The sequence below is a fragment of the Euleptes europaea genome, chromosome 6 (genome assembly GCF_029931775.1).
Source record: "Euleptes europaea isolate rEulEur1 chromosome 6, rEulEur1.hap1, whole genome shotgun sequence".
Taxonomy (NCBI): domain Eukaryota; kingdom Metazoa; phylum Chordata; class Lepidosauria; order Squamata; family Sphaerodactylidae; genus Euleptes; species Euleptes europaea.
In genome coordinates, this window is record NC_079317.1 from 97,734,150 (window position 1) to 97,791,366 (window position 57,217).

A 57,217-nucleotide genomic window follows, 5' to 3' on the forward strand; every position below is an offset into this window, starting at 1 on the left:
TATAAGCCACCTTGAGCTCCATAAGGAAGAAAGGTGGCTAATAAATCATAGAATCACAAAGTTGGAAGGGGCCATACAGGCCATCTAGTCCAACTCCCTGCTCAATGCAGGATCAGACTAGAGTATCGTTGACAAGTGTTTGTCCAGCCGCTGCTTAGACTGCCAGGAGCTTACTACATCCCTAGGTAGCCAATTCCACTGTTGAACAACTCTTCCTGTAAATTTCCCCCCTAATATCTAGCTGATACCTTTCCACCCACAATTTATACCAATTATTGCAAGTCCTATCCTCTGCTGCCAACAGGAACAAATTAAACATTCCCAAGTCCCCCACGTTTCCTCTTTGGGCTTGGTCTCCAGGCCCCTGATCATCCACATTGCTCTCCTCTGCACCCGCTCCATTCTGTCCGCATCCTTTTTGAAGTGAGGCCTCCAGAACTGTACACGGTACTCCAGGTGCTGCCTGACCAATGCAGTGTACAGCGGGACTATGACATCTTGCAATTTGGATGTTATGCCTCTGTTCATACACCCCAAGATCACCGTAGCCATTTTTGTCACTGCATCACACTGTCTGCTCATATTTAAGTTATGGTCCACCCGTTCCCCAAGATCTTGTTCACACACACTGCTACCCGGAAGTATATCCTCCATCCGGTATGTGTGTTCCTCATTTTTGTTACCCAGATGTAGAACTCAGCACTTATTCTTGTTGAATTGCATTTTGTTCACATCCGCTCAATTTTCCAGCATGTTCAGATCTCACTGAATTCTATCGCTATCTTCTGGTGTGTTCGCTGCTCCTTCCAATTTGGCGCCATCTGCAAATTTAATGAGTAGTCCCTCCACACCCTCATCCAGATCATTTACAAAAATATTGAACATTACTGGGCCCAGAACCAAGCCCTGCGGCACCCCACTGATCACCTCCCTCCATTCAGATGAAATGCCAATGACAACTATGTTGTGGCTCACACCCCAACAAGCAAGGAGTCCTGAGGGGAAGAACCGTGCCAGGAGGAACCAGCCTTCATCGAACCTCAGCTGGCTGAGAGCCCATTGCAATCCAATCCACAGCAAGAAGAGAACAAGGTACAGCAAAAGGAATCTGAATCACAGGCCAGCTTTGCTGGGGATTTCAGAATGGTTGCTGAGATGTCTGTTGACCCAGCCCCAGCTGAAACCCTTCAGATTATCAGCCCACTCAGCTCACCTGAACTAGTTCGGCATCGCAGACTGCGTTGCAGAGTAGAACTCCACACTAAAAAGTGCAGTGCCGGATTGGAAGCTCAGAGGCGTCGCATGGAAAGCTGTGAGTCTTGGGGGGATGAAGACTGAGGAAAAGAAAGACATCATAAAAGGCTGGCTTTGACAAGCCAGCCTTGCAGATGCAACTTTGCAAAAGAGCCTGAGATTTTTGCTGCTGACGCTTCTTTACAACGACCCCATGGATTTCTGACCCTCGGACTGGCCTGACTGACCTTGACCCAGCTCCATGACTTCAGACCCTGTTCTCAGCTCCTGGCAGCCTCCCGTCTGGCTCCTGTGCTGCTTCGGTGGTGTTCCTAGTGACTAAAATCAGCCTTTGCCCAGCTGCAGCCTCGCTGTAACCTGAACTCCCCAGCAGCCCAACAAGGCCCAGCACATACTCTTTGATAAATATTTTAAGTATTTTAAATAAAATAGTATACAGAGGCAGCAAACCTCTGACTACCATTGCTGAGAGGCAGCATCAGGGGAAGCATCAGGGCAGCATCGGGGAAGGCCTGGGCCTCTATGGACTGCTTGTTTGGCCGTTAGGGTTGCCAAGTCTCACTTGCGAAACTCTTGGGGCAGGACCTGGAAGAAGGAGGGAGCTCAGTGCACATGAGATGCCATAGCCCCCACTCTCCAAAACTGCCTTTGTCTCCAGCAAGCATTAATTTCTGTAGTCTGGAGATGAGTTGAAAATCTGGGAGAACTCCGGGCACCCATCTGAAGGTTGGTAAGCCTCTCTCCAGGGCAACTGTTTGGTCACTGTGTGAAACAGTATGCTGGACAATAAGGACCACTGGTCTGAACCAGAGGGCTGTGTTATGTTCTGAAGTGGTGGCCAGAGTTTCAAGACACGAAATGTTGGCAACACGTCATCGAGACGGAGGGTCCTGCAGGAGTTTACTATTTTTGAAAAGTAGCAATGCCGATAAACTGTTACATTTTAATATTTGTTTTAATATATAATCCTGAAACAGTGCAACTGGCTGAAATTTCTAATTTCTTTTAGAAGAAAGAGAGAAAGTCCGTGTCAGCAAGGAAGTTTGATGTCAGCAATACTTTTCAGAGCGGCAGGAAAACCTTCTGAGTTCTGGGGCAGCCTGGAATCTATGAAGTCCTAATGAAAACAGGGACATCCAAAAGAGTGACAGAATAGTTCCTGATGAAGGTGCCTCCATCGAACACCTGTCCGGTGTTGGTGTCCATCCACTTCTGACCTTTCCTGGGCAGAAAGATGTCTCTTTGATGTTGCCCTTGTTCTGTTATTGGGGCGACAAGTACCTGAATTTAAAAGGGGGGAAATTAAAGTCATACGCTGCAATCACCTCAAGGGTTGAACAAATTTATGACAGCAGCGAAGTGGAGATCGCTTCAAATCAGAACACAGTTGTACCAGTTTTAGTGTTGCCAGAACAAAATTAAACAAAGAACATTCTTATGCGGTAATGTAGTCCCATAGAATGCTAATAGCAGTTGAGTATTTTGAAATAGGGAACATTACAGTTCGTGATGTTTGTGAATATTCTGTGACATCACAGCAGTTCAGCCAGTCTTTGAACCTCAAAGTTTCCACAGCTTCTTAGCCCATAGCTCCTATTTGCTCTCTCCATCATCCTCTCCATAATGTCTGTAACAGTTCAGCTTATTAAGCAAGGATGAAAAATAGCCCAGCAGCTATTTTTATAGTCTCACACACAACTCCAAAAACCACAACCAAGATAATGTAATGTATCAAAGCAAAAATATACCTCCAAATGTTTTTAATGAGGAACCTATTTCTACTTAAGCAACTACTGCCCATTTTAAAAGGCCACAGCTATGCACTAAACACCATAGTGACTGGAGTGCTTAATGAGCATTAAGTAAGAGACTTCTTAATAGGATTTTTTTTTAAAAACCAAAGCTGTAGATCCAGTGGGAATCTTAGAATCAAAGACGTTAGATCTAGGTATCATTGCCTTGATCTGACAGAAATATTTAGGTTTTTAAACATTAATTTTAAGTTCAGCACATTGGAAGATACTTCAAACAACTTAATTAGATATTGACTGTGTTTGAAAGTTAACTAGAAGGGGAATTAAAATGTTAATTGGTCTTTAATCTCTTTCCAGGACCTTGTTAAATGCTAATTGATTATCACATTTACGTACCATGCAATGGCCTTATTAATCTAGATGAACAAGATTCAAAATAATTAGAGGCATCACTGATAAGAGGATTTCATAGAAATCAACCCTGCAAATAGCCACAAGGGATTATTAAGGTATTTTTTAAGATGTCTCAAATGGCAACTAGTGACATCCAAGTCTTTTTTTTTTTTGCCCTGTTTCTGGTATCCTGGGGGAAGAGCTGGGTTATCAGGTTCAGGGATTCTTCCCCAACATATAAGGAATATACACATGAGAAAGGGATTTCATTTGTGAGAAAAAAAATATTTATATGCTCTTTCTCTCTCATACACATACACACTTACCTTAGCTACAAGACACAGCATTTCATTACTACCACTGCAAATTTAAACACAAGCCAGTGCAACGTATTGTTAACAACCTACAATCAGTGCTGGATTGTGACACTTCCCTCCCTAAGGCACTGGGGGGGTTTGACCCTTTCTTGCTCACAGACAGCCTGCTAACCTAAAACAACTTTTCACCCACAATGATAAACTACTTAACAGTAGCATGGACTCCAGTACCAAGGTCTGCAACGAACCAAGATGCCAACTTTGCTCTCATATAGATCCTAGCAACACCATCACTGGGCCCAGCACTGTCCACCATACTATCTCAGGTTCATACTCCTGCTCATCTTCTAATGTGATTTATGCCATCACATGCCAGGAACGCCCTTCCGTCCTCTACACTGCACAAACAGGCCAGTCCCTGTGACAAAGATTAAATGGACATAAGTCTGACATCAGAAACCACAACATTCAAAATCCAGTGGAGGAACATTTTAACCTCCCAGGACATTCAATTGCTGATTTAATGTTTTCTTACAAAGGGAGATTTGAAAGTTTATATGCAGGATTTTGTAAAGATCCTTCTTATCTCCAGTTCTACAGCAGCAGCTACCATCCTCCTGAGAATTCAACTCTTTTCTGGACAGGCCCTATAGAGACTATCTTGCTTTCTCTCTCTTAGCTGATTCTAGACGGTCACTAAATGGAGATCCTCAAATGTTATATTTGCATAGTAAGTAGTTGCTTTGCTGTGTGTGTATTTGTTAAGTGCCATCAAGTCACTTCCAACCTATGGTAACCCTATGAATTAATGTCTTCCAAAACATCCTATCATTAGCAGCCTTACTCAGGTCTTGCAAACTGAGTTGCTTTGCTAATGCATTGTAAACCTGTGTGTGAACATTGTAGGGCTTTTAGGAGGTTATGGAAAACGCCACATAAATCGCCCCCATTTCTGTGGGGTGATTTATCTGGCATATCTGACCAACATAGATTTTGCAACACATTACAACATATGTTTCAACACACGTTTGTGTCCTTTATAGTATTTAGGAGAGAAGGACAATGTTTTATACCATGGGCTCTGGCCCACTTTCTGGAACACAAACATCTCCTGAGAATGCAGAAGCTGGTTTAATATGCTGACATTATTAGAATTACCAGATGTGTGGACGGTGGGTGGTAAGGAGTGCATGGTTGTTCTGCTTTTCCAAGCACAATGAATGGGGCAGATAATATTTCCTCAAGCTTTGGGTCTGGTTTGGATTCTGTCTCCCCACCAGCCATTAAAAAAGCCTGTCCTCCTTTAGTCAATTTTTTTCTAATTTAAAAAAATCCCCAATACTTTAGACTTCCTTTGTAGAAAATGTGCTTCAGTCTCATTTTGGCTGCCCTTTTGTATGCTTTCCCCCCATCTTTTATTTCTTTGTTTGTTTATGGTTTATTTATGGTGAGTACTACAATTTACAGAATCATATATATGCTTATACTATTGATGTAAATAATGATACCTTTATTTTAATGATTAAAAAAAATCCTCTGACATCAAATTTTTCACTGGCACTGTATATAGTAATTTTCACTGAACATTTTCTTTCCTGAACAGCTACAGCCAATGTAGACTTCATTGGCTTACCATATTTTTCACACTATAGGACGCACCTTTCGATAAGACGCACCTAGTTTTTAAAGGAGGAAAAAGAAGAAAAAAGATATATTTTTCTTCTTCCTCCTCCTCCTTTTTCCTTCTCTTTCCCCACCGCCCCCCTTCGCGGGACTCCGGGGAAGGGGGGCGGTGGTGGTTTAATCTGCTCTGCGCTCAGCGCAGAGCAGTTTAACCTCCGCACCCCCCCCCCGCGCTTCCCGCCCAACAGCTGAGAGGTTCTTATGGCCAGGGCTGGGTGGAGGAATTACTGCACTCCACTTCCAGTTTCCTAGTCCTGCTCTGTGCAGCGTGCGCACAGCAGGGCTAGAAGGAAGGCTCCAGCCTCCCTTTCCAAGCTGCAAGCCCGATTGGGACCAGTCAGGCTTGCAACGTGGAAAGGGAGGCTGAAGCCTTCAAAGCCCCACTGTGTGCACGCTCTGAGAGATCAGACCGTGTGCACAGCGGGGCTTGAGGGAAGGCTCCCGCCTCCCTTTCCACGCTGCAAGCCCGATTGGGACCAGTCAGGCTTGCAGCGTGGAAAGGGAGGCTGAAGCCTTCAAAGCCCCGCTGTGTGCATGCTCTGAGAGATCAGAGCGTGCGCACAGCGGGGCTTGAGGGAAGGCTTCAGCCTCCCTTTCCACGCTGCAAGCCTGATTAGGAGGTGCGGTGGGTCTTTAAACTGCTCCTCTGCACACACCCCCTTCCCGGTCCGAGGCTGAGCTGTGGACCCGCCCAACAGCTGAGCCTCAGGACCGGGAAGCGCGTGGGGGGGAGGTTAAACTGCTCTGCCCTGCGCTGGGTGGCTGGGAGGGGCCTCCCGCCCCCAGCTGGCTGGCGGTGTCCCAGGCGGCTCCCAGGTGGCCAGCTCCGCGCCCCGCTGCTGCTGCATTCGCTCCATAAGACGCACTGACATTTCCCCTCACTTTTGAGGAGGAAAAAAGTGCGTCTTATAGAGCGAAAAATACGGTATATATTAGGACTTTTTTGGCCCAATATGTATCATTTTATATTTATTTACATGGCTTATTATCTGTTATTCTGTTGTTCATCCATCCAGAAATACTTCATGCACAGCGTGGGATTTTACCAACTCCAATACCAGTCATCTCTGCCTTGAGACTAGATCACTGCTGGCTCTGGATCATTTGCGAAAAAGATAAATAGCAAAGGTCCCAACATAGATCACTGAGCAACTTCACTGGCAAATTTCCTTCCTTGTGAAAAGTATCCTTTAATTCCTTACCAATACTTTACTGATAAGATTTTAAGAAGCCCCGTGGCACAGACTGGTAAGCTGCAGTACTGCAGTCCAAGCTCTGCTCACAACCTGAGTTCGATCCCGACAGAAGTTGGTTTCAAGTAGCCGGCTCAAGGTTTACTCAGCCTCCCATCCTTCTGAGGTCGGTCAGATGAGTACCCAGCTTGCTGGGGGTAAAGGGAAGATGACCAGGGAAGGCACTGGCAAACCACCCCGTAAACAAAGTCTGCCTAGGAAACGTCGGGATGTGACGTCACCCCATGGGTCAGGAATGACCTGGTGCTTGCACAGGGGACCTTTACCTTTAAGATTTTATAGGAATCCTTTGGTAGATGGGAAGTGACACATCTCTTTGAAACTCCTGTCTAAAATGTCGGTTGAATTACTTCTATTTACACATTGACTGACACTCTTGAAGTGTCTAATTTGAAATTACTGATGTGGCAAAACTTCCACTTAAAATATTATGCTGATTCTTCCTCAGCAATGTCCATTCATCTATGTTTTAGTAATTCTGGCTTTAATAATGCTTTCTGCAAATCTACCTGAGGCAGAAGGCAGGCCTGCAGTTTTCATTCACCTATTACATTTAATATCCACTCTTCCCCCAGGGAGTTCAGGTTAGCATAGATGGTTCTTCCTTCCCTCATTGTATGCTCATAATAAGAGTGGTGAAGCAGGCTTGTGTAGTCTCCCATTTGCTGCTGTAGCTGCCAATACAATGTAGTGGCAATGAGGCTGACACGTGGCAGATTTACCCATAATTTTCCTGACCCAGTCCCCAAGCTGTGGTCATCCTCCCCCTCCACCCTGCCTCACCTGAGCTTTTCCAGTTTTTTTTTATAATCAGCAATTTAATATTGTTATATCATTACAACATAAGGTTGCCAACCTGGAGATCTCCTGCCAATAGAGGTTAGTTCACCTGGAGAAAATGGCAACTCTGGCAATTGGACTCTATGGCATTGAAGCCCCTCCCCTCTTCAAACCCCACCCTCATCAGGCTCCACCCCAAAAACCTCCCACCGGTGGCAAAAGAGGAACCTGGCAACCCTATTACAACAATATAACCATCAGTGTACCAGATAATCTGAATTCATGGCTTTCATTTCTAAAAAGTCACATCTCTACCCTGTTATGTTGCAGAGATATGATTTTCCTTTTATATCCCTGCACAGAATGTGGCTAGAGATATATATATATTTTTAAAAATGAAAGCTCTGAGAATCCAAAGAACCCGATACACAGATTGTTATATCATTATAATGACATAACAATATTAAATTGCTGATTAAAACAAAAAGAGCACTCCCAGTGCTGGGGGGAAGGAAATGGCCATGACAGAGCAAGGGGGATGCGTGCGGTGTAAAAGCAGCGTGGGGGTGGGGGGGTTCAGCAGGAAAGCAACCCTTCCCATGCTACTTTCCCCCTCTTAAAAGCAGTCCAAGCAACTGCAATTATAAAAAGAGAAAAACTCTTTTAAAACTATCATAGAACTAAATTTAATGTATAATTCCATCCTTATTTTCTGGTTTCTGAGCCTTCCAAGCCATTGTACCATCATATATTCAAGTTTTCTATGAAACTACATACAGACTTTCAAAATGTATACAGTGTAATTATATCCAATTCTCAACAGGGCCTCTTCTGTGGATACTTAAATCCAGAGACCGAGCTATGAAAAGACAAGACAGAGCTTTCTATAAACCCAAGAAAAGCCCCAGATTTATGGAAAAATCTGAAATTAAATAAATATTGGAGGGTAAAAACCTTCAAAATAATGGAGCAGCACCTGAAACTTTAGAAAACAAATGCCCTCTGAGATCTCAGTTGCCATGTTAGAGTTGCTAGGCAACCACAACAATATTGCCAATAGGGTTGCCAGGTCCCTCTTTACCATCAGCAGGAGGTTTTTGGGGCGGAGCCTTAGGAGGGCAGGGACTTCAATGCCATAGAGTCCAATTGCTAAAGCGGCCATTTTCTCCAGGTGAACTGATCTCTATCAGCTGGAGATCAGTTGTAATAGCAGGAGATCTCCAGCTAGTACCTGGAGGTTGGCAACCCTAATTGCCAACTTTCAAACCTTGGGTTTTTGTCACTAAAAGTCAGGGGGGGGGTATGTAGGGCAATTTCCAGAGTTTTTTTGGCATCCCAGTTCACCCCTGCTCCCCAACTGCCCTTGAAGGAGGACTCATCAAGGCCAGGCCCAACAGCAACCACTGAGCAACTTGCAACCAAGTTTGAGGGCCAGTATGGTGTAGTGGTTAAGAGCAGCAGAGTCTAATCTGGAGAACCAGGTTTGATTCCCTGCTCTTCCTCATGAAGCCTGCTGGGTGACCTTGGGCTAGTCGCAGTTCTCTCCAAACTCTCTCAGCCCCACCTGCCTCACAAGGTGTCTGTTGTGGGGAGAGGAGGGGAAGGTGATTGTAAGCCGCTTTGAGACTCCTTAAGGAAGAGAAAAGTGGGATATAAAAACCAACTACTACTTCTTCTCAGTGCATGGTACTAAGTTGCCTGGTGGTTGCTGCTGCACCTGGTCCCAGTGAACAGTGGCTTATCCGTGAAGGTTACACCTTGATGCCACACAAGTTGTTTGGGCAGCCTCCATGCAACTTGTGTGACTTGGCCAGGCCTGGCAGTGGCCCTCACAAGACTAGCCACCACTTAACTTTTGTAACTTGGTCAGGCTTTTCCTAGGGGACGGATGCCAGGGGGAGAGAAGGAGGGGAAGCTGATAGCCACTGTGGTGTAGTTGTTAGAGTCCCATACTATGATCTCAGAGACCCAGGTTGAAATCCCCACTGTGCCGCTCAGCCTACTCTACCTCACAGGATAGATAATTGTGAGGATGAAATGGAGGAAAGGAGAATGATGTAAGCTGCTTTGAGTTCCTATATGGAAGAAAGATGGGGTACAAATGAAGTAAATAAATAATAAATAAAGCTTTTTATTTTTTGTTTATGGGGGGCAAATAAGTTTGGTTGGTGAGTGGGAAGGAGAGAAGGGAGCAGAGGAGAAGGAGAGGGTATGGGGCTGTCAGAGGAGGGGGAAAGAGGAAATAGCGTGGGGAAGCAGGAATGAAGTGACCCTGCAAGTCCAAATACCGCTGAAAAATAAACAATCTCTGTGTTACTAGCCCTTAAAACATTCTGGGGTAGAATTTATTTCTTACCTCATCACCTATGAGAAATTCATCATCAATCGTAAAGCTGACCGCCTCAGTAGGGCTGAGCCACCACACAGGTCGAAAAACAGGATATCCCAAAAACAGCCATTCCTTGCTATACTTTAGGATGAGAGGCACCACAAAATCCAGATGCTTGTTTATGTAGTGCCTGGTGAGATTTAGTACCTGAAGATAAGAACGTTTAACGCATTATCTCAACAAATAGAAAAAGGAATAGAAAAACAGCTTGATTTATGCCCTCCCAAAGAGAAAAGAGAGATACCCACATAATAAATCATGATGCAATGATTAGCAGAGACACACTTGGAAGGGTATGAAAACAGAGGCAGTAAGTAGATTCAGAATATCTAAGAACATATGAACTGCACAGAGTATTGTTTTCAGTCTGTCCAGCTACATATAGCAGATATCTACTTGCAGGGTTACAATCTAACGTACGATTAAGAAAAAGAAAGGGAGACCAATTGTCAAAAGCTAGTTGTCAAATGTCTAGGGTTTTAAAAGCTGTGCTGACTTTTGGAAGGTTTTTAGAAGAGGAAGAGGCAAGGATGTATATGGCAGGAAAAAAGAAAATCCCAAGAATATATAAAAATTCCGAACAGTCAGAGATGCCAGAGGATCCACATGAAGATCAGCATTAACAAGTGGGGGCCCGTGAAACTCGCGGGGGAGATTCCATCCTCCCACATTGCAAGCTCCAGGCCGCACCACCTACCTTTATCCTGTGGTGATAGCTCTGGGTGAGCCTGCCGAGCCCTCCCCCTGCCCACAGTCCCTCTCTTGGCGGGCTTGCCAAGAGTGGCTCCGTGCTCACACGCCAAGGCCTCCCCGCCTACCGTTCTTCTCTTGGTGGGCTCCAGAGCAGCTGCGGGCATGCTCTTCCGGCACACCTGGGCCCAGTTGCCAGTGTGCTCCTCTGGCACACCCAAGCCCAGAGCAGCTGCCGGCGTCCTCCTCACCTCAACGGTAAGTGCACTGTCTCATGTTGCAAGGTTGACTTTCTTGATGTTGCAAGCATTTACTTTTTCCTTTCCTCTAGCATTATCACAACTCTGGTTCTAGTTCCTATCTTTTACCGGCTTCTGCAACAAACTCCAGATATATTGTTCCAGAGTTCCCTCCAGCCTCAGCACTGAATTCAGTTGCATGTCTCATCTTTCTTAGCATCCTTTTCCTGTTTCTCCACTCTGCCATTCTTTTTATGGGCTCTTGCCTCTCTTATCTGTTTTCATCTTTCTTTCAAGTTGTTCTGCATTCTGTCCCTCCAATCATTGTCTTTCATTTCCGTTTACATTTCCAATTGTATTTACTCTATCAATAAATCTAATTCCCCCCTGTGTCCCCTGCCTGCGGATACTTAAATCCACAGATAGGGGACACACTTACCCCAAACAGGTGTTTCTTCAAACTTGGGGTATTCCCCAAGTTTGCAGAAAAATCTGAAAATTAAAGAGCAAAACAAAACCAGGGGTTTAAATTCCTCTGAATTTTGGACAAATTCCTGGCCAGGAACACTAGGAAAACAGTTTCTGTTGCTTTCAGGAGATGCTCCAATTATAGAAGGTATAATAAGGCTATCACATGTGTCCTTTAGCATAAGAAGAAGGAAAGAATATCAGTTCCTACAACTGAGAATGAATAAAAAAGATAAAATTCAAGTGGGGAAATCCCTACTTTAACTTATGATTACAAAAGGAGGAAAGTCATTATCAGGGTTGGAGAACAGTTAGCCAATTAGCCAGTTAGCTTATCGTATGTTTCAGGTAAATTGGTGGAAAGCATTATTAAAGATAGAATTGTCAAGCATATAGAAGGGCAAGGTCTTTAAAAGGGTTTGAACCTTAAAAGCTTTGAACCTGCAAGTAGCCTTAGCTTTATCTGTTGCTTCTTCAATAAAGTTTACCTGCTTCTGACTTGACTGTCTGAGCGAGTGGCTTTTTGGGAATTGCCCAGGTTGGCTGGAGAACCTGGCATTAAGCTGCTAAATCCTTAATGTCAGGTTCTCCAGCCAATGACGAGCCAGACTACAAGGCATAACTTAAAGCATGATTACATCACAGGTGCAGTTTCAAACGGCCTGGGAAAGGGGTAGAGAACGGTGCCCGGCAGGAAGGAGGGAGAAGGAACCTAAACACAGTACTGCTCATTAGCTGCTCAAGGCCAAGGCAAAGGGAGGGGGGAAGGGAACAGGGAGTGGGAACACCAGAGCAAATATGCAAACACTGGCCTTACTCATGTCCAGAGCCTGACCGCTTGTACGGGCCAGCCCAGCATGGCTAGGAAAGGAATCAGGAGATATACAGTGAAGAATCAAAAGGCAACCTCTGACACCAGCTGGTTGTGGCAGCATGGGTCTGGGAGGCAATGTGCACCCTCCTTTGTCACTGAGCAAGAGTCAAGCCACTAATGACAGTAGTGGGGGGGGGGTAGATGGGGAGGCCAGTAATGATGTTTTGAAGCCTGTTGCCCGGTAATGCTCTATCTGAATATATATAGTTATATAAATATAAATACTAAACATGAAAAATAAATTATAACCTTGTGATGTTAACTGACATGAGCTTCTTGCATTTTGTACTGGGGAGGGAAAAGGTAGTAGTATTTTATTCTTTACTTATCTTTTTATCTTCTTTCCCCTAATGTTTTTAAAAAACACAACCATTGAGGGGATGCCAATAGAAAAGTAACGGAAAAATTTAAGCAGTTGTGTCAAAGACTCCCAAGGAATTATCAGTTAAATAAGAGCAAAATCCAGAAAAAAGGCAGTGTCATAGAAACCCAAGTGAGAGACAATGCAACTTTTGCAAAAGGCAGATGATAAGAACAGGGATAGAGAGGGGGAGAGAGCAAATCTAGAGGGTTAGACAAAAGGAGTTCCTTTACCCCCCTTCTTACAAAAGAATGGCAGCAATTGCTTGGTTGTATCATCAGATATATTTCACTGAATTTAGTTCTATTTCTAAGAGATCCTCCCTTTTTATATCTTTTGTTCACTGATGGCACACTCGATTGTTTTAAATGAAGACAATCCGGCCTTCCCACCTACCCCCATCATTTGCATCTATGGTTGCAAACTTTGGACTGGGACATTCTTGGAGATTTGGGGGGTGCAGCCTGGGGAGGGTGATTTTGGGGAGAGAAGGATGCTCAGCAGGGTATAATGCCGTAGGAGTCCACTCTCCAAAGCAGCAGTTTTCTCCAAAGGATCTGATGCATGTAGTTCGGAGAGCAGCTGTAATTCTGAGAGATGTCCAGGCCCCACCTAGAGGTTGGCAACCCTATCTGCATCCCTCCATGCCACCCAAAAAGCTGCTCCTGGGGGTTGGCCATCACGGATACAGTTTAGAAGAGTTCTTCTCATGGCAAAGACACAGAGGCATAGCTGCAAAAGCAAAAGTGCCTTCTACTTGCAAAAAGATAGTTTGGGGCACAAGCCTGTTTGTGCCAGTGGTGGGGCTGGCCAGCAAAAATATATATCTTTTATCCTTACGTGTTGATCCATTTGCTGAAGGAACGTCAGTGGCAGGAAATCCTTCAGAGATCTCTGGGTAAAAGAAGGATCATTTTGCAAAAAAAGAAATTTTCTTGGCCTTGACACAATAATATATGATGGTACACTTACCCAGTTATTACAGCAGACCCATGGCGGTGTGCTGAAAGACATTACTGGAAGGAAAGTCACAATTTGGAGCCACCTAATGTATAGCTCTTCATTAGTCAGAAGTTCATTTGTTAGCGTCCCTCCTGTGCAGCACATAAACAAAAGATGGTAGTGAGGAGGAGTCAATATAGGTATTCCTCAATAGGGCCCAAAGCATCTCTCCATGGTCATTTCAGGTTGAGAAAACAGTGTAAGGGCAAGGTTTGGATCCCCTCTCCCCACATGCCACAGTCCTGATCCGAACTGAACCCTGCTTACCTGTTTGACATTCCTGGGGTTGACCCAGGGACTGACCCAGAAAGTTAAACACTTGTAAAACACTCATGCATGTAATGAGAGTAACAAGCCAAAGAGGACGTTGGCAACTAACCAGCTTGGAAGGGGTGTCTTCTGACCATATGAAATAGTTGGTCTCTGAGTAGCCAGTACCAGTTACTTCCAGGAGATCAGGCGGTGTGTGTGTGTGTGTGTGTGGGGGGGGGGTTATAAGTGTTTATTCTTTGCCTATTAGGTTACAGTTGACTAACAAAAGTAACACTTTTCTAGAGGGCTAACAAAAAATGATGTGGGCTACTGACTTTTCTGGACATTTGAAAGGCTGCTTTAGTAACTAGAAGATATGCCCACACTATGCTTGTTTGCTGGAGGCCTGGGAGTAAAGTCATATTGCTTTCTTGACAGTGGGAAAGAATGAGGAATGTAATATTGAAACATCTGGAACCTTGCATAGCACAGAAAGAACCTTATAATCTGTCCAAATTCAAAGCACAACCCTAATAATTCCAAAGCCTCTGATGTTGCTAGAAACAGAAAAGGGTTCAGACACTGAATGCCGCTATCTTCTCCATCCAGCAGTGTGGTTGTATGCAATGCATCTCACTCTGAGGACTGGGTGTGTGTGCGTTTTTAACATTTTTTAAAGCACTTTGGCATGTGACGTGACTTGAAATCCCTTTATCTAGTTTAGTGCATTCTTAGAGTGGATAGAGATATTAATACTGATAGTTTTATCAGAGCAGAAAAGTGATAGAGAGAACCAAGTAACGTTAACTAATTTATAAAGAATACCTGCTGTAAATGGGAGTAGATAGATTTCCCTGTGAAATACTAGATACTGGCTAGCAGGGTATATGAAGACGGTTTTTAAAAGCAGACGTTTTAAATAATGTCTTTCCACAGGCATCAAGAACCCAAGTCCTGTTCCTGCTGAAACGGAAATTGCTTTCCAAAACAATATTTTGTTCTGATAACAGCCTTGTGTTTGATCATAAGTGACAGATCATTGTCAGAACAAGGAACACATGGGCTCTGTCTTCTCAGCACAGAAACCAAGATTCTGTATCTGCTGGTTCATTTCTATTGTTTTTTAAAAAAAACTATTAATATAATTTTCAAGAGGCGTTTACGTGTTAGGCTAAGATGACTTTTAGAATGATTAGGTGGGAATTTAGGTATGTGTGTACCTAACATCACCATGGCATCTAGGAAGTGATGCATCTTGGCAGTGCAAAGGGGGAGAAGAGTGTCACACAATTTCCCCTTCCCGTTTATGGTTGGGGAAGTACATTTTCCTACAAATCCAGGGGCACAATCCAGCTGAAGTTAAGCAAATGTAAATTGCATTGATTTCCATGAGATTTAAATGTCTGTAAACTAAGCACTTGCTTAGCTCTTCCTTTCCTTTGAAATGAATTAGATTTATACTTGCTTAACTGTGATTGGACTGTGGGCCCAGGTTTGTTTATATACGTGAAAAAGATACAGTGACCACTAAAGACGTTTTCTTTACAAATGAACTACATGGCATACCAGCTCTGCATTCTTAGATAAAGTGAATTAACTACATCCATTTCAATCCAGTTTATGCCTTGTTTTGCCACTAAAAGTACCAGTTGTCCTGGGGACAGAAAAGAGTGAGAGTGCAGCTGTCCTCGACCGGGACCAGGGCCTTCTCAGCCCTGGCCCCGGCCTGGTGGAATGCTTTGCCGAATAACACAGGAGCTGTAAAACAGGTTGAGGACGGCCACAGGTGAGATTAAGTGAGACCAGTGCTGGCCCCCCTACTCCCCACCCCCCCAGTTTATGATCTATTTGAGGGTGGATAGCCGAACCAATTATATGTTATGGTTGGCATCGTCTGCTACTAGGGTTGCCAACCTCCAGGTACTAGCTGGAGATCTCCTGCTATTACAACTGATCTCCAGCCAATCGAGATCAGTTCCCCTGGAGAAAATGGCCGCTTTGGCAATTGGACTCTATGGCATTAAAGTCCCTCCCCAAATCCCACCCTCCTCAGGCTCTGCCCCCAAAATCTCCCGCCAATGGCAAAGAGGGACCTGGCAACCCTACCTGCTACAGTAAGCACTTATATACGGCAACCCTCTTTTAAACTAATTGGGGCTGTTTTATGGTTTTATATATTTTATTGTTATATTGTAAAATTTTAAATCTGTAACCCGCCCTGAACCTGGCCTGGCCCGGGGAGGGTGGGCTAGAAGTACGAAAAATAAATAAATACTGATTCTCCTAGATCTTTTACTGGCTTTTAATACCACTGACTGTGATCTCCTTCTGACTCATTTTGCAGGGTTGGGAATTAAGGGTACTATGCTCCAGTTGTGAGTACCCCCTTCTGTGAGGTTGCTTTCCCCTTTCCCCACCCCGCCATGTGCATTCCATGTTGGAGCTCCTTAGACCTCAGAATTGGGGAAGGTCAGAGGCCAGCTGACCACAGCAGGCCCTTTCTTTTCTCCCCTGGAAAAGCATTCTGCCTCCCTCTCTGGCATTGTGCTGCTTCCTTCCTCCCTGGCCTGCCTTTTATTCCCTCTCTCTGTTCTTCCTCCCGTCTCCTCTGTCAATCATCCACCCACCCGTCCCCATTCACCCAATAGCCCCCACACCTCGGTCTGGTCTCATCTGTTTCCCTGGTCCAAGTGTTCCTCTTCAATCATCTGCTGGCTGGCTCCTGTAGATCTCCTTGTCTGCCTTAGGCAGGCAGCCTGTTCCCTGGTACCTTTCCCTTCCTCCGATAGCCACAGACCAGGTAAGTATCCCAGCTCTTGGGCCTTAGTGGGGGGCTGAGACCAGGCATGGGCTTGCATCTAGACACCAGAGCTTCCAATCCTGCATGGTGGTTTGATTCCAGAAGCTGGTGCTGGGGGACTATTGCTGTGCCATGGCATTTATGCTGTGCAGTTCAGCAGATCTTATTTTGACTCCTGTGCCATGCTTTTTAACATCCCCATGAAACCCTTCAAGAAGTCATTAGGTAATTTGCAGTCAGATTTCATCAGTATTCTAGAAGACCCTTAGCTGTTTCTCTTTCCATCCTACCCAGGTGGGCCTATAGAGAAACTAGTCACACGCCTGCCTACCTACCTCCCCCCCCCCCAATAATCAGCTTCATGTTTTGGGGATGACCTTAGGTCCTGCATTGATCACAAATAGTGTTTGTATCTTGGAGCACCTTCTACTTAGTTTGGTTGCTATGCCAGCTGCAGACCCACCAGGCAAAGGATCTATCCATAATGGCCCTTGTTTTAGACTAGATTATTGTAATTCATCATATGTGAAGATGGCTTTGCAAACTCTAGAGAAACTTCAGCTAGTCCAAGATACAGCTAGCTGTAAGGCTGCTAAGGAACATCGACATCTTGCCAGTGTTCATAGGTATATATTAATTTTCAGTTTGCTTCTAGGCGCAATTTAGTATGCTGGTGTTGACCTTTAAAGCCTTAAAACACTCTGAAAACACCTAAAGGACCATCTTCTGCCATAAAAACCTATCTGGCAGTTGAGATCATCGCTGGACACCCTTGTCTAGCTTCACCTGCATCCTGAAGCAAGGCAGGTGTCTACTGTATCTTTTCAATAGTTGCATCCTGTCTGAGGATTTCCTTCCTATGACATGGTTATCTGGTGTCATCTTTTAGGTACTAAGCAAAGTCTACTCTGTCTAAATTTCTGGTAGTTGAGGTTTTGTTTTTTGTTTTGCGCTGTATGTATGTTTTCTTCTATCATCCTGGAAATGATGCCTTTCTGGTGGCAAAGGGGGGGATGTTTTCTATTTATGTCACTAAGTTATTTTTATGTTATGATTCTGAAGGTCTTATATCTACTAATGTTTAAATTAATATATTTATTGTTGAAATGTTGGTATTATTTTATGTTCCCTTCAACATAAAAGCAGTGTATAATATTTTTTCATTTTGATTATAATATTTTGGATATTTTTTTCTCTTTTTCCTTTTTTATGTCTTCAAGAACAACCATCTGGTCAGGCTTCCTAAAATATATTGTATACTATTGAGATGTGGATTTTAAGTTTTTATAATGGTGACCACTGAAGAAGGCAAAAGCCCTTGGTGGTGTATTGTGTAATTCATGTTTCATCAACTTTGTATAGTATAGTTTTTATCTCAGAATGACTCCAGTCTGCAATTATTTTAATGAAGCCTTATTCTCAGGCTCTTCGTTTTTAATCATTAATCGGTGCACACTGAATCAATATATTCCTTTTATTTTCTAATTCGGTTGTCTTTAGCTCAACCCCTTAGGCTTTTCTGTATATTTTTGGTTGAGTTTATTCCCCTTTTTCTTTTGTTGCTGAGGAACCAGTCTAAAGCCCCCAGTACCTGCTGTTTGTATTAAGGCCACAGTCAGTAGTTTAATGCTGCAAAACAGTCTTATCTTACAGACTGGGATGGATTGAATCTAATCGGCAAATTAATTGCAGCCTTGAGATCCCTGGTTTTTCCTAATAAAATGGATTGTTAGGGTATCTGTTTGCATTTTATAGGCTTTTAAAATCTAACTTTGGCAGAGCTAACTGTTTTCATTTTAAACGTGTTGACTAATCCCTGTTAACAGAATATTAAATAAACTCAATGTGATATTAAATAGAACCTCAAATGCTGATGTTTCTAAACTTGTGCTTGATGTGGTTAGGGCAAATCAGGTGAGCAGATTGTGTACATGCTTCTTCCTGCAGCAACAGCTGAGGGTTCCTGCAGCAACATAAGCCTTTATAAAATGGATTCTGATCTGGGACAAGAAGAGGCCATAAAATAATATTTACCTATTGCATCTGGAATGAAAAAGTTGTAACCAAGAAGACTGTAGTGAAGCACAGATGGAATAATCCCTTTTAAACCAGCGTGGCTCCAGTCAGACTGGAGTGGGTTCATTTGGACAAAGAGTGGCAGATGGCTAGATCTAAAAGCAACAAAAAGAAAAGCAAAACTAGAAACACATTCAAATGCTTAGAGCCCATGCCCGGGGGGAGACGCGCAGTGGCCGGGAAGCCTCTGAGGAGGCTTCTCAGGTGTGCTGTCCAGGCCAATGCAGAGGAGGAAATGCATTTTTTTGGAAACGTGGGCCTGTGCCACCTAAAAAGCTGGCGCAGGACTGCTGGCATCCTGGGAGGTGTTCCCAGGGCCAAAGGGGTTTAAAACCTGACTAAAGGCAGCTCCACCCCTGGGACGTCCTGAGAATGCCTCCCGGGATGTTGGCGCAGGGATTTGCACCGGGAGAATGCCAGTGGAAGGCCCTGCCAGTGCCCGAGCCCTGCGCTACAGCCTGGTGTCCCGGAGCCAGCAGGGATGCCCTCCGCAGTGGCATAAGTGACTGTTATCCCGGGATAATCGGGCGCTTACACCATTGCGGGGTCATGTCGGCTCCTAAGCCGACTCGCCCCCTTCTTCAGGAATGCACAGTTAGTAACTTTGTTACCTGTAAGGGGATGTCCATATGGCAGCTGGCCCAGCTCTTGCTGTAGTGCTGGTGAAAATAACTCAAAGGGTGGGTCAGGTTCCTGTAAAATGAGGGTGTCTTTTCTGGGTGTCCCCTATAACAACAGTACTATGCAGGCTACACAGTCCACAGTGGTTCTGCAACCAGCTAAATAGATGGAAGGAAAACTCTCTCAGGATGAACTGCCAGGTGCGTGCAGGCTTGCAGAGAACAGATATCCAAATATCCGAAACATTTTTTCCCAAAACAATTGAGTGTTGTAGACAGAATATTGGTCTTGGAACGTGAAGGCCCCTGCTCAGATCCACGCTCAAATGTACGGGGTGACAGTGGGCAAATCTCCATGTCTCCACCTAGCTTACTGATAGGGTAATTATAAAGATAAAATGGGTGCAAATTCCAGTAAATGTGTTAGCCTATTGCCGTACAACATGTGACATAGGGTTGCCAACCTCCAGGTGGTGACTGGAGATCTCCTGCTATTACAACTGATCTCCAGCTACTAGAGTTCAGTTCACCTGGAGAAAATGGCCGCTTTGGCAATTGGACTCTATGGCATTTAAGTCCTTCCACAAACCCCACCCTCCTCAGGCTTTGCCCCCAAAATCTCCCGCGGTAGCGAAAAGGGACCTGGCAACCCTAATGTGACATAAGCTTTCATGGGCCCACTTTGTCAGATGTAGGTGGGGGGGGGGGAATGTTTTCTTGTTTGAAAAAATAGGATAACATTGTGCAGGCTGCCCTACGGACCTTGAAGGACAAGTGAGAGGCAAATACAATAAATAAATATTTTAATTTGCTTAATTTCTATTATTTTCCTGTTAGGATATCTTTAAAAAAATTGATGTTATCTAAATTCTGAGCACACCAATAATTGTGCTGGCTGTACTGGGAAATTTTTAGTTCAATACCCCTCCAAACAGCATGGGGGGCTTTGTGTATGTTAGGTGTGCTGATTCAGCATGCCTGAAACCCTGAAGCCATATGAGAACTGTGCCAGCCAGCCACCATTTGTCTAAATGAGCCATCTGGATAAGAACAGGTAGCACAGTCAAAATTGGTATCATAAATTAGACACACTTCAAAAATTGACATAATGTCTGATGGGTCAGAACAATGCCAAATAACATCTCCAGTCTATTTAATTAGCCTGTAACAGTTCAGTTCAGTTCTGTACAACTTTGGATGATTTCCTCAGAATTCACAGAGCAGTCAATATATTTCAATGCACACTGTGATTTGGCACCATATGGGGGTGACGGGGACCTGCTGATTCTGCATGACTGCCCACCTTAATAAAGGGTACTTTTGTGCGTCTACATCTTTTATAAAAATGGCTATTTTGCCAGGATTATCTGGTCTCTACCGTGCCTCTGGTTTAAAAAAATGATTGTTACATCTATTATCAGTCGTAGCTTCACTAGTTGCTTATTAGATCAACACAGATCCAGTAATGGCAATATTACCTTTTGGTGGGCTTTGCTCTGATTCTATGACCTGAGTCCAGTAGTGATTAGGAGTTAACAAAGCCAGCTAGAAATGGACATACTCTCTTAACCTGAGGGTAGATTTCTTCCACAGAAAAAAGTGATTATCGTAATGTTTTCCCAAGCCTACAGCAATCTAGACACACAAATAAGCACTAGCCAATAGCAAGAGCTTTCACTAAGGTTGCCAGCTGAACTGGAGAAAAATGTCATCACCTTTTAATAGAGGCTTAATGGAATGTTATTCACCAGGTGTGGCTGTTGACCTCCATGCCATGGAAAGATTCAGTTGCCCATTTCCACACATTGTGTGTTAAGTGCTGTCAAGTCGTTTCCGACTCATGGCAACCCTATGAATCAATGTCCTCCAAAGTGTCCTATCCTTAACAGCCTTGCTCAGATCTTGCAAATTGAGGGCCATGGCTTCCTTTATAGAATCAATCCATCTCTTGTTGGGTCTTCCTCTTTTCCTGCTGCCTTCAACTTTTCCTGGCATGACTGCCTTTTCCAGTGACTCTTGTCTTCTCATAATATGTCCAAAGCACGACAGCCTCAGCCTCCACACATTCGGGTTCTATTAAAAGGCCAAGGTATTCTTCTCTACACCAATTGGCAACCCTAGCTTTTGCATTATTTTCTGGCCTTGACCACCGCAGTGAAGTACAGGGGTGGTCTTGCACAGGGCAAACAGGGCACCTGTCCCAGGCTCTGTGCTGGGGGGCACTGGAGGCCCAGCTGCATGTGTGTGTGAGGAGGGAGCGATTCTGGGGACCCATCCTAGACTTTTGCCCAGGCCCCCAGAATCACTAAGACCACCTTTGGTTAAACAGTAATGACAAGACAGCCTTAGAAATACACATCATTATCAGATTCTTTTCCTGAGACTCACCTTGTGCCAGCACTCATTATTGATGAATTTCCCAATGTAGCCGCTATTAAGGCTAAAATGTAGATATACTTATCCCCTTTGAGTTCCACAGGGGGTTGGATGGCTTGCTCCATAAACAAGTTGCCCTCGCCGCCTTCCAAAACCACATACTCTGCTCCCATTCTCTGTTTCAAGAGTCTCACTCGGTCCATAAACCAGAGCACAGCAGCCTGGGTGGTGACATTCAGTCGAACGAAAAACTGCCCTTTCCGTTTGGTAAGCAGTGGTGCCTGCAGTAAGAGAGCAGATATCAGAAGAGCACAAAAGGCGTACTCATTGGAACTGTGTGTACCCATCAGCAAGTCATATGTTCCTTATAAGTGAACAAGCAAATGAACATAAAGTAAGTAAAGTAAAGGTCCCCTGTGCAAGCACCGGGTCATTCCTGACCCATGGGGTGACGTCACATCCCGACGTTTCCAAGGCAGACTTTGTTTGCGGGGTGGTTTGCCAGTGCCTTCCCTAGTCATCTTCCCTTTACCTCCAGCAAGCTGGGTACTCATTTGACCGACCTCGGAAGGATGGAAGGCTGAGTCAACCTTGAGCCGGCTACCTGAAACCAACTTCCGTCGGGATCGAACTCAGGTCGTGAGCAGAGCTTTTGCAAATGAACATAGCAATTTATAATTTCACAAGTAGGCATTTTGATAGTAAGGAAGATCTTGCATTGTAGTTTTGCATCTAAGCAATGGTTCTAAGTTGAAATCTCATCTTTGCCATAAAGTCACCTCAAGCCACTCTGGCTGCATGTAGACATCAAGTTAAACCGAGACTTTGCGTGAACGCAGCTGGATTCACACTCAGCCTTGTTCCTGCCTCCTCTGTCCTCTCTTCTCACATGGAGCAGATGAAGAGTTGGGGTTTCAAACATGCTCCAGTCATACACAGCTTACAAATGCAGATGCCTGGGTCATCCGTCTCTCCCCAAGCCAGGACTCTAAGCCTGAATAAAACTGTTATTTAGGAGCCTAGCTTACGGAGTGGGGGTGGGGGACTAATACCAGTTAGCCAGGGTGCCTGCATTCATATATTATGGGTAACCAGGTATCTGTTTTTAACCAGTATTCCTTCATCACGCTCTGCAAAAGGGAGGAGGCAGGAGTGAGGTTAAAGCATGAATTAATGCACAGCGTTGGCTTAATGGTCAAAAACTAAATACAGAGCTTCTCTTAGCCTCAGTATCGGCATATGCAAAAATACCGCTAGCCTGTTTGACAAAGCTGTGGTAAAGAGGTCAGCAACATAATGTATGTGAAGTTCTTTGAACCCTGAAAGAAGGGTTGCCAACCTCCAGGTGGTGGCAGGAGATCTCCTGCTATTACAACTGATCTCCAGGTGACTGGGATCAGTTCACCAGGAGAAAAAGGCTGCTTTGCCAATTGGACTCTATGGCATCGAAGTCCCTCCCCTCTCCAAACCCTGCTCTCCTCAGGCTCTACCCCCAAAAATCTCCAGGTATTCCCCAACCCTGAGCTGGCAATCCTACCTGAAAGCACTATATACATGCTAAATATTATTATTACATTGGACATTATTACCTACTTGATATAAGTGTGTTGCTGTACTGCCCTGTGGAAGTTGTTATATTCTATACTGATATTGTACTATATATGCTGGAATATGAAATTATGGACCATGACTATAGTATAAAATATCCATTTTGCTGCTACTGAAAGTCACTTTTATTGATGTATTAAAAAAATAATGTAAATTGAAGGGTAGGCAGAAGTAGTTTCATACTCTCCATGGGGACAGATTGGTGGGTTCTGGGTTAGCAAACCATTAAAATTGTTTGTATGCTTGCCAATACCCAAAGCCAAAATCCATGTCATACCTTTTATTAGGACTGACCATAATAACAAAACTCATTGTGTAAACATTCAAGTTCTCCACTTTGTTCACTATGATGTGTTATTGTAGTTGATCCCAAGAAAAGGTATGGTTGACAAAAAGCGTTATAACAGAATGAATGATTCAGGGCTATGTGTGATAAATTAACAACACGTCTTATATTACAAACGGTAAAAAATATTCCACTTCTTGTGTTAGTTTCAGAACTGGGTCAGGAATGCTGTATTTTGTATTTTAAACAATTTTACTTTATGGTGTGTATTTTAACAATTTGACCACTGAGGAAGGCCTATTGACAAAAATGTGTTTGGTTTTAATGAAATATTTTTTACCATTTGTAATGTATTAATGTGTTGTTAATTTATCGCATGTAACTCTTAAGTATTCGTTCTGGTATTAGGCTTTTTGTCGACCTTCTGGGTTACCTGCTCTTTCTGGGTTGAAGTTTTTCTTCCCCTTTCTGTTTTGATTTTCCTAATACAAGGTATGACATGGGTTTTGGATTTTGCTATGGACCAATATAGCTACCAATGTTTATTTGTTTTAATGCTTGCCAATAGTCATCCTCACTTAATAGGGACTAGTTATGAGTAATGGGTCTCAAGATCATGCTCACTGACAACTCCTCAAATTCCAGTCTATGTACATAAAATAGAATATTTTATTAAAAAATGTGCATTTTTCAAAATAGAGGCATTCCTTTGCATTAACTACATATCACAAGCAATCAACATTTTATTGATAATTGAATTTTTAAATAAGATAGTCTGCAAATTATGTTGGTTATCTATGGCCAGGAGGTTCTCTCTTTTCCAGAAATAGTTAATTGTTGCATTATACTCAGAGGCCCGAGGCTAGACAACCTGGGCCAATGTGTAAGGACAACACAATCTGTTTTGCTGATTATTTGTGTGTGTTAAACTTTAGCAAACCAAGCAAGCCTTATACCTACTGGTTCCTTTTCTTATCAGGAACCTCTAGAAGCAAGCAGTCAAGTGAAAGAGACGATATAGGGACTTGTACCAAGTATTCACCAGATTCGGAATAGCGGCTCAGCCAGAAGTGTTCTTTGCCTTCTTTCAGAGACATCTGAAAAGGTTCAGAGTTGATGCTTTCATAAGGAGAGAGAGTTATGGAAAGTTTTAGAGGTTTTATTAATGAGTGATGCATAACACGTCTCAGCATATGAAGCCTTCTTCTCATCACAGGTAAATATGTGTGGTCCTGCAAGAAGGAAGACGAGATCATACAGTGATCAAGAACTTTTCACAGGTGATAAGGACAGCAATGTTTGGTAGGCAATATCAAATAGCAAAAGGATCCTTATAATAAACAGCCCCTCCACATGACATAGACATCATGTGTCCAGGGAAGCTATCCCTGCTTCCTACCAGCAGTGTTGTATAGTGGTTAGATTGAATCTAGTGGTTAGGTAGAGAGCCAGTGTGGTGTAGTGGTTAAGAGTGGTGGACTCTAATATGGAGAACTGGGTTTGATTCCCCCACTCCTACACATGAAACCAGCTGGGTGACCTTGGGCTAGTCACAGTTCTCTTAGAGCTTTCTCAGCCCCATCTACTCACAAGGTGTCTGTTCTGGGGAGAGGAAGGGAAGGAAATTTGATTCTCCTTTAAAAAGGTAGAGAAAGTCGGCATATAAAAACCAACTCTTCTTCTGAATCCCGACTCTGTTATAGAAACTTGCTGAGGTGACCTTGAGCAAGTCACTCTCTCTTAGCCTAACTTAATTTGCAGGGTTGTTGTGAGGCTAAAATAGAGGAGGGGAGAAAAATGTTGTAAGTTGCCTTGGGGTCCCACACTGGGAAGAAAAGTGGGGTATAATGTCATGAGTAATATCGGTGGAGGAGGAATTAACATAGCTCTTGACCACAGCCCTGCAACTGCTTAGGTCCTACACCAATGGCACATACCGTGTTACACAGTAAGGTTGTGGAGAGTTCGTTGAGCATGATTAGCCCCTCCCCAAGATGGTGCCTTTGCAGTTTATTGAAGAAAGACCTTACTCCTCGCTCCAGTTTGGCAGCAGACTCCGCTGTCCCATGATACTTCCAGACTGGCAGCCTGCATTGGTGTAATTAAAGAGAGGAGTCTTGCTTGATCTTACTAGGTAGTAATTTGCTGGGCCCACAGATTTTGCAAAATGGGAAGAAAAGAACAAACACAAAAAGTCTGGATCAAACTAGCATCTAACATCTCTGTAAAAAAGGGGGAAAGGGGAAAGGAAGGGGAAGGCAGGTAGCCTCTTTTGTCTCAGAGGATCAGTGATTGCATTTGTTGGGTTCATAAAGTACAGGAGAATTTACATAAGAATGAGTTGGTCAAAACGATTCAAACACATGATCAAAGCCTACCCACCAGTAGTAAGGGAAGTATAATAATGGACAGCAGACTCTTCTGCTCAGCATTCTTTCTATTAACAGTGACTAGGGTTGCCAACTTCCAGGTGGTGACTGGGGATCTCTCACTATTACAAGTGATCTCCAGACAACAGAGATCGGTTCACCTGGAGAAAATGGGCGCTTTGGCAATTGGACTCTATGGCATTGAAGTTCCTCCCCTCTGCAAACCCTGCCTTCCTCAGGCTCCACCTCCAAGATCTCCAGGTATTTCCCAGCCTGGAGTTGGCAACCCTAACAGAGGCAAGCAAGCTATTTCAAGAAGGCTCAGGAGTGCAGACCCCACCTCTCTTGTTAATCTTCAGCTTTCTGGTAGCCAGAGGCTTTGTAGTTAGTAGCCACCAACAGGTCTATTTTCTACATGTATCACTTAGGGTTGCCAAATCTGGCTTCAGAAATTCCTGGAGATTTGGGGGGAGGGGGATGCCCAGGGAAGGAAGGAAGCTCAGCGGGATGGATTTCATTCTACTGTTTCTCCTATAGAGTCTGCCTCTGAAGTTTCCATTTCTTCCATAGTCTAGCAATCAGCCATGATTCTGGGAGAACTCCAAGCACTTATGTGGATAAACGTAGTATCTCTGGAAATTTCTTTTTTAACCATTGGTTGGGTATACATTTCTAGTGTTCTAGCTCTGGCAGTGGGCACACTGCTTTGTAGGAACTTTATAGGCACATTGCTTTATCGGAACTAAAGGAGCAATAATTTACCAGTAGTAGTCACTGGTTGAGTATATTTTACTACTATTATACTGCTGATGGCTGCACATTGAAAAGTTCTCTCATGTGCCACAATAGTTATTATAGTTACTAGTTATAGTAACTACAAAGATCATGTCAGGACCCCCTAAAGGAATTTACAAGAGAAATATGTCACTATTAATGGTTTCTACTAGTGTTAATTAATGCCTGCATTGATAATATAAATAGATCCTTATATTTTTAATATTTAGCAAGAGCATTTATTTAGCAAACTTGCAATGATAGCACTCGGAGTAAGGGCCAAGAAAGTGCTATCCACAGACATTGGGTAATATTACTCCAGCAGCCGTTTTAAGCAGGAAAAAACAACTTCAAGAGGTAGATTGGGGCAGGATGGATGCTTAACCATTTCTGGTTTTTTTTTCCCTATTTTAACACATCTATTTTTCCTCCGATCCAAACACACACACACACATAAAAAGTGGCACCATTACTCCATCCCCAAATACACACAATCACACAGGGTTTCAAGTGTGTGTGTCTGCAAGTCCAACTAGATGGCTGGAACCGCACAAAGGGAAAGTGGCGGAGAGTGTCTGGGACCATCGTATCTTCGGGATCACCTCTCCCTATATACCCCTCATTACGCTCAACTGGAAATAATTTCTCGGTGATCCCTGGCCCTAAAATTATCCGGCTGTCCTCAACCAGAGCCAGGGCCTTTTCAGCCCTGACCCCAGCCTGGTGCAACTCTCTGCCTAATGAGACCCGTGCTCTGCGGGACTTGGTTCAGTTCCGCAGGGCCTGTAAAACCGAGATGTTCCGCCAGGACTATGGATGAGGACAGTGATGGTATCACATCTAAAACTGGCTTCCCTTCCCTTCTAGGGTTGCCACCTCCAGGTACTAGTTGGAGATCTCCTGCTATTACAACTGATCTCCAGCCAATAGAGATCAGTTCACCTGGAGAAAATGGCCGCTTTGGCAATTGGACTCTATGGCATTGGAGTCCCTCCCCTCCCCAAACCCCGCCCTCTTCAGGCTGTGCCCCAAAAACGTCCCACCGGTGGCGAAGAGGGACCTGGCAACCCTATTCCCTTCCTTTCTGTTCTCCCTCTTTCCTTCCCTTTTTATTTTTGCCTTCCTTTCGTGATTTCCTTGTCTTTTGTCCTCTCTGTCTCCATCTCTCTAATGTAGGTTATCGGCCACCATTGTCAATTTTGAGTTTACTAATATTTTTCCCAAATATGAAATTGATGAATTAGGTGCCATCTGTAGTACTATTGTGATTTCCTTGTCTTTTGTCCTCTCTGTCTCCATCTCTCTAATGTAGGTTATCGGCCACCATTGTCAATTTTGAGTTTACTAATATTTTTCCCAAATATGAAATTGATGAATTAGGTGCCATCTGTAGTACCATGTATTGGGATGGTTTTATGATTATAACTATGTTTTAAGAAAAATTGTTTTGCTATATATTATATTGTTAGCTGCCCTGAGCCTGGCTTTCCCATGGAGGGTGGGATATAATTAAAATAAATAAATGAAAATAAGTGTGTGATTTGGAACTGAGAAGCAATGGCTAGGGGATATTCTTCAAATATCCTCAAAGCTATTTGTTCTTTTTTTAAAAACACCACCAGAATTCTGTTACATATTTTGCATATAATATATGATTTAATCCTTCAGCAGCATCTTATATTCTTAAAACCTTGTCCACAGATAGCTGTTTGGTTGAGTACTGTCCAGCTGCACCTCAGACTTTCTCATCTCTTTCTTACCTGAGTAGGTCAGTATCTGGAAGCCTTTGGCGTTGTCTTGAAAGCTGACTTCCCACTTCCTTGTGGGCGGATGTGATGTTTGGACTGACACACACCGTGTACTCCAGGAACGCCATATCGATGCCAGGGATACTCTCAAGGCAAAAATGTTTGTTCCTCTCCACTGACAGAGAGATGGGAATATCTGAGGCAATCATAATCGTCACTCCTTTAAAGGTAACAAAAGATGAATCTGACAGTTAAGAGTTTCTGCTTGTTAGACATTTTATGCCATTCCAAATACAATAATTCCTGATTTACTGTATGAGAAATGAGGAGGAGGAGGAGGCATAAGCCTATCTGTATTGATCAAGTAGCTATTTATTTTGCATCAGAAGTCAGACTCCTCTTTGGGATATCCTAACTAGTGTAGAGAGCAACAAGCTATTGACATTCAAGGAGATATCTCAGATGAGGATCAAAGCAGAAATTGGCTCTGGGTTTGTTTTTGGGTTTTTGGTCAAGGTCACATAAGCCTTGGTCACTAGATACATTGCTCTTGACTGCTGGACTAATAGGTGTGAGAACTATAGTTAGATGCCAAAATCTCATAATGAGAGTGAGAACCAGCGTGGTATAGTGATTAAGAGCAGCAGGTTCTAATCTGGAGAACCAGGTTTGATTCCCCCCTCCTCCACATAAACGGTGGAATCTAATCTGGTGAACCAGGTTTGATTCCCCACTCCTACACATGAGCGGCGGACTCTAATCTGGAGAACCAGGATGGTTTCCCCACTCCTACAAATAAAGCCTGCTGAGTGACCTTGGCCTAGTTACGGTTCTCTCTGAACTCTCTCAGCCCCATTTACCTCACAAGATGTCTGTTGTGGGGAGGGGAAGGCAAGGCAATTGTAAGCCACTTTGAGACTCTTTAAAGGTAGAGAAAAGTGGGGTATAAAAACCAGCTCTTCTTCTTCTTCATAATACTGATGCAATATGATCAATATAATTAGATCTCTGTTGATCATGGATGCTCTTAGACTGAACACAGCATGGAATTAGGTGTTCCCTGCATTTCAAGGTTGTGGATCCTGGCAGAGAAAACTGGCCATAGCTTAATCAAAAAAATGAGGTGTATCCTTTCCCTTTTCCATCCCTTCTAAAATACAGTAGACCATAGGCACCAGGCAGATAGAACAACATTGTCTCTCAGACACATGTGACACTAAAGAAGTGCCCCCTCTTTAATTTCCTCTGTCATGTTTGTGCCAGGTGTGAACAATGCTTGGATAGAATGCAGAAGAAAAAACAAGATAGTCTATCTAGCCAATGTTGGCTGTACATTTGAATTATAGATAAATTTAAGCACAAGCCAGTTTCAAGCTTCACTTAGGGCACTTCTGCCCCACACCGTTTCAAGTTTCAAGTTTATTGATACGGTCTATTTGACCAGCCAGAAGTTAGTACATCAAATTGTCTAACTTGATAAGACTGTTAAACTGATACAATATTGATAAAACTCTGATATTAATAAAATATAAAATATTAGTGCATAACACAAAAGTAGGCTTACCATCTTAAAATTACTAAAATTATAAAAGAATTTAACAGTTTTTTTCACCATTTTTGCATATTTTAATTGCGATGGCGCAAAATTTGGCAGTGGGGCGTGAAAGATGAGGAGTCTCCCCCATCAGAAGCTTCTTAGACAGGGACTCAACCGACTTGTCTGGGAACCCACTGATCAGGGAAGCAATAAGTCTAATACAAGCCCCATGGTAAAATGGACAGCTGAACAATACATGTTTGATAGTTTCAATGTCACCTGTCCTACAAGGGCACAGCCTTTCAGATCTTGGGATCTTTTTGTATTTTCCATCTAAAACAGCCGATGGCAGGGCTTGACATCTGTAGGCCTTCCTATAATTAATGAGTTCCAAGTGGGAGAGATAAGCCGCAGGTGTAACTAGGTGTCTGGATTTTTCTGGTGATAAGAAGAAAGGTGATTTCCCCAGGTCTACTTGATGTTCAATATCTTCCACCCTTTGCTTCAGAAAATAGGGAAGATGGAGAAAGGCCCAGCTGGGCCATATTATTAAAGCCCCACACTGTTTTCCTGACCTGGAACAGCTCCCAAGGAGGAAGTGCTGTTTCCCCCTTGGTGGGGCTGCATATGTACATGTGCAGCCCTACCAGGCCATGCAGTATCTCTCCAGGATGATTGGGGTTGGGAAAACAGAAGGATGAGATGGCTGAAGCCCCTTTTCCACACATGCAGTTGTCCTGATCCAAATCGCAGCCCTGCTTGTTTGGGAAATGAGTTCCCAAGAGGGTGATATGTAAGTGATTCAATTAAGCAGAGGCTAGATGGCCATCTGTCAGCAATGCTGATTCTATGACCTTAGGCAGATCATGAGAGGGAGGGCATCTTGGCCATCTTCTGGGCATGCAGTAGAGGTCACTAGGGGTGTATGGGGGAGGTAGTTGTGAATTTCCTGCATTGTGGTTGGACTAGATGACCCTGGTGGTCCCTCCCAACTCTATAATTCTATGATCTATGATAAAGTCATGGCAGGGAGCTCAGACGCAACATGTGAAAAATCATAATGTGGTTTGGCCCTCTGTAATTCGACTAGGGAATAATACTTTGGTATTTTGTGCAAAGCTAGAAAGGCAGTGGGAGCAGGGTGAGGGAAAGCCAGTCCTGTCTCTGACTAATCCAGTGCTTTCTCACTCTTCTTCCTTGGCATGCAAATTTTTAAAAATGAAAGCAAATACAAAATGTTCCTCAGAACGAAAGGAAGCCAGCAGATACATGGCATCCAAAGCTTGGATTGTACTTAAAACTGCTACTGCATTGTACTATGAAGGTATGATATTCCACAAGCATCCAAAGCTTGGATTGTACTTAAAACTGCCACTGCATTGTACTATGAAGGTATGATATTCCACTACTGGTCCATGCTACAATGCAGTAGCCACTGTGTCCAGAGCAAATGAAACAGCCCTCGTTTTCTCCTTAGCTTTTCATTCAGACTATATTCAAATATTGATTGTCATTGATGAGCAACCTAGGGTTTGTTGGAATATCAAATAAGGAAAATAAGCCTTACCAGTTGATCCCAAAAAATATCTTTCTAAGACAGATCCATAGCCAGTGGGATTTTGTGTAAGGTTGCTGATAACAAATGGCTGGGCCTCTATGTCCATGCTGTTCAAAGGCCAATGCTGGGTGCTGATACTTGCTCCTCCATACCAGGAAATATTTGTCATGGAAAAGCAGTCCTGCCAAACAAATATATGAGAGAAAGGAGGATATACTCTTTAATGATAGTTTCATTTTGCTTGAATAAGTCAAGCCTAGCACTGCCATTGGTTCTTGTAGGTTATCCGGGCTGTGTGACCGTGGTCTTGGTATTTTCTTTCCTGACGTTTTGCCAGCAGCTGTGGCAGGCATCTTCAGAAGAGTAACACTGAAGGACAGTCTCTCGGTGTCAAGTGTGTAGGAAGAGTAATATATATAGTCAGAAGGGGGTTAGGTTTGAGCTGAGTCATTGTCCTGCAAAAGTATCAAAGGTAATGTGCTAATCATTGTCCTGTAAGTATCAAGATAATGTTCCAATTAGGGTGTGGTATATTAATGTGGAACCATTGTATCCTGAAGTGATCTGTTAACATGTGGAATCCAAAGCTAATCTGCATGGCTATTGTGGACTGTAGTCTTTGTTAGTCTGGAGGTTTTCAGGACAGGAAGCCAAGCCTTATTCATTCTTAAACTCTCTTCTTTTCTGTTAAAGTTGTGCTGATGTTTATGAATTTCAATGGCTTCTCTGTGTAATCTGACAAAATAGTTGGTAGAATTGTCCAGTATTTCAGTGTCTTGGAATAAGACCCTGCCAGTTTATGATGGTAGCACTGCCAGTTTATAATGGTAGGGCTCAAGGCAAGAGATAATACAATACCAAAGAGGACTCAAACTATAGCAGCTGGTTTCTAAACCTTATCTTCCATGTTGAACTCATACCATTGCTTCATCTCTATAGGTGACATCACTTATACTTTCACTATATCATAAATAATGGTCTCCCGGACTAATGTGCAACACTGTCTGATCACATTTAGATTAGCATTAGGATAAAGCCACTAAGCCCTTCATGCTAAACCCTTCCAGACTTTGAGCTGGAAGAAGCTACAATGGATTTGTAAGTTCAGAATGAAAGTAAGTCATTCTCTGCTATTTTAATTGATAGTTTATGTTTCTTTCTCCTCCAGAACCTTTCATTTGATTTTCAGTACTTTCGTTTCTGTGGACAATAACATAATAATAATAATACCTTAGCATGAAAGAATCTATGCTTCCATCTTTTGACTGGTTCATTGAGTTAGAATTCCTAATTGGACAGTTTTGGCTATGGCCACATTTATGCAGGATCACATGACACCTTCACATTTGGTTTTCCATCCCATTCTAGGAACTGGCAGTGATGAAGCCAGTTACTTTAGAATCTGGACTGAAAAGGGTATAACTCTGTTTAGAACACTACAAGCATACCTCGGAGATATTGTGGGTTCGGTTCCAGACCACCACAATAAAGCGAGACACAAATTGTTTTGGTTTCCCAGTGCATATAAAAGTTATGTTTACACTGTACTGTAGTCTATTAAGTGTGAAATAGCATTATTTCGAAAAAAAGGACTGTAATAATAATGAAAAAGTTTGAAATATTGCAAGAATTACCAAAATATGACACAGAGACACGAAGTGAGCACATGCTATTGGGAAAATGGAGCTGATAGACTTGATTGAAAATGTAATACCTGTGAAATGCAATAAAGCAAAGTGAAATACAACAAGGTATGCCTGTATTGTGTCCAGATCCTAAAGTTTATTCTAAATTCCATTGAAGTCAATGAGCTTAGAAGGGCAAAATTTCATTGCTAATGGTCTTATGCCCCCCTCCCAAGATGGCAACATATACTTCAAATGAGAAACTACAGTCTGCTTTGGGGTGCTCTTACTGAGCCCATGAGTTGGAGCCACGCCTTTTCTTTCCAAAGTCCAGCCCTGACAGCACCATGGAAACTGGAGAAACACAGAAAAGAAAACTCTACTTAACATGAAATTTTAAAGGGCTGCTGAAGGTAATGGAAGGATGCCAGTCTAAACCAGCTAAATGCTAATCCTACTTGATTAACCCAGCCACCAAGAGTTGCTAATCTTGCCATTAAAAAAATCAAGCAGGTAGTACAGAACGATAAATAACTTGAGGGATAATCCATCATTTGAAAATATCCTTTTCTGAAATGAAAAGCTCTTTTGGTTCTCCCTGGGAATCCTAGGCCTTTTATGCTTGGCTGTTTCCCTTGTGGTCACCCCTCTGACGACTTCAGGTCTTTGTTTTGATTATGCATGCTGTTTCCGACCGCGAGAGATCGCCTCGCTCTCCCCCTGCATTTTGCCTGCATTTTCAAATTCAAGATAAAACAGGTCTCTGAAAACCCAGGCAAAACGCGGGGAAACGCAGGGGGAGAGCGAGGCGACCTCAGACTGTTGTAACTGGCATGCATAATCAGAATAAAGACCCAAATTCGTTGAAGGGGTGACGGCGAGTGAAACAGCCATGCATAAAAGGCCCTAAATGCTACAGCGTAGACACAGAAGCCTGTTGGCAGAGTTGAAAGTTCAGCTCTGCGTTAGAATGGTTTTAGGCTGGAATGGGTTGGCTGAGGCGCTGTGCTTCATTAAACTTCTTGGCCACACAACCAGGATTTAGGTTATTAGTTCAAACCTAGGATTAGATTCTCTGTTTGCCTCCTTTACATGCAGTAACATGGTGGAGACATCCGTAAATGGGAATACTGCCACTGCAGGGCACAACCCACTTACAGCAGTGTAAATGCAAGAAGTCTGGCTTTGTTCCACTAAAGGAAATGGGGGAAAGCAGGCTTCTGGGGAAGTATAGCGGAGGCCTGGAGCAATGTATAGATCCACATACTGCAGGCTATAATCCTCAATTTGCTTCTGGGGAAGTATAGTGGAGGCCTGGAGCAATATATAGATCCACATACTGCAGGCTATAATTCTCAATTTGCTTCTGCTGAATACAGCAGGACTTTTCTGGGTAAATATTTTTAGGATTGGGCTGTAATTCTTATCTTTATTAGTGATTCCATTTATATTGATGCTTTCTTCTTATATAGAATACCCAGGAGGTCTCCCATCAAGATACTGATACATACCTGCTTATCAGTGCAGTGCTAAGAACACTTTCCTGGTAACATGCCCCATACCTGGCTAGGTTTCTGAGTAGATCTGACTTGGATTGCTCTCTGTATCATCTGCTCTCCAGCCCTATCCTCCTAGCATCAGCCCTACTGTCCACAGATACATGCTCACCATAGGAATTCCCTCCATGGTGGCCTCATGGAAAACAGATGCTGCTGCAGTTGCTGGAACTGCCATAGATTGTATATATGGGATCACCTTGTCCACACATAATATTTGTCCATGTGAGCACAAGGAAGCCCAAGGAAGTATGGGAAGAAGTATACTCTGCTTTAGCTAATAAAAAAGGTAAAGGTTCCCTGTGCAAGCACCAGGTCATTCCTGACCCATGGGGTGACGTCACATCCCGACGTTGTCTACGGGGTGGTTTGCCACCCCTTTACCCCCAGCAAGCTGGATACTCATTTAACCGACCTCGGAAGGATAGAAGGATGCGTCATCCTTGAGCCGGCTACCTGAAACCAACTTTCGTCGGGATCTAATACTCATAGACAAAAACTAAAGTGCAGCATATACATGCAGGTTTGCTATTTCTCAAAATTTTGTTTCTTGGTTTATAAACCTATAATTAGGAAATAATCTTTAAGAAATAATTCAACCTAAAAAGCACCAAAAGGTACCTGGCTCTTCTCCTCTAACCTGGTTTTGCTTCCACCTTAATGGAAACCCTTATGGGGCTGTTATTTCAACTCAAATATCCCATTTGCCACAAACCCTTTAACAATATTTTCTTCTGCTAAGCAGCAGGATCAGCAAAGGGTTTACCTCCCACATGATTGCACAATCACCAGCAAATTGCTTCAGGCCTCTTATGTGAAAGCCCAGACACATTTCAAAGGGGATTTGGAGTTTTTTTAAGATATAAGCATTAGTAGTTTGCCCAGTAAAGTTTGTCAGCCACTAACAAGGGAGATGCTCCTAGTCCCATCTCTGTGATGCCTGTCACATAATTGACCGCAAGTAAAAGTGAGAATAGAGAGAAGAACTTAGTCTCAAAGGGCTAATTTCAGGTTTCCTTTTTTAACTAGAATGAGCAACTGAAAAATACTGTATATTATTGAACCCAATCAGTGATTGATTCTGAATACAAAAAGACTAACTCCTTTTCACAAGGGCCATTTTTGCATGGTAATTAGCAGCGCATTCCTGGCTGAATTGCCTGGCATATATATTTTTATTTTTCACACTGAACCGTCATTCTGGAAGTGACTGCAAAGCCGGCACATACCTGCTTCGCATTACTAAAGAGCCCATTTAATGCAACTTTTGGTGTTTGCCCCGAAGAATCCCCTTCAAGGAATCATGTAAAACAAATAGTGGCATGTTAGCTATGCACATACTAATGGCTATGCAAACAGGAATGAAGGAGCAGACAAATGGGGGGTGGATTTTCTCCTTTTGCGCCGGGACCATGAATAGGCATTTTTAAAGTCGCATTTTAAAAAAGAGCTGTGAGTGAGCATCAAAACTGACCATGCAAAAATGGCCAAGGAGTAAGATGGAAACACTGGAACTCTCTGAGCCTGTGTTGCTTCCATATAAAGATCAACAGTGGAACACCACCAAAGCAGTGCAGAGGCTGAGTATACAAGTCTTTCAAAGGGTACCAGGGAGCCAGTGCAAAATGCAATATGGATGCCCTGAAGGTATATGTCCATGCAGGGCTGGAGGATGACAGACATATTTATTTAGTACATTTTTATCCCACCCTTCCACCAAAGAGCTTAGAGTGGTGTATACTCCCCTTCTCCATTTTAATCCATACGTGCACCAAACAGCGCACAGAGGTTCCCTGCCTGTCTGCATGGCAGCATAACAAGGTTTAATGGAAGGTACTGCCTACATGAGTCGACAAGAATCGCCTGCATGGTTTCTCATATGTGGTAGACTTGCAAAAAGACAAAAAAGCATTGGAAAGAAATACATGGCGAAAGGCAGAATATTAAAAATAATAATTTTCTAGGGATGCCAAGAGTATGCTGCCGGCCATCTCATCTAAAAACCTTCCAAAAATTTTGAAAGCATTACTCAGATATATGATAATGGTGGCCAGAGTTACATTTGCAACAAAATGGAAAGCAGATGATTGCTCACAGTGGGAAGATTGGGAAAGTAAACTAGCAGAGGAGGCAGTAATGGCAAAATTAATGAGTTATGTGAATAATAGACCTGTTACAGAATTTCAAGATAAATAGAAAGTATATTATTCATACTACTCTCATGAATTGGGAAGTGGATGAGGGAGAAACTGAGAAAAACATCTGAATGAATAGCAGGGAAATGACAACCACATATGGATTTATTTTCCAATACCTGTAAACTTTTTATAAATTCATGCTTAGATTTATTATTACTTTTATCACTATTGAATGTTTATTATAATATAACAACTTTTATTACTCATTATTATTGCTACTATTTATTATTTATTATATTATATGCATTGTTATATTATATGTATTTTTTTAATGTCATTGCATTTGTTGTTGTTATATGTTTCTTTTTCCCTGTCCTTTTTTATTTACAAAAATAAAATCTTTTTTTTTTTTAAAGAATCTCTGGCACATTGGCATCTGATGTGAACTCATCTTGAATTTCCAATTCAGTGCTAAAACACATGCTACGTGGAAACAGCTTAGTATCCTTCATATTTGGCTTTTACAAAGTGAGATATACTTTCCTAAACAGATGCATATGTATGGTTCAGAATTTTTTTAAAAAATACTAATTTTTTGAAACCAAATACTTTTACACAGTTTAATTTCTTTCCTTACCACTTTTTTGACCAAAGCTTGAGATAGACAATCGTTTTCTGAGTTTTGAAACCAGTATGAGAGTGACACAATGGGCTACGCTATGAATACTCATCCTATTACTGCTTTGAGTAAACATGTTTTGCAGGTTTTTGAAAAACCTGCCAAACCTGTTTGACCAAAAAAGGGAATGAGGAAAGAGTACCAAGGGTATACACCAAGAGCAGTGATAACTTTTGAAAATCATGGCTTGGATCCACCAGAAGATTTCCACAGAGGGAAGAGATTTCTGTCTGCAGAGAGCCTCCCTTCCCCCACTGCAGTCCAAAATGCCCCTCCTGGGGGACAAGGGATGCCCAGGAACTGCATGAGGGGGAAGTTGGAGGTCTGCCACAGGAAGGGAGAGTCATTGAAAATCTTTCCTCTTGAGAGTGCACAAATTCTCTGGTGGATCCAAACCATTATCTGTCTCTAGTATTATTCTCCCTTTCCTGATTTAGCAGTCTCTGGTATGGATATTTCTAGGTTAATGGCATCACAAAGCCAAATTTCCTTTTGTCCTGTTTTAATCAAATATCTCCATATACTTGAGTACTCTTTTATTTTAGTTACTAGTCTCTGTGGGCCTAAAAACATGTTCTCATAATAACACTAACTCAAACAGCAAGATCCTTTAATGTCTCTGGGACTTGCATTCAAAAAGTTAAAAAGGTTTTTTAAACCCTGACCTATGAAAAGGTCTGGCCTCGCTATGAGACTTGGATTTGGATCTGGTGTAATGATTGCTTAAACTTCTAAAAATCCTGGGAAAACTCTAGCCTTTGTTACAGCAGAAGAATTTGACCCAATGTAATTCTCATGCTTCAAACTATATATCTGATTTGAGTTGTTTATGGCATTATTCTCTACTGTGTAGCTTCTTCCTTCTGTATCTGTTTTTCCAAGATTGTCAAATGCAAAATAATCACTCATGAAAAGCCTGATGACTACACAGATTTTGCATGTATTTCAAGTACTCTACATTATCAGCAAATTAAAAGAAATCGGGCATATGAAATGTACATAGAGGCACAATAGACAGGTACCGGTAAAACAGATGGACAGACTTCCTACTGATTCAAAGGCTACTTTAATCAAAGATACTTATACTTAAATTAGTTTGCATTTCCCATGTTAACAATTCAGAATCAAGACCTACATTCACTGCAATGTACATTTCTTTTTCTTCTTTTTCTATTCTTCATTAACAATTTTCCCAAGATATGAATTCTAGATTCAAGGGCATTATTTGGTGTAGTTTGTGAAAACACCCTTACCTCCAAGAATGTTTGTTGGCCTTAGATATGATTTCAATTTGTTACCTGCCAGTGTGACTGATTTTTAATATGCAAACTGGTCCAAGCACTGAGGTAGGCAATGCTAAAAAGTTAGATAATAGAGAAATAAATTTCTCTATTTCTTGTAAAAATCTCATCAATTATTTTTAGTACTGAATCATCAAGTATTTACTCAAAAGAAGATCTCCTTGATTTCAGTGTGAATCTTTCAAGTGTGTATATTTAAGATTGCAGCTCAAATTTTACACTCTAGAGATCATGTCAATGCAGAGAGATTTGTTATTTCCATAATTGCTTCAAAGCGTTTTTTAAAGCACAGGAGAAAGGTTTGAAACAGAACTTCTGCTGTCATCCCACAACAACTAACTAGAAGACCGATCTTTTGACTGGCGTGGCAAATAACCTTCCTTAGCCTGTTATTTTCAGACACCATTGTGATTTTATGTATTTATTTGGTTCCCTGAAAATGATGTGGATCTTCCACCCTATGGTTAACCATACAACACTGCCACAATGTAAATACGGTTGTTCTAGAATTTAATTGTGGATCTCTTCTTTTATTGGTTTTATTTATTACTTTATGAGAAAATTAATCTCATAGTTACCTTTACAACATGGAGATGCTCAGAGAAGTGATGGAGGAAAATCCCACTGTGTTACTTTTAATAGGATGTTCACAAAGTGGGAACACAAAAATATCAGTCTTCCTGAATTACTGCAAGAGCTACATTTAATATTTTTGTTATAATTAGCATTGTTATCCCTATCATCCAAAGTCTATTTGCAAGATATTTATCTGGCTTGTATCAGCACATTATCTTACCAAAGTTGAGGCTCTGTCCTGTAAAGCTTTTAAAGTGTTTTGTGAAATAAAGAAAGGTTAATATTTATTTACCTTTAGTTTAACCTGGCAATGTTGAGGGGTCCAATTTATGCTGTAGCACTCTGTGATGGAAGAAAGGCTGGGCTCCAAGGAAATCTTCAGGTCGGCTGTAGCATCCCAGGTGTAGCAGAATTCTGTTTTATTTAGCCCACACAGATTCTTCACAAAAGGTGCCTCTACATCCTGGAAGCTGCGCACGTTAATCTCCAACAAGTTTTTCTCATCGTTCAGGGTCTGCAAGACGAGGGAGTGCGCTCTTCGCTCCCATATGAGACCGCTGGCACTGCCTCTCAGGATCCAGTTCTTGTTGGGCTGATCCACCACTTGCCAGTAAATAATCCCAATGGTCATCATAAAGAACACGGCCACCCCAAGGCAGGCAACTGCTCCTTTCCAGGTCTCGTTCATTTCTTCCAGCCTGGAGTCCCAGGCCACCCGTGGGATCGCACTTGGGTGCCTGGGATGATTGTGAGGCATTTTGCCGCATGCAGTACTAAAGAGGATCTAGCAAAAAATGTTGGGTCACAGAGCCCTCCCTTTATGAGCTTTTCAGGAAGATCTGTTCAAAATTCATTCTCCTTCCCTGCTGTCCATGAAGTACTTCGCACTGTCCCGCCCATGGGGGAAAAGAAAAAGAGGGAGGAGGAGAAAGGTAAAAATGTTCAAAGTTTTCCAAAGTGCTTCTCACTGCATTATTCAAAAAGAGGCTTAAGTCTGGGAAGGCTACTCTGTGCTGGCAGCATAGAGGGAGAGCGCCTGCAAAATACAGCTGCGGCGATGTGGTGTCAGGTCCATTTGCCCCTGCCGGGTTTGTCCCAGGTGCTTGAGTGGTAGCATTCCTCTGGCATATCAGACTGTGCCTAATCAGGAACTCTGTCAATCGCACGACATTTCCTAGGGAAAGCCTGAATCCTATGCGAGAGAGGCGCCACTCACAGAGCAAGTAAGTGGTGGCAGTTGCGTTAAAAACCTACAAATAAATGAACTCCACATAAGGGTTTGATTTAACCCTTTGAGGTACAAAAGGAGCCTAGAGAAGACCCCTTTCACTGAGAAAGCGTTATCATTTGCGGGCTAAGTAGGGTTGTCAAGTCAAAATTTAAAAGACAACAGCACAGTTCTAAATAGAGTGACACCCTTCTGTAACCATTGGAATCAATAGGCTTAGAAGGGTGTGACTCTGTTTAGGACTGCACTGTAAGAGAACCCAGATTGTGGGGAGCTGGGTTGGGGTTCCCTGACCCAACTTGCTTTCTCTGCAGTCACACAGCTACTGCAGGGGAAAGCATTTCTAAAGTCCCCAGGAGCCCAATTCAATTTGGAACTGTGGTGCAAAGGGAAGAGAGGCTTCTGCCTTCTCCTCCATGACATTTTCCCAAACTGAAATAGCCCCAGCAGGAAATCAGCTGCATTATGCAAATAAAGAATAAAAGGCTTTTGATCATTGACAAATCTTCATATAAATGTATAATTTAACTGTATACTAATTTTAACATGACCCTTGCACTTAAGTTAAGAAAATCAACCTGATGGGGGGAAATGGTTCAAGGTAATGTAAAATTAATGAAATAGCAAGCATAAACAGGTATTAGTAATGATGCACAAGAAAGTGTGGGGAAAACCACAAACATGCCCAAGACAGGAGTTTGGTATAAATTGGGTTTTAGTATCACTGGATTCGTACTGCATAATAGCACAAAATTTTCAGTCTGAGGTATTTATAAAATTAAGAAAATGCTGGGTCATGTTCACAAAGGAATGCTAGAAGAAAAGAAGTTTTTACTGTGCTTTCTGTGATTGTGATGCTTTAGAAAAAGAGACCATGGTGCACACCATGGTTAGCAATGTGCTGCTATAGATGTTACATATATGCTGGTGGCTATAAGGGGAAGGCAATGCACTTAGGGTCTGATAGGAGTGCTACCTGAAATCTCCCCTCTGGTTGCTCCTGTCCACCTTCCCACCCCCAAGCAGCAGCCGGAGCAGCTAATGCTCCTTCCCTCCTCATTCCCTAGGTGTCTTGAAATTCTGCACTGTAAGACATACATACCCAATAAGGCTTCTCAAACATTTGAGGAGGTGGGGAGGCAGATATGAGGGCAACAGAGACAAGACTAAGATGGTTGCTGCTGCAGAGGTGCTTGAGCCTGCTGCCTCCCAAATCTGTTGCCTGTCATCACCTCATTCTGCCACACAATATAGCCAGCCCTAGCAATGCATCGAAGAAGCAGAAGAAGAGTTGGGTTTTATATGTTGACTTCCTCCACCACTTCAGGAAGAATCAAACTGCCTTACAATCACCTTCCCTTCCCCTCCCCACAAGAGATACCCTGTGAGGTAGGTGAGGCTGAGAGAGCTCTAAGAGAGCTGTGACTAGCCCAAGGTCACCCAGATGGCTTCAGGTGTAGGAGTGGGGAAACCAACCCGGTTCTCCAGATTAGAGTCAACCGCTCCAAACCACCGCTCTTAACCACTACACCATGCTGGGTCAATATCATGTCACATATACCTAGACGTCAGAGCAGGGAAAGCAACATAGGGTGATGGCCATTCTGTTTTCATATCTGGTAAAGTGCTCAGTCTCTGTTCTCAACATAAATATTGTTGCTGTGACAGAGGTAGGACAGCAGTTTATGTGCCACACCACAGAGACACACACATTATGTGGAGCTAAAATTTGAGAAGGTTATTTCACTTTATTGATCTGGGGTAGCCATGAGTCAGAAGTGGCTTGATGGCTCTTAACACATACAGATTAAGGCACCATGCTTCAGCAGAATGCAGTTACAGACCAGATATAAAAAAGCTTTTTGACTTTGACAACAGTTTTGTGTTCAGTGGTAATATCAATGTTACCAAAAAATGATTGCCAATCCCATCCAAAATCAGGAATGCTAAAAGTGTTGACAGGAGGGGGAAAAATAATCAGAGATCAGGTGCAGTTCTGAAGAAAAACTACAGACTTCGATACTGCATATTAAAGAAAACAAGTTACTATCACTTATGGTTATGAAGATATGCTTGGAAGGTGTGAGCAATGCCTGCTGAAATTTCCAAGGGTGCCTGAAAAAGATTTCCAGGGGTTGAGGGATGGAGCTTTAGTGCCCTGCAGGTTTCCTCCTTATGACTTAACAGCGCAGAATAGTAACAATCACAGAAGAAAATAAGTGAAATAAGAGAAACAGGCCAAATTTGCTCAGTCTGCCTACTGTATACAAGTTGCAGAATCAGCTTTCCTTGGCACAGAGAATTACTCTTTTATTAAAGCATCAGATACCTGCAAACTGTAGCTGTGCACCCCAATCCTCAGAATTATCTTCCACTAAAAGTAACTGGCAACAATACCAAAAAGGGTAGTTATAAAATCTTAACTATTTGGGAGGGGGCTCTTTCTCTACAGCCTGTGCTATAGTAAAAAGATAGTTGGGACAGAAACTTATTACTAGATACAGTAAATCTAATTTCATTTTCATGGACGTGTGGCGAGAGAAGCCTTACCTTCAGTCATGGTCTGAAATCTGCAATTCCATTCCATAGAAGGTAGCAGCAATGCTGGGGTGGGGGGAAACCAATGAAGAGACTCGGCAGTTCCCTCAGGCAGACTGAGCCTGTGTAATCCAAGGCTTTTAAAACACTGCTAGCAAAAACCTGGAAAGACTCTTGCTGAGCATCAGGAAGCTTAGTGCTGATCTATCAACAACATTTGTGGGTGGATGTCCTTGAACAATCATGCTGCTTTCAGTGGTTTTTCAAAGTGATGAGATGCCTTCTGGTGACATCCTAAAGCAGTGGTTCCCAACCTTTTTTTGACCAGGGACCACAAGGACTTTTTTGTTCAGTGCAGGGACCCCAAGGTTCAAAATAAAAATTCTGAGAATTTGAAAATAAACTTTAATCATAACTGTTAATTAAACATTAAGCTTAGAATAATATTTGAATATATATTTTTACAATAGAGAACTTTTAATTGAAAATATTAATTTATTACAGGTTTATAACTTTGTTTCGTGGACCTTAATTTAGCTCTCGCGGACCCCTGGGGGTCCATGGACCCCTGGTTGGGAACCAGTGTCCTTAAGGGTGCAGCGATATACAGTGCCATTCTAAGCAGAGCGTTGAGGTTCTGTAACCGACTTATTCATGTGCAACCGATTTCAGAGGGGTAGGATCGTTGGTTATGGCTTATTGAAAGTAAAGATGAGTCACGCACATGCCCCAAAGAGACAAAAGTCGTTTTGTCTTAGTAAAAACCAATCTTTACTAAGTTAACTCAAGGGTAGGGTTCACTGGGAGCAAAACAAACAACCTTTTCTACATGACTAAGTTTCCTAACCTTGCCAGATGCTTCTGGCAGGTACTAAGCTTACACACGAGTAGGCATTCTTGGAAGACAAGATTGCCTCTCCATCCTTTTAGGTTGGTATCAAAACTCGGACTGATACTGCTTTCTCTTCCAAACAAAGGAAAGCAGTAAACATGCACATTGCTTGTGTACGTGGCTAACAGGAACGATTGCAATGGTTACTCTGCTGACCATTTGGCTAATGAACACATTACATCATTTCCTTGAACTGGTCAGCATCTATACATTCAATATTAACCCTTGACTGTCTGACATGTAACAAAGCTCGCTACTTAATGCCCAACACAGAGTTATACCCTTCTAAGTCCACTGAAATCAATGGGCTTGGGAGGGTATGATTCTGTTAGGACGGCACTGACAGACTGCTTTAAACTGTTCCAGACACCAGAGCAGCAGACTTAAGGTCCTCAGCATCTGGTAAGGTTCGATATAATCCTTATGTTATGTATAGGTTGCCAACCTCCAGGTAGTAGCTGGAGATCTCCTGCTATTACAACTGATCTCCAATTGAACTCTATGGCATTTAAGTCCCTCCCCTCCCAAACCCCACCCTCCTCAGGCTCTGCCCCAAAAATCTCCCGCCCGATAGCAAAGAGGGACCTGGCAACCCTAGTTATGTATAATCCATGACACTACTTTATTTCCATTTTTTAAAAGTTAATATTTAGGGAAACAGCTCCAATCATTGAGAGCAAAAGCTCACAGATCCTGATTTGAGGACATTGCTAATTTCTTTGTTGGTTTGTGGTGGGCCCCAAATAAGAAGGAGTTGCAAATTAGAATTTGCCCTTTTTTCCTTCCAAGGCTAATAACAGCACACAGTTTTGTGTACGTATATTTGAAGGTTTCCAGAAGCTGATAAAATATTCAAAACATATGTTAGAATTGCTACTTTTGGAGTTGACTGGCTTGTCCACTCCTAATGGAAACTTACGTACACTGCCAGAAGTGAAATTACGCTGAGGATTTATTTCAGATGATAGCATAATTTCTCAACTGAAAAAATACATATACGTTGTGTAGTGATTTTATTAATAGGTCAAACACATAACACTTCAAGCAAGATAACTCATGGTTTGCAGAAATGTGGAGCATTTCTTCCTGAAGTCCCAGTTGTAATACAGAAGTTCCCTCTTTCTCTAGTGAGGATCCAAAGTAGCTTATATTGTTCTCTTTTTCTGTGAGTTAGGTTAGGCTGAGAGTATGGTTGTTTATGCATGGGTACTTTCACGTTCGCCCCCCCCCCCCCGGTCTGTCTCGGTTGATCCTTGAAGTTATGCATGAGTTTTCCGTCCATTAGAGATGACCTCGCTGCCAGCCCTTGCAATGTCCAGGTCTTCCCATTCCTTTGCCAACCTGACTCTCCATCTTCCCTGAGAAAAGCCAGTGTAAATCCCCATGCATAAGGCAAAGTGTGGGGCACACAAGCTTGTTTTCTCTCACAGCCAATTTCAAAGCAGCATGTCCAGAGGTGGGGACATGAGAACGTGGGAGAAATGAGTTTTCACTTTCACAACTTTTAACACTGTCGAGGCAACAGTGAGTTGCAGTGGGGACCATCCAGAACTACTTTTTATGGATAAAGAGAGATAGAATCAAATGTTTTGAAGGAGGCAGTATGATAGAGCCTACTTCAGAGCTCTTGCTGAGCAGAAGAAAATCTTTTTAAAACCGAGGCTTGGATTTCTCCCCCCCCCCCCTTTTCAGATTGCTCCGTTTTTTATGTTGTTGTACTTAAAATGCTTTTTTATGTGGCAGTTGGGTTTGGGGGGGGATTTTCTCTCACAGTAAGCACTGGAAGTAAGCCAATTACAAAGCAGCATTTAAAGGGGTGGAACTTGATTTGAGCCTGGAGACTGCTGGTGCAGAGATTCTCAACAGGACAGTGTGAGTCCAATGAGCAACGAACCTCGGGTAAAACTCCCATGCATAAATGACCTATGTGACTGGCCCAAAATCACCCAGCAAGTTTCTGTGGCGGAGTGGTGATTCAAAAACCTGGGTGTCCCACAACATAATCTGACATTCAAACCACTGTACCACACCAGTCCCTGAGGTTCTATAGCATGGTCAGCAGGTCTCCAGTCTCCACCAGCTTCTGCGTCATAAGGGATATTTGTTTGAGTTAAATCTTTCAAGAGGCAAAAGTTGGCATTTTGAGGGGAATTTTTTTAAAGATTATTATTTTATGTGTTTGCCCTCATCCTACAATGAAACTAAAGAAATGCCTACAGTTCATAGAAAGGCATTGAAATTGGAGTATGTCCTCTCCTCATGGAAAACATTAAATTACTTCACAGCTGCCATTAGTTTCAGTTACCTCAGTGCAGCCAATAGGCAGCATACATGGTTCTCTCCTTCCCTAGTTTGATCCTGAGCCTCACCCCATAGTCCTAGGCTAGTACTATCTAAGGATCATCCCTAGTTAGTAAAGTAGGATCCTAGATGCTACTGCTCTAAATTGGGTATCTTATTATTTGATAGAGCCACTGGGAAGTTCCATAAGATTAAACCACTTGAATAAGATGACTACTCTTGCTCAAGCTTTAGATCTGTATACTGCAATTTAGTATGTGGTTAGACTACTTAAAACCCACGGAAGAACTTCATAGGATTTTATGGTGCCTGACTTCAGGCACTGTTGCCACAGTCATCTGCATTTTATATAATTTATTTTATTTAGAATATATATATATGCACCCAACACAGTCAAAGTGGGTTAACAAGAACAAATATAGTACAAAATAATAGTTCATTAAAATCATTAAAACACATTATGAAAGCAGATAAGCCAGAACCGACATGTACAACCTTCAAGGTGCCCCCTCTGTTTTACAGCCTTGCCGGAAGACTGCAAGGGCAGGTGCCTGCACTGCCCCTTCTGGGAAGCTGCTCCATACCAGTGGGACCCCAACAGAAAAGGACCAAGGCTGGACTGAAACAACTTGCGTTCTTGAGAGTGATGACGGGTCTTCTAGAACTCCTTATCATGGGGAGCAAAACTGCCTCACAGGGTCATATCAGGCAATCCCCTAAGAGGGACTTTTAACTTCTTAAAAAACAAGAAAACGAGGTGAAATATAAGCCTTGTCCAAAGGGTGAAGACTTTACTGCTGCTAAGTCACGCGGTGAAAATTGTAATTCATATTTAATTTTGGATGAAAGCACACATAAAATCAATTCAGTTCCAAGCACTTTCTCCTCTACTTACATGCCAAGGCATGAATCTTCTATGGCTGGCAACAGTGATTTTTCAAAACAAGGAAAAGCAAAAGGCTCTTTGACACATTAAGAACGAGAGTCACTATCTACAAATCAGAGTTAAGCTGATCATATTAAAATAAACATAAAATAAGACACCGGAAAACCCCTAAGAGGTTCTTGGCTATGATGTTAAATCCAATGCTGAGTGTATTTGTCAAATATGCAGTAACAAACTCTTTAAAGTTGCCCCAAACGTGTTGTTTGGTGACAAAAGGCAAACCATCCTTGTCTGATGACTTGGCTGCATATATGGTATCTGTACCCCCACATACTCAGAGCAAATCTGGACCAAGTTCACAGGACATGGTGAAGAAAACAGCTGTAGTGGTAGTTTGGGTCCAGTTAACGCATGCAAACAGCTACAGAAAACTGTTTGATCAGCTCAGCTTGTCTACACCTCCTTCCATAATTTATCCAACCTTTGTCTATATTTCTTCTTGCAATACTGAATTCCCCTCATCAGAGATAAAACATTCACACAAATTATCTGTGTGGAAGTTTCATGAAGAAGTCCCTCTTCCTGGCCAAGGGCCTCCTTCTTTCCCATTACTGATGCAGCTTGAACCAGCTCATCTTTTCATCCGTATACAATGCTATTGTCTGAAAATGTCTTTAAGAAGAAATTAAAACTTACTCCATGAGTTTCTGCCTAGAGTTGCCAACTCCAGATTGGGAAATTCCTGGAGATTTGGGGTTGGAGTTTGTGGAAGGTGGAGTTTTGGGAGGGGAAGGAGCTCAGCGGGGATTTTATTCCATAGAGTTTACCCTCTAAAGCTATTTTTCCCCAGAGGCAATATCTGTAGTCTGGAGATGAGTTATAATTCTGGGAGATCTCCAGGGCCAGGTCCCATCTGGAGGCTGGCTCCGTTCATTGTAATTTAGGGTGAGCAACCTCAAGGTGGGGGCAGGAGTTATCCTGGAGTTACAACTGATCTGCAGATTGCAGAGATCAGTTCCCCTGAAGGAAATGGCAGTTTGGAAGACTGAGCTCTATGGCATCACGTCCTGCTGAGCTCCTACCCCTCCCCAAACTCAGCTCTCCCCAGGCACCATCCCCAAATCTCCAGGAATTTCCCAAGCCAGAGCTGGCAACCCTGTAACTCCTATTATTGTGGAATAAACAAGCATGGAACAGTGTGTGTGTGTTAAGTGTCATCAAGTCGCTTCTGACTTATGGTGACCCTACAAATTAACGACTTCCAAAACATCCTATCATTAACAGCCTTGTTCAGGTCTTGCAAACTGAGGACCGTGGCTTCCCTGATCCTATGCCAATAAAGGTTTTGATATTGATATTGATACTAAGCATGTACCAGAAGGCTCAGCCTTATCTACAACAACATAAATATAAATGACACAAAAATAAAACAAAAAATGATTTCAGACACAGCCTCTTGAATCCTCAAAAGGAAACAAAAACCATAAATAAAAGAAAGCTGTCATCAGTCAAACTCTTAAAGGGCAAACCTAAGCGGGTCTACTCAGAGTCCTACTCAGCTCTATTCAATGGGCCTTACTCCTAGGAAAGTGTTCTTAGGATTGCACTGTTAAATGTATCTCACTCCTCCCTTGCCTATTTAAGCAAAGGAGGAAGAAGATAAGAAGTAACGGGTAGGAGAAATAAACTAATGCTGCCAATAAGTTAGAAAACAAAGATAGGAACTTGAATAAAGCAAGTGAAATAAAGCTGGGGAAAAGAAAAAAAGGGGGGGAATGAAATGAAATAAAGCTGATATAGTATCCTACAATCTCACACTGGAAATATACCGGTTTCAATTTACAAACCAATGTGGAAGTATGTAGTCCAAAGTGAGGGGAAGATTAAAAGTAGGTTGGTTGGAAAGGACAGAAAGAAACAGGGAAAGGGGAGAATATGGGGGATGGCAGGAGAAGGGAAAACAGGAAATTGTTTGCAGAGGGGTATACAGGGGAAAGTGAGGTGCACCCTGAAAGTCCTTTTGGGTTCCCCACCAGGCAACCGAGCCTGGAGCCCACCACTGCCAGGTCCCATTTCACCACCAGTAGGAGGTTTTGGGGGAAGAGCCTGAGGAGGGTGGGGTTTGGGGAGGGGAGGGGCTTCAATGCCATAGAGTCCAATTGCCAAAGCGGCCATTTTCTCCAGGTGAACTGATCTCTATTGGCTGGAGATCAGTTGTAATAGCAGGAGATCTCCAGCTACTACCTGGAGGTTGGCAACCCTAACCACTGCATATCTGGACCATATTTTCCAGGGTGGAGGCTGCCAGTGATAGGGAAGGAGGGAAATCTGAAGGGAGGGCAGATAACAGTCAGTTGGGTGGGATGGAGACAAGGAAGCAGGAAAAGGGGAGAGGCTGTGGGGTCTTTCAGGGAAGGGAAAGAGGAAATATTGGGGGAGGGGGAAATGAGATGCCCCCTGCAAGTCCTTGCAGGTCCCCTGCTTGTATTTGATGAATAGATGCATTAAGCCATAGAGAGTGGAAGGTATAGTTTCTTTTTATTCAATAATTGGTTTGGGGAAACATTTCAACTAGTGCTGCTTATTTTCAGATTAAAAAGCAGATTTCTCACTGGATAAATGTTTTATTTGAAATGCCTCCAGTCTGGAAGATGGGTAGAATCTTGTATTTTACCCCAACTTATATCCTTTCAAACACCTTCTTCCTTAGTTGAACATTTTAATATTTTTCTTGCCGGTCATAAATCATAGCCTTTTTTTAATGGCAAAATGCTCCAAATTGCATTTTATGTTGTTATGTCTTCTTTGAATGGTCCTCATTGTCTACCTTTTGCTGCCAAGAAAAATGGCTTTCCTTTGACCTGATTAAGCAAAAACATTTGGTGGATTTCTCTTGTTTTTCAAAACTGGGTTGGCCTTTCCCTTCAAACTCATCTTCTGTTTATCTTGGACAAAATCAGGCATATTTTCTTTAAGATGTGATTTTTTCCCTCCCTTCTTACCTCACAGTGATATTTTAAATGCAGCGAACAGAGAAGGGAGTTCTGGCTCCATAAACATGGATGATCCCCAGTATGGTGAAAACTCATTTATGGCAAACATTTCTATCTCAAATGTTTCTTTCCTTGATTATCTCCTACTCTTTTGTCACGTTTCATTAAATATGTTTATTGTTTCATACCAAGTACAAATTACTTATGAGCTAACCTGGTCAGAACTACATCTGCCATGATGCACCTGGGCTTTCTGATACAATTAATCACATGTTTCTAGGCATGTGTTAATTAATCACTGAGAATCCTCACCACCACCATCCTGACCCATTGATAAATGTGATTCTTTGTCTTTGTACTTTCCTTTTATCCTTTCCTTTCCTTTTATCCCTTAGAAGCTCCTTGATCAATTGATTTTGAGCAGCATATATCTAGTGTTGGAAGGATATAAGGACTGAAACAAATCTTGCCACTGACAATGTAGCCTTGGGGTCCCTATCGCTTAGTAAAAAAGGTGTTATGTCAGTCACAGAGGCATTGGATGTGTATGTTAAAAGGGGGGAAATACAGTGCAATCGAAGTTCCTTGTAAAAGCGGCATTGCAAAAGGGCATGGGCTAATGAGTCAATAGAACCAGAAGAGCAAGGGCCGATCCTGCCTGAGTATGGGATATTCAGAATTCTGCCCTGCATTACCATAGAAGGGTTAGCATTCAATGTAGCCAAGCAAAAAGCTCTACAAAGACGAGGAGTTGTCAGATAATATGTATAGGCAGGCAGACCACGTGGAGGGGGTCTGTCTTTGTACTTGACAGTGTTCGCACTGGTTAGCTAAAAGGACTATGAAAGAGTTGTTGCACTTGTTGGAAAAGGAAGATCTAGCCACAGTTATTCATGCTCTGATCACATCCAGATGGCTACTGCAATGTATTCTACTTGGAATTTGCCTTTGAAAACTGTCCAGAAACTTCTTTTACTGAATGTAGCAGCACAATAATTGAAAGATACATCTGTGCAAAAATATATCTTGCCAGTGCTGAAGGAGCTGTACTGGCTGTTGACTCACTTCCAAACAACTTTAGATGTGCTGATACTTATGTTTAAAACCTTAACACATAGTTAAATTGTGGAACTCCCTGTCCCAGGATGTGGTGATGGCCGCCAATGTGGAAGGCTTTAAGAGGGGAGTGGACATGTTCATGGTAAAGGTAAGGTAAAGGTCCCCTGTGCAAGCACCGGGTCATTCCTGACCCATGTGGTGATGTCACATCCTGACGTTTACAAGGCAGACTTTGTTTATGGGTTGGTTTGCCAGTGCCTTCTCCAGTCGTCTACACTTTACCCCCAGCAAGCTGGGTACTCATTTGACCCACCTCAGAAGGATGGAAGGCTGAGTCAACCTCGAGCCGGCTACCTGAAACCCACTTCTGTCGGGATCGAACTCAGGTCATGGGCAGAGCTAGGACTGCAGTACTGCAGCTTACCACTCTGTGCCACGGGGCTCAGTTCATGGGTTATTCAGTTCAAAGGGCTATTCATGGCTACTAGTCAAAATGGATACTAGACATGATGCATAACTATTCGCTCCTGTATCAGAGGAGCATGCCTATTATATTAGGTGCTGGATAATGCTGCTGCAGTTGTCTTGTTTGTGGGCTTCCTAGAGGCACCTGGTTGGCCACTGTGTGAACAGACTGCTGGACTTGATGGGTCTTGTTTTTCCCCATATCACCTTGCTTGAACATAAAAATCTGTATTTAAGGCTCTGTTAAATGTGCTCCAATTTATTGAAGTGAGGTTGGCTGCTACAAGGAACGGGGCCTTTTTTTTTAGTGGCACCTCACCTATAGTACTTCCTCCTTACTGTTTTTATTGTCTTTTGGTGGTGGAAAGTACCATCAAGTCGAGCCGACTTATGGCATCCCTGGTAGGGTTTTTCAAGGCAAGAGACTTTCAGAGGCGGCTTGCCATTGCCTGCCTCTGCCTAGTGACCCTAGACTTCCTTGGAGGTCTCCCACCCAAGTACTGTCCAGGGCTGACCCTTCTTAGCTTCTGAGATCTGATGAGACTGGGCCGGTCTGGGCCATCCGGGTCAGGACTATTTTGGTTTTTAACTTATCATAATTTGTAATTGATGGTTTTTGTTCTTCTTTACCACCTTGAATACATGATGGTTATGAGGCATTTATTATACAAATAATTTAAACCAACAAATAATCCCAAGTTTTCATTCAGATACCGACTCCCACGTCCTTAGCCTGACACACATACATACTTAATTGGCTTTTTAAGCTGCTGAAGGGAAATTGCAGAGAATGGTTGAAGGGGAAGGGGCAGGAAAAATTCAATACACTTTTAAAATTTGGTGATTACAACTCTCTTTCTGGCTGTGTACCTTTCTTCCCAATGAACTCCATTTAGCTCCTTCACCAGGTCCCTCAGCAGCAGCACCTTTTATTCGTCTCTTTTATTTCTTGGGATTTATTGGTTGTTTTAAGTGCTGCTAATTTCATATGCTGTCATTTTGACTTTGTTTTGTGATTTTATTGTATTCTATTTCATTTCACTTGCAAGTCATGTTGGACGTATTTATAACTACGGAAAGGTCGGCTGTGTGTGAAAACCTGTGCCAGAAACGCCTTTAATTTTGTCTCTTCCCAATTCTCCCTGTTCCCTAGTACAATTCCCAGCTACCATGACGAATGCCAAGAGAAACTTTTAGACTAGCATTCATTTCCCTTCAGGGCTGATGGACCTTTGGCTTCTTTTACTATCCAACACATTGAAAAATGTTTTTCTTTTAGAAGAACAGATTCCCTGCAGTTTGTCAGAAGTCATCAAGGATCAATTTAAACAGCAGTTGAGATCAGTTTACACCAGCTAGAGGGCAGGCCATTAAATTTAATAGATGCTGTACAGAATAAGATATCATGTAAGTTCGTCATGCTCCAAGTACAGCACTTTATTAGAAAGCTGGAACTGTAGAAAGCAGTATCTGCAGAAAGCATTCAGGTACCCTATCTCATGGAGAAAGTTTGCCAACTGGTCTGGAGAAAAATGGATTGTCCCTTAAATAGAGGCTGAATCAGATGTTATTTACCAAGTGATGTTATTTTCTTCTGTGCCATGAAAAGCTTCAATGAGAACAATCTAGGCTGTTTGAGTACTGAAAAGCTCCTGCCCAGAAAAGGAGAAGGAGGAGAAGGAGAAGAATTGGTTTGTATGTGCTGATTTTCTCTACCTTTTAAGGAGAATGAAACCATCTTACAATCTCCTTCCCTTCCTCTCCCCACAACAGATACCCTGCGAGGCAGGTGGGGCTGAGAGAGCTCTAAGAGAACTGTGACTAGCCCAAGGTCACCCAACTGGCTTCATGTGTAGGAGTGGGGAAACCAATCCAGTTCACCAGATTGGAGTCTGCAGCTCATATGGAGGAGTGGGGAATCAAACCCAGTTCTCCAGATTAGAGTCCACCACTCTTAACCACTACACCACGCAGATTTGGGGTGTAGTGGTTAAGAGTGTTTTTTTTAAGCCAGACACCAGAAAGATAATATCCCCTCAACATAGACAGCACAGGAAAGATAAAGCCAAACAATCAATGTAACTGCTTTAAGTTAAGTGGAGTTTCATTTGCAAAGAGCACTAGCACTAGCTAAAGTCCAGTTTCAAGCTGATCAGATTAATTGGTGATACTGCAAACTCAAATCAATGCTAACTGGCAATACAATCAGCCTCTATCAAACTTGTTGCGGCACTGCCCTGGCACTCCCTGGTGGATGGCACTGGACTTTAGTATGACACATCCCATTAATAAGACGACACCTGCTCCAAAATGCCCAAGTGAAATTAGACCCTCTCTTTCTCACTGTATTTCACAGCTTATTCACATGCACACTTTCCCTAACCCTGTGATCGTTCAGATTGCATAGCAATGCAAAACTGAGCCAGTTTCCCCTTAACAAGTCTTGAAACTAATGTGGTCTCACTGTGCTGTAGCACCATTGTAATTAATGCGGACAGGACAAGGGCAATTTAAAACAGATGGTTCATGCAAAGCAACCTAGTGTATGTAAGAGAGGTGGATCCCCGTTGAGTTATTATTTTTAATCGTTATTGGAGAGCTCTGGTTAGTCCTTTAGTCCGTTTCTGAATTAGAAGCCTGCCCTTTGGCTGTCTTGTTTTCTGCATGAATACTCAAGCTCAAGATTTTGCAGCACCAACCCGGTGGGAGGAGAGAAAACAGATGGGATTGTACAGGTGCTCTGGAATGGTAGCAGATACGTAAGAAAAATGGAGGTGGAACAAATGGGAACTTGCTGGTATGCCTTTTTTCAGACACTTAACACTCCTCTTCCACAATATCAGATTTTTTTTAAAAAAGGCAGGATGTGATGCCCTCTTTGATTATTTTCAGTATTGATAAATACATGAGAGGAAAACGGCAGCACCCTGCAGTATATCGATACCCAATTCACACAACTCTAGATAGGCTGAAGTGGCAGTATGTATACTGAGCTGGGCCTCTTTACATGTTACAGCCCTTGTGTTGGTTGAATGGCAACACGAGGTCTTCCCCCCATGTAGGGCAATCATAACTACAATGTAATTATTTTCAAATTTGTTTGCATGACTATGTGGGATCCTCAATTCGCAACGCCTTTAGCTAAAGTTCTTATTACATCCAGATTATAGGAAGCTATGATCTTAATGTATGGCTGTTTCACTCACCGTCACCCTTTTGACTATCGGGTCTTTGTGTTGATTATGCATGCCGTTTCTGACCGCCAGATGACGCCTCACTCTCCCCCTACATTTCCCCACATTTTGCCGGCGTTTTCAGAGATCTGTTTTATCTTGAATTTGAAAATGCAGTCAAAACATGGGGAAACGCAGGGGGAGAGCGAGGCAACCTCTGACGGTCAGAAACAGCCATGCATAATCCAAACAAAGACCCAAAGTCGTTGGAGGGGTGACGGTGAGTGCAACAGCCATGCATAAAATACCTTTGATATCAGATGGGCCTAATCAAGACCACATTTATTTATTTAGAAAATTTAGATCCTTTCTTTCTCAAAATTAAAATGGCGCTCTGTGGAGAATTTTTTCTTTGGAGGTTTGGACTGAACTAAATTCACCTGGAGTTTTAAAAAGGATTTCTCTCTCTTCACAGAGTTCAGGCAGGATGCGGGGGTCAGTTTCTTGCCAGACTCACCCTCCAAGGCTTTAGACCAAGGCTTTAGAAATGCAAATGGTAGACCTGGCTGGATACAATGAGATGATAATGTCTCACATACACAAAGCCCACCAGCGAGAGGTCAGGAAAGCTCCTACTCTCCCGGCCTTCCCCAAACAGTGCAAAACTGAACTATTCAAGGGGGCTTTTCTGCACAAGTAATAGTGTTGCACTGCACAAAATGGTTTTACAAACTTGCTCGGATAAATGATTAAGGACTGTGGTGTTTAGCTTATTTCAAGTAGGATCCTATTCATGTAATTTCTGTACCCCTTAACATGTCGTGTGAATACTTATGCTATACTTCAGTTCATTCTGGTGGTTCCAGACTTCTAAAATCTGAATGCATTGGTTATTAAATGTCCCATTTTTGTGATTGTACAGGCTCACTATGTGACATCCACCTTGAGTCCCTGTAAGAAAGGTGGACTATAAATAACATAACATAACATAACATAACATAACATACCGGTAACATAAATAAATAAAATAAGAAAGGTGACACCTAGCAGGGAAGGGAGAGCTTGGAGGTTTAAAATGCTAGAAGCATTTCTTCCTGGAAATATCAAGAGGGGTGGGGAAGAGAGATGTAAAAACTCCTTGGCATGAGGTGGAGGGCCTCTTTGGTGCTGATTCCATTGAGGCAGGCAGATCTCTCCCCTGAGGCCTGCTGAAGGCAGCCATTGCCATGGGCAGGACTGCAGGCCTCAGCTGAGGCTCCAAGGTTATGGGAACGTTTTAGACCCACTGTAACTTTTAAGTTAAAGAGCCTGCCTTAGACCAACCTCTTCTAGGTCACGTACAGAGGGAGGGACAGAGGAATGGTGTTTTACAGCTTTCTTGTGGATCCCTCGCTCAATCTGTTGCTGTTCTAAGAACATAAGAAGAGCTCTGCTGGACCAGACCAGTGGTCCATCTAGTCTAATATCCTGTCTCACATAGTGGCCAACCAGTTCCTCTGGAGCGCCAGCAACAAGGTATAGAGGCCAAGGCCTTCCCCTGATGTTGACTCCTGGCACTAGCATTCAGAGGTTTACTGCCTCTGAACATGGAGGTTCCTTTTAGTCACCATGGCTAGCAGCCACTGTAGTGATGTAGAGATGGCCACCAGCATGTGTGTGTGTGTAGTGTGCCATCAAGTTGTAGCCGACTTATGGCGACTCCAGCAAGAGGTTTTTAAGACAAGTGAAAAGCAGAGTTGTTTTGCCATTAGCTTCCTTTGCAGAGTCTTCCTGGATGGTCTCCCCTCCAAGTACTGATCCTGCTTAGCTTCTGAGATCTGACAATAACAGGCTATACCAGGCCACCAGCATAGACAGCTTTAGAAGGGGAGCTGACTATGCTGGTGGCCTGGTATTGCCCAATCTTGTCAGATCTCAGAAGCTAAGCATGGCCAGTATTTGGAGGGGAGACCATCCAAGAAGACTCTGCAGGGGAAGCTAATGGCAAAATACCTCTGCTGCTGCTGATTATGATCCTCCTCCCCACCCTCCAGCTGGCTCCTCCTCAAGACTCTCAATGACTTTTAAAAGTTCACCTACAGCTTCCTGGCTCTCATGGGAGGGCAGGCCTTCCCCCAAGAGTTGTAGTGCTGATTGGATGGTAGCCTGGTGTCATTTCCACCCCTTGCCTTGCCTTTAAAACTCCCATGGATGCTGGGATGCCACCTGGCATTCCTCGAATCAACATTTAGCAGCTGTCTACAATCTCTCCAGGCCTTGAAATGTGAAAGCTATCTAATGATGTCATGAAAGGTTTAATGCTGTGTATATTCAATAAGGATATTACATCTCTTAAAATAGAGAATA

The 57,217-nt window shown here is 42.7% G+C and overlaps 1 protein-coding gene across 1 annotated transcript; it reads right to left on the minus strand.

The window, feature by feature from the left end:
- Positions 1 to 2,361: 2,361 nt before the first annotated feature.
- On the minus strand, positions 2,362 to 40,159 carry LOC130479312 (SITS-binding protein-like). The gene is made up of 10 exons (XM_056851697.1): positions 39,629 to 40,159; positions 31,471 to 31,642; positions 28,379 to 28,586; positions 25,413 to 25,563; positions 24,507 to 24,707; positions 21,594 to 21,862; positions 18,544 to 18,680; positions 13,428 to 13,549; positions 9,791 to 9,970; positions 2,362 to 2,535 (listed from the first exon to the last, which is right to left on the minus strand). The coding sequence occupies exons 1-10, from the start codon at positions 40,091 to 40,093 to the stop codon at positions 2,362 to 2,364; spliced, it is 2,079 nt and encodes a 692-aa protein (XP_056707675.1). The 5' UTR covers positions 40,094 to 40,159.
- Between the last annotated feature and the right edge of the window lie 17,058 nt (positions 40,160 to 57,217).

Excerpts from the sequence above, each read along its gene's own strand:
- LOC130479312 (XM_056851697.1), bottom strand. The coding sequence starts at position 40,093 with ATGCCTCACAATCATCCCAGGCACCCAAGTGCGATCCCACGGGTGGCC. Across the intron at positions 31,643-39,628 it reads ATTGCCAGGTTAAACTAAAG|GACTGCTTTTCCATGACAAA; the intron begins GTAAATAAATAT and ends TTTGTTTGGCAG. Across the intron at positions 13,550-18,543 it reads TTTCATTCCAGATGCAATAG|GAGGGACGCTAACAAATGAA; the intron begins GTAAATATTATT and ends TGTGCTGCACAG.